This window comes from Antechinus flavipes, chromosome 1 (genome assembly GCF_016432865.1).
Source record: "Antechinus flavipes isolate AdamAnt ecotype Samford, QLD, Australia chromosome 1, AdamAnt_v2, whole genome shotgun sequence".
In the NCBI taxonomy this organism is placed as follows: domain Eukaryota; kingdom Metazoa; phylum Chordata; class Mammalia; order Dasyuromorphia; family Dasyuridae; genus Antechinus; species Antechinus flavipes.
The window spans coordinates 268,250,620-268,311,567 of record NC_067398.1 but is presented as its reverse complement, the minus strand read 5'-3'; the positions used below and the strand labels follow the sequence as shown (position 1 = coordinate 268,311,567).

The following is a 60,948-nucleotide window of genomic DNA, read 5'->3' as shown; positions in this document are numbered from 1 at the left end:
GTGTGTAGTGGTGTCTCAGAGTTGCCTTAATTTGCATTTCTCTGATCAATAGTAATTTGGAACACTCTCATATGACTAGAAATTGTTTCAATTTCTTTATCTGAAAATTGTCTGTTCATATCCTTTTATCATTTATCAATTGGAGAATGGCTAGAATGGCTTAGTCACATTTTGTTTTAAAAAATAGTTGATCTTCCTTTGAGGACAGCTAGGTGGCAAAAAGGATAAGAGGGACAGGTTTGAAGTCAGGAAAACTTATCTTCCTCATTCAAATCTGGCCTCAGATACTTAGTAGCTGTGTGACTCTGAAAGTGTCACTTAAGCCTGCCTGCCTCAGTTTTCTCATCTGTAAAATGGAGAAGGAAATGGCATGCTGCCCCATTACTTCTGCCAAGAAAACCCCAAATAGGAGTCACAAAGATTAAGAAGTTGGTTAGTACTGAACAAGAATGTACTTGATAATCTCCAAAGCAAAAACAAACAAACAAACAAATCTGGTTTTCTTTCCATATGCTTCCCAGAGGGTCATGCCTTGTAATAGTTTTTTTTTTTTTTTCTTTAAAGAAAAAGAGAAAAAAAAAGAGGAAGAATTGAAGAAAACCCCCCAGCAAAATCCAACCATACAGACAACTGGTTGAAGGGGATGGAGAGCTGAATCAAGAATCAGAAAGACCTGCATTCAATCCAGCCAAGTCAATTTCCTCTTCTGTATATCTCACTTATCTCCCAGGGTAGTTGTGAGGATCAAATGAAATAACATTTGTAAAGTGCTTTGCAAACCTTAAAGACATCTATATCTATAACATGATAACAGTTATTATCAATATCTGGGGGGGAAATTGAAGCTATCAGCAGAGTGCCACCTCTGGACCTCCTTCCCTCCCCCCCCTTCCCTTCAAACTCCACAATAGAGTGGGTTGAGGTGTCTTCTCATGTTTCCTTTTTGGGGTCAAGCTTGTTCTCGATCGTTTTCGAACATTCATTTCCGATTGTTTTGAAGTCATTGTTCTGCCACACAAATGCCCTAACTAGTATATAATAAATATTTGGGTGAGAATCATTGGAGAAGTCAGCGGCAGAATCCAGGAGTCCCAAAAACTTTGACTCCAGCCTCATAAAAACACTCAATTTATCTTTCCAGAAGAGTTATAAAATAGGGGAATGTAGTCCAGTACGCATGCGTCCAATGCAAACCACGCGACCCTAGTTCTTTAGAATGAGGCTGCGCATAGTCTGATTTCAGAGAGAGTTGGGGCGGAGTAAGAGATTAGGAGTGGGGCGACAGGAGGGCGCATGCGCCTTGAAAGTTGGTTGGGGGAATAGGGCGGGACTTGTGCTGTCAGCGTCCGGAGGCGGAAGGAGCGGCTTCTCTTTTTCAGTGCCGGGCTGGGCGGGGCGGTCGCCTGAACTGTGGCGGCTCTCCGATCCGGAGCTACGCTGGGGGCGGAGGCCGGGGCCATGCGTGTTGGTCGCGGCTCGGGGATGCTGCCGCTGCTGGCGGCCGCCGCCGTGCTGGTGTTGGTGCTGGAAGGTGGTGCGCAGGTGCGCGGCTCGGAGGACATCGTGGTGGGCTGCGGGGGCTTCGTCAAGTCCGAGGTGGAGATCAACTACTCCCTGATCGAGGTGAGGTACGGGCTGCCCCAGCTGAGGGGGTGGGAGGGAGGCCCCGGCCCCGGCGGACTTCAAGCGCCCGACCTCCCCTCCTTGGCCATCGTGAGAGATCTTAGTCTTCCCCTTGTCACCTGGAGTCACCTCACCAGGTGAGGAAACTGAGGCCCACTGTGTTCAGCCACCGGCATGGGGTCACACAGCAAGTGGCCGAGCGAGAGATTCGACTCCACATTTTTCTAATTCTCAAATTCGTGGCCGCTTTTTCTACTCCAAGTGGAATAATTTAGTGAGAACCCAGGTACCATATAGCACAGTCAGGAAATGAGATGCTGAAAATGTCCTTCTGCTCAGACTTTTATTAAGTTACCTTCTGACCTGTGGAGGGAATAAACAAAATGGAAAGATCCAGACCCATTTTTCAGTTAATTGAATGCATTATGTATAGTTCTTAATGTTTCTGAGATGCGAAGGCCAAACATAATGCAGAGTTCTATATCTGTGTCAAAGGTAATTTTTAAATTTCCATTTTCACTTTTTTTAAAGCTTTGTACAGATTTTAGTTATGTACTAAGCAAAGGTCTTTGAAATACCAGAAACTGACCTCATCAGTGGTTTCTTTATGATTCCTGTTCTCAAAATGATGTGTTTAAATGCAAAAGCATAGGGTTGCCAAAGAAATCAATAATATAGAAATGCAGTTGTCAAAGAGTAGTTTACAGACCCCAGGTTGGGAACTCCCATGACAAGAGAAAGTGAGTGAGATGAGAAGGGCAGCTGATATATGGGGGAGGGGATTAGTGACAGGAAAAGTAAGGGGGTGTGTGTGTTTTCAATTGTTTTGGGAGAGTGAAAGAAGAGACCTGGACATGTGGAAAATGGACTAGCCAAAATGAGACACTGCTATCATTTTGAGAAAAAACTTTTTTTATGATTGGTCAATCAACACACATTTATTAAATGGGCACTCTATATATGCCAGGCATTGTGCTAAAAACCTGGGCATATGTAAAAAGGCAAAAGTCAGCACCTCTCTGGTCCCAGAACCAGAAGGAAGTCCCAGTATAATGATGGAAAGAGCATGTGAAACAACTATGTACCAATGATATCGCTATTCTTATCTATATCTCCTATATGTGTTATTTATAAATATATAATTTACCATATATATGTATTTATGGAAGTGTGTATGTGCTGAATTGGAAATAAGAAACACAAGCAAGACATTGCCATTAAACTGTTTTGGTTTTGTTTTGTTTTGTTATTGAGGGAGGCTTGTAGTATAAGAAAACGTATATATTTTCATTGTAGCTTGGAAAGGTAATCTGGAAGTAAGTAGGTGGCATAGTGGGTAAAGTGCTGGGCCAGAAGTCAGGAAGACTCATTTTTTCTGTGTGCAGATATGACCTCAGATACCTCTGTAACTCTGGGCAAGTCACTTAACCCTCTTTGTCTCAGTTTCCCCATCTATAAAATGAAACTGGAGAAGGAAATGGCAAACTACTTTAGTATTTTGCCAAGAATTCCAAAGGGGGTCAATAAAGAGTTGGACCAACTGAACAGCAAAGGTTCTGGGCCATGCCTTTTTTGACCTTGAATATTTTGTCTAATATTTGTCTCAGTTTTTCTACCTGTAAAATGGCAGACATGCCAGGAGATAATAAAAATAAAATACTCCATTTTTTTAAAAGAAGTTATTTATCAACTCTAGGTTGTAGCTGAACATGGTGAGCAGGTCCTTGGAATAAGAAAAAAAACAAAACCACTTGGTTTCAAATCCTATTTGTACTTAATACTTATGTGACCATAGGCAAATCACACTTTTAGAATGTGTGTTCTCACAGAGTACAGTGTTTCATTCTTTGTATTTGTATCTTGCTCATAGCATGGTATCTAGTAGGTACTTAATGTTTCAAATTAATTTTCAGGCTTTAACTTCCTCATTTTAAAAATGGGTTTTAATATTCCTATTTTACAAGGTTGTTCTGAAGCTTAAATGAGAATGTATATATTATGTTCCTTAGAGAACTGTATAAATGTCTATGATTGTATCTCTGGGATCTCTGGCCCTAGACCTTTAGCCATTATAAGTTTTTTCCTTGAAGAGGTGCATGGAGATCTCTACTTAGTTGCTCGATACTTAAGTCAGGGGTTCTTAAATTTCTTCCTCTGACAACTCCTTTTTGCCTGAGCAAGTTTTATGAGATCCAGGGCATATAAAATATGTATACAAATCAAACATTTACTGATAATAAATTATAATTTCGCAACTCACAGTTATATGATCCTATATAGAGTTGCAGTTTAAGTTTAAGAAACTGGGTCTTAGGTAATAGCAATATACATGATGTGAGAGTACTTAAACATACTCCTGCAAGTTTATTTTCAGCATACATATATATTTATTTTAAAGTAAAAATATTTTATTGGATTCAATCTTTGCCAGTAATTCAGAAATATAGTTCCTTTTGGTTTGCAAGTGAGGCAGAAATTTTCTGCTCTGTTGTGGGGACGCAGCAGAATTTACAGTTTAAAGTTTGTTTATACTTGAACCATATGGAGAGGAATTACCAGCCTGGGAGTCAACAGGTCTTTGTTTTCCTTACTCTGCCAACTAACAGTGTGACCTTAGGCTTTATTTCAACTACTTGAGCCATGTTTTCTTTCTTTCTTTCTTTTTTTTTTTTAATAAAATGAGAGAGTTGAATTAAGTGCTTTCTTTTTTTTTTTTTTTTTAATTTATTAAATTTTATTTGTAAGTTGTGGAATAAAACAAGCATTTCCACATCAATGTAATATAATAAAAAGATGATTGCACATGAAACTGCAAATCTATGCACAACCTGCCATTCCTTTCAAATATACAACAAAATTATCATGCAAATTATTCCCTCATCCCCCATGGCTCCAGTTAGACACAAATGGGTATGTTGTGGTATGTGTGTATATGCATGTAAAGTTATTCTATACATTACTTCTATTATCAGTTCTTTCTCTAGATGCAGGTAACATCTTTTTTCATATGACTATTATATTTAATTCAGTTATTTATAATGGTCAAAATAACCTAGTCATTCAGAATCATTCTTAAAGACAATATAGCTATTACTGTATGCAGTATTCTTTTGGTTTTGCTCATTTCATTCTTCATTATTTTGTATAAATTTTTCCATGTTTTGTTAAACTCAATGAGCTCATCATTTCTTAAAGCACAGTATTATTCCATCATAATCATACACCACAGTATGTTCAGCTATTCCTCAAGTGATGGGCATCCCTGCAATTTCCAGTTCTTTGTCTCCACAGAGTGAGCTGCTATAAACATTTTAGAGTGTATGGGTTCTTTTCTTTTTCCTTTAATTATCTTTGGAAATAGACCAAGTAGTGATATGGCTGAGTCAAAGGATAATTCTGTAGATGTAATCTCCAAAATAAAAAAAAAAAAAAAGGAATTAGAATGCTTTTCAAGGCCCTTCCTGCCTTAAAATTTTCTTAAGTTTATATGTTTCCCATTCAGTTGAAAGCAAAAAATGATATCTCTTGAAACAGAAATTCTCTATTTTTTCTCACTAATCTGAACTAAATGACTTTATTATTACCTATTTACATTTGATGTGGTTACTCTTGTATGTGATTTTTTTTTTTTTTTGTTAAATTGTGAAATGGGTAACTTTAATAATATAGTGTTTGACAAACCCAAAGACCCCAGTTTCTGGGATAAGAATGCACTATTTGACAAAAATTGCTGGGAAAATCGGAAATTAGTATGGCAGAAACTAGTTATTGACCCACACTTAACACTGTACACCAAGATAAGGTCAAAATGGGTTCATGAGCTAGGCATAAAGAATGAGATTATAGATAAATTGGAAGAGCATAGGATAGTTTACCTCTCAGACCTGTGGAAGAGGAAGGAATTTATGACCAAAGAAGAACTAGAGAGCACTATTGACCACAAAATAGAAAATTTTGATTATATCAAATTGAAAAGTTTTTGTACAAACAAAACAAATGCAGACAAGATTAGAAGGGAAACAATAAACTGGGAAAACATTTTTACAATCAAAGGTTCTGATAAAGACCTCATTTCCAAAATATATAGAGAATTGACTCTAATCTATAAGAAATCAAACCATTTTCCAATTGATAAATGGTCAAAGGATATGAACAGACAATTCTCAGATGAAGAAATTGAAAATATTTATAGACATATGAAAATATGCTCCAAATCATTATTAATCAGAGAAATGCAAATTAAAACAACTCTGAGATACCACTACACACCTGTCAGATTGGCTAGAATGACAGGGAAAGATATTGTGGAATGTTGGAGGGGATGTGGGAAAACAGGGACACTAATACATTGTTGATGGAGTTGTGAACACATCCAGCCATTCTGGAGAGCAATTTGGAACTATGCTCAAAAAGTTATCAAACTGTGCATACCCTTTGATCCAGCAGTGTTTCTACTGGGCTTATACCCCAAAGAGATACTAAAGAAGGGAAAGGGACCTGTATGTGCCAAAATGTTTGTGGCAGCCCTGTTTGTAATGGCTAGAAGCTGAAAAATGAATGGATGCCCATCAATTGGAGAATGGTGGAGTAAATTGTGGTATATGAATGTTATGGAATATTATTGTTCTGTGAGGAATGACCAGCAGGATGAATACAGAGAGGACTGGCGAGACTTACATGAACTGGTGCTAAGTGAAATGAGCAGAACCAGGAGATCATTATATATACCTCAACAATGATACCGTTTGAGGATGTATTCTGATGGAAGTGGATCTCTTCAATAAAAAGAGCTAACTCAATTTCAATTGATCAAAGATGGGCAGAAGCAGCTACACCCAAAGAAAGAACACTGGGAGATGAATATAAACTGCTTGCATTTTTGTTTTTCTTCCCAGGTTATTTATACCTTCTGAATTCAATTCTCCCTGTGCAACAAGAAAACTGTTCGGTTCTGCACACGTATATTGTATCCAGGATATACTGTAGCCTATTCAACATGTAAAGGATTGCTTGCCATCTGGGGTGGAGGGGGTGGAGGGAGGGAGGGGAAAAATCGGAACAGAAGTGAATGCAAGGGATAATGTAAAAAATTACCCTGGCATGAGTTCTATCAATAAAAAGTTATTTAAAAAAAATAAATTGTGAATTGGGTCTATATTCTTAGCCATAAAATCAATTTTGTCATTTCAATAATTGATTTGGTTCTGTTCCCAAATAAAAACTGTTTCATGACCAACTATCATTCTTTTCCTAGTTTTTAAATACAAACATACATAGTATTTATGTGTATGAATGTATACATATACACATGTATTCTTTTACATATTTCATGTTTCTTTAAAAACCCTTTACATGGCATATTTAATTACTATTATGACTGAGAATCCCTAAACACTCTTATTCTTCATAATATCTGTGAGAAGTAAGTTAACATTAGATTAATTTTCCAAGTGAAAAATTAAAGACTCCAGGATTTACAACATGTATATGTGTGTGTGTGTATTGATTTAGAGCATGGCTTTCTACTTGGAGATTTTTATTGTTTCTGCAAGACTTGTGCTATGGACCAACTAATAAGCAAAACTGAAAGATACAGACCCATAGTCTAGTGGTTTGTATGAAATGGTATATATAATAGAAAAAAACAAGCTATGAAAGTATTTTAAATTATTGAATGTTTTACATAGGCTTTAGATTGTTTCTGAGCTGAGAAAGATAAACTTAATTCAGATTTTTGTGTCATCAGAGTATCAATGCAACTTTTTTTTTCCTTTTCTCATTTTTTTATCTTTGTATAGATTAAGTTATACACCAAGCATGGAACTTTGAAATACCAAACAGACTGTGCCCCAAATAATGGGTACTTTATGATTCCTCTGTATGACAAGGTAAGAGGTAAAAATGTTTTTGTCTAATTTCATGCTCTTCACAGTTATTGATATGATAGGAAGCATTGTGCCACAGGATTGATCAGAGTAGTAAGTGATTATTGGTTCTGACTTTTGTGGCATTAAACAAATTTTGCAAGTTTATTTTCTTAATTATATGTGGATCATAGCAGTTTTAAATAAGAAATATGATAATTGACAACAGTACTAAAGCCATTCATTTAATTTTAGTTCTTTAATAGATTCTTGATTTCTTTAGAAAAGACCTCTTTCCCATTGTCTTATATTGTCCCATAAATCCATCATAGAGGAACTGTACATTGTTCTGCAGATCTTACCTGGGAATGCAAATGCCTAAACATTTAGGCTATTCATTTTATTCTTCCTCTGTGACTGACTTAACTCTTGTTTCCATATAAGATAGCTTTGGATTCTTGAAGGTGATATTGGAAGAACACAAGTTTTGGCTGGTTCTGCTAAGCTGGAAAAGTGACAGATGAGAGCCTAGGAAGAGACTATTGTTTGATACAGGGGAAAAAGCACTGTCTGGGGCGTCAGAGAACCTGCATCTGTAGTTTACATCCAGTCTCTTGAACTATCAGTTTGATTTTCACTAAGTCATTTACTTTTTTGAGACCTCAGATTCCTTATCTTTATAGTGAAGGGTTTGGACTAAATGTACAACTTTTAAGTTCCATTGCAGCACTCAATCCGTGATCCTGTTACCAGAAGGTTGCTCATGATAATGAATGAATGGAAAAAGTATTGAATGTTCTTACTATATATCAGGTCTTGTGCTACACAAAATAATTCCTGTTCTTAAAGATTTTACATTCCAATGAGGGAAACAATAGCTATAGTTATAGAGACTAGGAGAGGGCATTTTGGGCTTAGAAGTCTTAGGAATAGTGCGTAGGAACGCTAGGGCAATCATTTTGATTGCTATTTTCCAGAAGTTAATAGTCTTGTCTATTTGATTTTAGTTCTCTAGCTTCTAGAAATCTCATCAGTCAGGAAAACCCAGCCTAACTCCACAGCTCTGCCTCCTAGGGTGTGGTCTTTGGAGATGGGAGGAAGAGTACAGTTGCCCAGAATAAGGGGTAAAGAAGAGGAAAAGGGAAAATAGGAGCCTACTAAGTCTAGTGAAGTTCATTCATTCATTCATTAATTAGAAATTGACAAGTCATTTAGCATTAGTAGTAAAAAAAAAGTCAAAGAAATCTGGGTACTTGATTCAATGGATATAATTTAGTACAAGAATCATGTTTTATTTTTAAAGAATTTATTGATCCATTTATTCAACAAATAGTAAGAGTCTTGCTTTGCTCAGTTCAATGTATAAGGCAATAGAAGAAATACAGATGTTTCTTCCTATGCTCAAGGAAACAGGTCTAAAAGAGTAAATTACTGTGTCAAAATAAGTGACAGAGACAGGTTTAAAAACAAGATTCCAGATCCAGAGCTCTTCAGACATAATATAAATTAAATAATAAATACATAAGAAAAATGGTGAAGTGTTATAGATTAGATGAGGGAAATATCACATCTGACTGAATTGAAGAGATTTTTTTTTTATTATATATAGTGATCTTATTACTAGACAGATGATTACATGGATATCATTTATTTAGCAAATAGTTGTAAAAAATCTAAGAGGTACTAGTACTTCTGATATTTTATATCAGAATTGTACCATATGTTAAGTCCAGTGCTTTGTTTTTTGAATAGGATGATAGAAGCAAATAATTTGATACAGTTTTATAGTAACTTGTCTGAGTTCAGATTCTGTCTGATGGTTGTTCTCTTTGTGATATTCTGTAAGTTATATAACTATTGTAAGTTCAAATTTCCTCATCTGTTAGATGAGGATGTTGGGATAGAAGAACTCTGAGGTCCCTTCCAAGTCTAGCTCTATGGTCCTATGCTGTTGCTTTTATATTTTCTTTCATGTTTAAAATTTTTTGGTTGAATTACAGCATTAAACCTGACAGTGTTATTGAAAACTTTTTTTTTTTTTTTTTATACACATAGGGGGATTTCATTCTAAAAATTGAACCTCCCCTAGGGTGGAGTTTTGGTAAGTAAAAGAGAGAGATGTCTTCCATTACTGAATAATTATCTCTACTGAATCTTCATGAAAAGGGGATTTGCACTGCTTAGAGTGCTTAAGTAGTAAGGATTCATTTCTAGCTGTAGTCATATTTTATTTGAAAGCTTTCTATCAAGTCTATTGTGGACAAGCCAACTCCACTAGGTAGCTTGGCAACTTTAGCTACTATTCTTCTATTTCAGTGAACTACTTTTTCTGAAAAAAAATTATGATTATTTTTATACTTTGTTTTCTCTCTTCTGTTTCTTACTTTGAGTGACTAGAGAAGTAGGGAGCATTAGGATGCCTTTTTATATCTCTCTAAAATTTGTGTGGAAGAGGAAAATAGATTTCCCCCCAGATATAGTTGGAATAGCATTTTTTGGGACTGTATTGCTCCCACTTTTAAGTTTGGCAGTGAGACATGGCTATGGCTTGTTGGAATCTTATTTTTATAAAGTACTTGATACCATGTTCTGTAATCAAAATTTAGCCATTTTGAAGGGATATATTTCAAGCACTATAATGAAACTGCCATTTGAGAAGTCATTGTTCTCTGAGACGAGGCTTTATATAAGTTCAGAATCTGAGATGGTGACATTTTCCTCTTTTATGCCAATGAAGGTGCATTAATAGTGTTTTTCCAAAAGAGTAAGAATCAGATCTATTTGAAAAGTAGAGTTGAATCTTGTTTAGTGTTGAAAGTTTCTGAATTCTAGTGTACATAAAATTTTAGTACTCCAAGTGGACTATTTGATGATGTTTACCAAATTGCAAATGTATTTTGATCTAAAATTCAATATGAGAGACCAGTTGACATTTTGCTTAGGAAGATTTTTAATATATTAAAGATATAGAGCTGTTCTGTTAACTTTTTTCTTATCACTTTCTTTGTTCCCAGAACCAACAACTGTGGACCTTCATGTTGATGGTATTAATGATATCTGCACAAAAGGAGGCGACATTAACTTTGTATTCACAGGATTTTCTGTTAATGGAAAGGTTTGAGTTTTTGTTGCTTTCTTAATAATATGCAGTGAACTCCTCTTTTGCCCTGAGAACATATGTTGGATTAATGTGTGTTCTTTATGGCAGGTACTCAGTAAAGGGCAGACTTTGGGACCTGCTGGAGTTCAGGTTATGTTAAAAAGTATTGGGAATGAAGCTCATATACAATCTACTGTGACTCAGCCTGGTGGAAAGTAAGTTATGCCTTTTTTTTGGCCTTGTTTTCTAGGTGTATAAACTTTTCCTTTTTTAGCTTAGAAACCCTTTGCAATTTGAGTCAGTAAGTAAGCACTTGTTAAATACCTACTGTGTGCTAGGTAATGTAGCAGGTACTAGGAAGACAATTTAAAAATGAATCAGTTTCTATTCTTACTCTCTTCAGAGATGTAGAATTTTGATGTATGTGCTTCTAGTAATATGTTGAATGACTTCAGGAAGGTTTTTTTTTTTTTTTTTAATATTTTTGAAATTAGAGAGGTATTGTTATCATATCACAACTGTGGAGTGTGAGTCAGGAGACCAGGATCCAAATGGTTCTGTTATTAATGAATTCTGTGGCTTGAACAATTCATGTCATCGCTCTAGTTCTCATAGGATCAGAGGCTATAAAGCCAGAAGGAACATTAGAGGTCATCTAGTTCAGCTCTTTCTTTTCTAGTTGTAATTTCCCTTGGTCTTCTGGTTTTATTAATAGTGAGAATGTTATAATTATTATAATTTAATATATCCTGTAGTAGAAAAATTCAGTCACTGAATCAGAATCTCACATTTAGAGTACAAATAGCCAAGTTAATGTTTCTAGGTGGTCTAAAATATGTGGAATTCTTTGCTGCTGTTTCTTTCTGCCACCATTACTGCACAAGTAGGAGAGGATCAGAGAGAGCCATTTGGTATTTCTCTTTGTTTCATGGATTACCATGCCAAAGGATGTGACCAACTGATGGGTAATGAAACTCTTCTTATATCATAATGCTATTCTTTATATTCATAAACTCCAGTTTGGTCAACAACTTCCCAGTCATTAGGCAATTCTTTTGCCTTAGGCAATTAGGCTTTATTTTTAGCCTTTTTCTTAATCCCAAATAATGCTACTAGAAACTCATTCAACCAGGGTCTTTTCTTGCTTGTGTAACATTTTCTTCCTTGGAATTACTTTTAATCTATAATGGTAAAAGTGTTTTGGAAAAAAAAGTATTAAATACAGCAGTAGCTCGTTTGGCCTTTCTTACTCAAAAGATATTTTCTAGTCCAAAATGTAATGTAATTACTAACATATCCTTTTTCAAACATTCTTTTCATCATGCCATTACTGTTTTGGAACCTGTGGATTCCTTTTGAATTCACATAGATCCTTAATAAATATTTAAATGAGATACTGCAATATACAGAGGAATACAAAAAGCAAACAGGATGTAGTCTGTGCTGTCTTTATTTTTATGATTTAACAGTCAAGAAATGATGTCAGAGAACCCCACTTTTAATCTGTTTTTTTCCCTTGGCACCTTTGTTTTAATTCTGGAGCCATAATTTTGTGAGGAAAACCCCCTCTGCCATTGCTGACTGGTAACTATTCTAGAGCTTAAAGACTTAGTTGATTGCATCACTGAGAAGTTAAGTTTCTCATCTAAAGTCACACAGACAGTATGTATCAGAGGCATGATCTAGCTCAAGGACTTCCTCACTCTCTAACCAGCTCTTTATCCTCTAACCATGCTGCTTCCTACTACCACTTGTGTGACCTTAGACACAATATTTCATCTCTCTGTTTCCTCATCTATTAAAAAAAAAAACAGATTAGATAATATCTTTATCATCTCTTAAACATAATATAAACCTAAGATTTTTATGGTTATTGTCCTAATACTAGAAGTACTCGAAGATGAGTAATTGTTTTTTTCTTTTCAGCATTTGGTATAGTATTTTGTTAACAATAGGTATTAAAGCAATTCTTGCATAGTTACTGATGGAAAACTTGTGATTATTGTGAAATTATTTTTTCATGCTGTCAACATGATTGCTTTGTCTATGCTGAAGATTGGGAGGTATTATTGAGAATTATTGTGCTGTAGTGGAAAAAATGTTGTAGCTGGAATCAAGATCTTGCCTGATTTCAAATCTTGCCTCATTACTTAGTAGGAATATGATCATTGGAAAGTCTGTTAACCTCTTATGATGTTTTCCCATCTGTAAAATGGGTAGAATAACACTTGTTCTCCCTACTTCCTGAGTTTGTTGTGAGAAACTTTAAGATGTTATATACAATACAAGTGTACTCATAGATTAAGAAAAAGATAAATATAATTTCATATTTCATAGGTTTGCATTTTTTAAAGTTCTTCCTGGGGAATATGAAATATTTGCATCTCATCCAACCTGGACATTGAGAGAAGTAAGTATTTTAAACGTGTGATTTAAATGAATAAATGAAAAAAATTTTTTTGAACACTAATGGGAAACAACATACATAGGGGAATGGTGACTAGGGAAGGATAAAGTTTCAAAGATGTTGAGTGAAGGCAAAGATACTTTATCTGGAAGCATTAGTGGTATTGAGTTGATCACTTTTCCCAGGGCAAAAGATGGAAAAAGGATGATTTTTGTATGCTAGGAAGATATCATTCAGGCAAAGGTGAAGGTAATATAAGGAGTTATCTCCATTGAGCACAGGCTCAGAATAAGAACTGGGGATCTTGGCAAATGAAATTGAATAATTTCTATAACAATTTGGATTAATAAGGTTATTTTCTATAAATTTAAGAGCATTTGAGTTATAAAGTGAATTTTGTTTTTTTGGGAAGTCTTCTCTAGATGAAAAAACAAACAAAAATGATCTCTCTTGAGTAATATTTAAATGGGTACTGTCTAGGTGCTAAAAAACTTTTCTTTAGCAGTAGTATATGTTATCTGTTAAAGCTTGCAAGAGAACATTCTTTTTCCTGCTGTGAAATGATTCTCTTTTTAATTGGAGCTGTTTAAAAAAGCAAATATTTCAGACACTGCACAGAATGTATACAATTCAGTTGTATTTCTCTTAAGGCAAAACTAAAAATTTACAACAATTAAAATATATGTATGTAAAATATATACATTTTTTGTTTTCTTATAGCTATTTAGATTACTTATAATAGAATTTAAAACAAATTTGAAATATTCCAGTTTTTGTTTTTGTTCTGATACCTCATAGCTTATCTGTTAAGAAAATCATTAGACAAGATTGAACTCAGATTTATGTCTATAAGTTTTTTATAAATGTAAGTTATGACATATATAGGCTTAATATGACACTTGATACTGTTGTGAGATATTTTAAGTTTTGAATGTAATTATCTTATGATAGAATGCTTAGTTTTAGACTTGAGTATTTTGTTTTGCATTCAACATGTACATTTTGTTATAAAGAGGAATAGGTATATTCAGATACAGAGTAATTTTTAACTGTGTTGAATATGTTGTCCTGTAATTGTGTATACTGAAAAATGAAATAGACCTATTAAGTTTTTCTTTTTCTTTTAGGCTAGTACTACTGTTAGAGTAACTAACTCCAATGCTTATGCTGCTGGTCCCCTAATAGTTGCTGGTTATAATGTTTCTGGTTCTGTTCGAAGTGATGGGGAACCTATGAAAGGTGTTAAGTTTCTTCTCTTTTCCTCTTCAGTAGCCAGAGAGGTAAGGAAAAGTCTGACACTTAGAATAACAAAGAAAATAAAGGAAAAATAGAGACTAAGAAAATAATGCTCATTTAAATTTGTAGATTCTATAACTGTTGTTGAATTACTATTTAATGAGAAATCTAAGATATATATATATATGTAGGTAATTATTTATATTATCTTAAGTTTTCTTGAAATAGTAATATTAAGTAATAATTATGATATTCTATAATATCCTAGTAATTATGATGGAGAAGTTAACTACATAATTTTTTAATAGTGACTTATGAGTTTTGGGATATAGGAAAGAAATAATTTTAATTTTTTTCCTCCACAGGATATACTGGGTTGCAATAGTTCTCCAGTTGATGGATTCCAATCTCAGGATGAGAAATTGATATTTTTGTGCAGTGTTATCTCAAAAGAAGATGGCTCTTTCTCCTTCTTTTCATTGCCAAGTGGGAGATATACTGTGGTAAAGGAAGCTGAATTTTATTTGTCTTTTTTCTTTAGGAAACAATCTGATACTTTAATGTTAAAAATAAATGTTTTAATACCTGGTTTTGTATGCCATTTTCTTTTTCTATTCTTTGTAAATAGATATGATGCTGTTTGTTAATGGCTATTATGTTCATGTTAAAAAAAATGTTAAAATGATGTCTCTGCCTATGTAACTCAATAAAATTTTTTTTCTTGAGTTACTTAGGTTGTTATTCTTGGAACTTGGAACAAAGTGTGTGTGTGTGTGTGTGTGTGTGTGTGTGTGTGTGTGTGTGTGTGTGTCTGTCTGCTTTTTACATCTGAAACATTTTTCTTGGCAACATTTGTTGCTATATTGTGAAGTCTTTCAGTCCTTTCCCCATTTTTAAGTTGATAAGGTTGAATTTTTTTGGTGGCCATGGCTTTTTAGAAGTAAAATTTTGTGCTTATGCTAAATTAAAAACATTGCTATTGTTTTAGGTTCCATTCTACAGAGGGGAGAGGATTACTTTTGATGTGGCTCCTTCTAGACTGGACTTCACTGTGGAACATGATAGCTTAAAAATAGAGGTATGTAGTTGATATGCAATTTGAGAAAAAGTCCATAGATTAGTTTTCCTTCTGCTATGATTGCTTAAGTGAATAATGAATTTTCTGTCTCTTCTAGCCTGTTTTCCATGTCATGGGCTTCTCTGTTACTGGCAGGGTTTTGAATGGCCCAGATGGAGAGGGTGTTTCAGATGCTATTGTCATTCTGAATAACCAAATCAAAGGTGAGTGATGAATGTTGGAATCTGACAGTTTCAACCAAATGAAGAAAATAGAACTCATAAATGAAAAGAAAAGTTATTTCTAATTTGTTATATGAAAACATGGAAAAGTTTAATTGACTGTCATTTTCTTAATTTGTCAGACTGAGTATGCACACTGGATTGATTTGCTTAATTTATTTTTCCAATGTGTTACAGTAAAAACCAAAGGTGATGGCTCTTTCCGCCTGGAGAACATAACCACAGGAACATATATGATTCATGCTCAGAAGGAGCATCTCTACTTTGATCCTATTACAGTCAAAATAGCACCTAATACTCCTCAGCTGGCTGACATCATAGCCACAGGGTAAGATTGTGATTCACTTTAGTGAAAAATATTAGGGCAAATAGTCTTATATTTGAAGAGTTCTTAATGCCGAAATAGGAATTTTAAAGATGCTTTTTTCTGCATTGACTTTTGGTTTAGGTAGCTGTGGAGGAATTCAGGATGAATTTCAGTTTTGAACATTAATCTAGCATTTTTTCTGAAAAAGTAGTCATTTATTGGATGCTATATAAACAGTTATTTGGCCCCAAAAGTCAAAATAGGTTTGATTATGTAAGCAAATTGAATAACATTTTGTATGGCTTCTTCCTGTGACATTGAATATAAATCGGCACTTCTATAAATGGAGAGTCATTTTATAATCTTTCTAAGTAGCTGTCAAATACAGAATTATGGTCAGTGTTTATTTAACCTTTGTGCTCTTCTGAAAATTATACTGTTGATTGAGAAACATTGTAAGGTGTTTCTGGATAATTAGATTGGGGTTATTGCATTTTGTTCTGCTTTGTTATGAGGCAGCTTCATAGTTACACTATCTCATAATTGAACTTAAATAATAATATACAAAGGATTTGTGATTTTGTTAGTATGGGAAACTCCTGCTGTGGGAACTCATCAGCAAAGATTGCAAATCATCTATAATTTAATAGACAGGGAGATTGAAGTGCATGAAAGCTAAGTAAATTGTCCAAGACCACAAGGCTAATAACCCAAGGCAAAGGGAGGATTTGATCCTAGAATGCCCCATACTCTATTGACAAGTATGATTGATACTCATCACAATTGAGTATGATGATAATGAGATTGATAGCATCATCAATAGAGTATGCTATCTTTTGGACATAATAATTTGAAAAGTAGTCACTCGTAAATTTAAAGAACTCTTGAAAACAAAAACACAAAGAGGTACCTACTTAAAGACTTAGATTGTACATATCTATTCTGTACCAAGATGCATTTCTCAGAAAAGAGTTGCCTAAACTCATCCTATTTTCTTCTGATTTGGTGTATGATTTTTTGTTTTTGTTCCTAAATTTCCATTTTTAGTACTCTAACTTCAGCTCTGTCTCCTTCATTGTTAACTTCTTTGAACTTTAGACATTTCCAGTTTCTTCATTGAAAAGAGGAATTAAAAAAAAAATTCTTGTTTCCACTGTGGATTTACCAATTCCAGGTTGCTTTATCCTAATGACAAAATGTCATAGAACCAGATTTCTTTATTTTCTTTTGACTCTAAATTCTTTATGCCTTTTAGCTTTTAGCACATTATGTTTAGCAGTATTGTGTTTTGTTCTCCATATAATATGCCTGCCCAAAATTCCTTTGTAAGATTTTGGGAGATTTGTTAAACTACTTAAAATCAAACTAGAATTTTTTGAAATTCTTTACCAGTAAGTGAAAAAATTAGTGATTACTAATTTGTCTTCCTACCCTTAGCCATGCTTTTTGGTGGTGGTGGGATGTAATTCTAGAGCGGTGATTTTACCTATATGAGGAAGTCCTGGTGAAAAAACTCCCTTCACCATTGCATTTCAACAACTGTTTTGTAGCATGTAGTTGTGCCTTCTTAGGGTCCCAAGCAGCTTTCTAGGGGACTGTTATTTAAAGCCCTTTATGATCTTTCTCCTTTCTATCTTTCTAGTCTTAATATATTTCTTTCTTTATTGTACTCTGTGATTCAGCTGAATTGGCCTATCTGATTATAACACTCTCCTTCCTTTTTCTTCTTTCCCCCTTCTAGCTTTCCTGGCTTTCTTCCTTTAGGATTTAGCTCATATTCTTCCATCTAAAAGAAGGTTATGCATCCCCTCTCACCTTTCCCTCAAGCATCTGCCCCAGTCCAGTATTTTCTCTGAGATTACCTTCCACTTATATATCTGTCTTACAGGTACAGGTACCTTGTCATTTGCACTTCGGGAACCATGTTTTTATCTTTCTTTGTATTCTAGCATCTAGCACAATATGATTTAAAAGCACTTAATAAATGTTTGTTAACTGGCTTTTAGACTTTGATATTATTTTTTTCCTCATTGGCATCCTGCTTCTATGACCATTCCTTTTCAGTGTTTCTTTGCTAGTTCTTCTTTATATACTGCCTCTCTTGACAATCTTACCTACTTTCATTACTTCATAATTCATATACTTCATATATCATCTCTATGTAGCTGACTTGCAAATCTATCTCTAGGTCCCATTCCTTTCTTAGAGAGCTCCAAAACTCTATTTCCAGTATTAACTTGACACATCTTAATTAATGTTCTGATTAGTCAGCGTGCACCAAATTGAATGCATCATTTCATTTCTCCCTCTTTTTGGTTCATTGAAAAGTGTTCATAATCTAGTTCCACTTACCTTTCATTTTCTGCCAGCTTTGGCCAGGAAATTTGGTTCTTTCAGTTGTAAAATGAAGGGATTAGACTAGGTGATATATATGTTTTCTTCTTGCTCAGAATTAATAATTCTGTGAGACAGTAGTTTGAATCCTGGTTTCTATCACTTATTAGCTGTGTTGACCTTGACTGAATCTTTCTCTCCCTTAGTTTCATTTCTTCTGAAAAATAGGGTTAGTAATACCAGTTGCCACATTGTAGATGTGAGTATTTATGGCTATGTCTGTAACTAGAATCAGTTCTTGCAAGTAAATGTTAATAAATGATAACATCATATATACAGATCCTGGCAGTGGTGTTCCCAGAAAAGAACATATTTTTTAAGCAGTGTAAGAAATTAGCAATTTAAATTTATGATTTCTTTGTGGTGATGTTAACCTTGCTTGGAGAACTGAGTGCTATGTTATTTAGATGTTACTCAGTTATATTCCCTTGTGTTTTCCAGCATTTAAATATTTCCTATAGGCTACAGTTCTTTGTGCAAATAGTACTACTAAATTTACTACTTATTAATTATTAAATAATTTTTAGATATGTATAATAATGAATATAAAGTATAACAATGTGGAAGAATTTTAAGAAAAGCAAATTTAGTCTCAGCTCTTTTCAAGAGATTTTAAAAATCATTATTACAATATATTGGTTTGTAATAATAAGTTATGCATTTATTATCTTTTTTATAGAAAACTTCTGAAACTTAGTATAACTGTATCACAGAAAGATAATTTACTATTTATTATTATGGTTATTCATTATTATTTAAAAACACATAAAATGCTTTGAGAAATACAGAGTAACTTATGATTTGGAGGATTTCTGATAAAATATTTATATTAGCTGTCTCACAAGATGGTTGTGATATTGTGATGAGATTTTATATATTAATTGTTTTATAAACCTTGTTATGCTATAGAAGATAGTATTTCAAACTTTATAGGTAGGTTGGACTTTTGGCCATTACCCAATGTTGTCTGCCTGCATTTAGAATCTTAGGCTAAGTAGCATTTTAAGAGACAAAGTGTTTAGAACTAGTAAGATAATTATTTCACCATATCTTTTTTTTTACCATGTCATACTATGTGAGGCAATATTATGATGATACTGAATGCAATTGAGAAGTTAGGCCCTGTCTAGAAAAAGGTAAATGGAGGATAGGGTGGGGAGGACAGACTCAAGATTATCTCTCATGAGATTTGGTTGAAGGAAATAAGGATATTTAGTTTGGGTTTGGTCATGTATACTTATTGTGTATCTAATTTATATTTTAATATATTTAACATCTACTGGTCATCCTGCCATCTGGGGGAGGACGTGGGGGGAAGGAGGGAAAAATTGGAACAAGAGATTTGGCAATTGCCAATGCTGTAAAGTTACCCATACATATAACCTGTAAATAAAAGGCTATTAAAATTTTTTTAAAAAAAGAATAAAATGAAATAAGATTAAAAAAAAATAGGATATTTAGTTTGGAGTAGTAAAGACCTGGAGATTATTTACATCATTAAGCATTTGAAGGCTGGCCTGAACTTGTACCAAAGGGCAGAAGATGGAACAATGGGTGAAAGTTGAAAATTTAGGCCTGAAGAGAAACTTCCTTACCATTAGAGCTGTGCTTTTCCTTGAAGTTTTCCTCAGTTCTAGCAACTTTCAAGAAAGACATGTGATACAGATAGTTTAGTGAGTTGGGGCATAGATCTGGATTGATTTCCAGAAAGGCTAGATTAATTCTATAGCTCCGCCTACAGTGCTTCAATGCTCCTATCCTATGTACTTTGTGCATTTTGACTTATAGTTACTTTTGTATAGATTATCTCCTTAATTGTAAATTTTTTAGGTTAGAGGTGATGTTTTTCATGTTTTGTTTAATCAACATTTTTGGGTTTTTATCTGGGATTCTTACCTGGGACAAGCAGGATTAGACATTAGGGAAAGGAACTCAGAGCTCAGACCTGGGGTCTAGTGCTGATACATGTTAATAAGGGGGTGGAATCTGACTTTAGGCCATTATTGTTGGTCATAGTCTCACAAGGTTACTTGGATTTCCTAGATTTTCTTTGTTTAAGGAATTTTGAAGCTACTGAATTCCTTATAATGTTGCTGTTCTAAAAATGCCAGAGTAGGCGAGATGCTACTGGATCCTCAACTATGTTAAGACAGAAGTTTCCTGATGCAGCTTCCTTTATTCTGCTGTAGTTTTTCCTCCTAGTGAAGCTTTGTTCCCCAAGGCAGAAGGCCCTGGATTTTCTGACAAAGCTCTCTGGCCTGAGGCCAGTAAAAAGCCCAACCCTGTATCTCTCAGACTTGGTGGATAGACAAGACCATGTATATCATTATGTCCTGATGACAGATATGTTTCCTGATGGGAGATGAAGAGGGACATGTCCAGAGGAGCTAAGTGCTAATGTGTCCTTGTTGCACATCCTTGCTGTGTTAGGGCAAAGTATACTTCCTCTCTTGTTTAAGTTCAGTCTCTCACTAGTACTTTTTTTGTCCCAATACCAAATCTGAACCAAGAGAGGATTTTAGCTTTAGAACAGTGCTCACAATACCCAGTGTTGCTTAGTTTTTTCCTTTACTTTGTAAATAAATCATAGTAGGATGTAATTTTTGGCATATCTGTCTCTCTTTGGTTGCTTGTGTATGTTACTAGTTATTAATAGTAATATATGTATAAGAGTGTATAAACTACACATTACTTTTTTATGCCTTAAATGTGACATTGTATGGTAAAATTTTTTTTTTATCTTTTCTCTACTCCCAAACCCCCACTGCTGAACATTAAAGGTTGTTATGCCTCCAATATGACATACTAATGCATCTGGGTACACCTAGGTGATCATTTATTAAGCATCTATCATGTGCAAAATCCTTTGCTAGGTGATTTAGTAATTATCAAGCTAAATAAGACATGATCCCTTTCCTTGAGGAGTTCAAAAACTCACCTGTAAGAGAGACAAAAGAAAAGTCCTTTGAGGCTTTGGGGGTGACACTACAATTTCTGACATTGTGGTTTCCTAGAGTGAGTGGTATGTGGGTTGGCCTTAAGGTGAGCATGATTTCAGTCCATAAGAAATCCTGGTGGGAGAGTGTTCCAATAAGAGGAAAAAAAATGAAAAAGGGTGTAATGGTTGAAAAGTACATGACATATATGGGAAAATACAAATATCCCAAATTGGCCAGAAGATAGGGGATATGAAAGAGTAGTAGAAGATAAAATCAGAAAGATAAGTTGAATTTGGATAGTGGAGGGCCTTGAATGGCATTCTAAGAAGTTTGAGTTTTATTGAGTAGATAGTAAGGTAGGAAAAATGTTAGCGTAGAGTAGTGATATCAAAATATATTTTCTTTATGTTTTCAAAGATATTCTATTAAATTATAATTCAGATGAACTTTTGTCCTTTCTTCCCCAACATAGATACATTGTCTCTAGTATCTTAGAGATAACATATATCTATCTATATAGATATAGATATATCTATATCTATTATATATATATATATATTTTATATTTGAGAGCTATAATATTAAAGCATTATTGATGAATAGGTGACTTTCTGCTCCTCTATCCCTAGAATTCTGAGTTCATTTTATTTTATTATTAGTTCTTTTATATTATCGGGAGGGTCTGTTGCTTGCTGTTATCATTGCTATTTTTAGTGAATTGCTGATCCTCTTGATATCTACCATCCTAATCCTTCATTTTCATTTTTATCTTTTCTTTTGCCCATTGTTTTTCCTTCCTTACTAGCTTAGGGGAAAAAAAGTTTAGCTTTTTATAGAAATCTTATTATTAGACTTTCTTTCAGCAAGAAGAATTGGCCAGTCATAGATGGTGGGATCTTAGACACGTCATGGTTATGTTTGTTGGAGTATACATGTGGGCTGCTGCTTCTCTGTTAGATTTTTTTGTGGAGTAAGGGTAGGTGAAGTTAGGATTAATTATTGTGTTTCCTTTCTGAGGGTAGTGTCCAGATAGACAAGTTTTGATCACATTTTGAAGCTCTTCTGCTGGAAGTTGGTGCTGATTCATGTTAAAGATAAACCCCCAGATTTTAACTTAAATTTGTGAAGAGCCCTTAAGTTTATGTCTTCCTTGGACAAATATGCTGCATTTTGCCACTTAGGTTGTTATCATTTCTTTTGTAGCTTTGATTTGTTGATAGAATTACTAAAATTGAATGTGCCTTTAAATCTAAGTGTTACATCATGCTTTTGAAGCTGTGAGTTTCTTTGGAAAGGGATGGATTTTGTGATTTGGTGTGATTTCTACCCTCTAAACTCACATATTGGAATGAATGGCTTTTTTTTTTTTTTGACAGGTTCAGTGTCTGTGGCTATATATCTATAACTCGCTTTCCTGAGTCAATCAAGCAGATCAATAAATACAAAGTTGTCATGACATCTCAGGGCAGGGAAAAGTCTTTGATCACAGCAGAGACTGACTCACGTGGAGAATTTTGTTTTAAAGCAAAATCAGGGAACTATAAAGTCCAGGTAAGATAGAATTTTAATTTTAATTAAAAAGAATAAAGGAAACTCATAGTTTTTAAAGGCCCAGTTAAGATTAAATTCAGGATAAGATATTAGTTTTGGGAGATCCTTGTAAACTTTATAATACCTTTACTTTTGTGTTTCTCAAAGGTAACTTCCTACATTATTATTTTTTTTAGTACAATCATGATTTAATATAAATTCTGATATGGCCTTAAATGCTTACTAAATTGGCAACTAGTTCTCAAAATATTATATTTTTGGCTCCCAGTATTTTTTTAAAAATTCAGACAGTCCACTTCTTTAAAGCTGGAACCATTTACAATTTGTACATGAACATAATGAGAAGTGGACATTGATTCTTTAAAGAAGATCTTTTTCTTATGAGTTAAAGATAGATAAACATTATTTTTGTGCTTATTTTAAGAACTACTCAAAAAGAAAAGGATAATAGAAATATTCCAAATAGAATCCAGCCAAATGACATTAAAATTCTCTGGTTTGTATTTAGTATTAGTGATGTGATGACTAAGAATCATTTTCAGAATAGGAATATGCACTTTATTTTATTTCACATTAGTGAGATGAGTTACATAGTGAATATACTTTTGTCATTTAATTTAATATTAATTTAAGATCATAGATGAGTATGGGTTGTTTATGAATGTGGTTGTGAATGTCATAGCAGGTTCCTTGGAATGAATATTTATCATTTAAAATCTATATTATGCTGGGCACTATCATGTAGTTTGTGTTATACTAAAACTTAACTTTATAATGTTCTGTGTATTGATATAGGTAGTTGTTCCCGAGGCAGAAACCAGAGCAGGACTTTCTTTGAAACCCAAAATGTTTCCTGTTGTTGTTAACAACAGGCCAGTGATGGATGTGACCTTTTCCCAGTTTTTGGCCTCAGTTTCAGGGAAAGTCTCTTGTTTGGGTAAGTTGTGAATTTAGAGACCAAATAGATAATTATGAAAAAGCAAAAGGGTTCTGGTTGTGAAATTCTCTTCAAATGGGGAAGTATTGTACCGGTCAGCCAGATATAATAATAATGTTCTTAGGAGTGATTTAATTAGTACAAGTCAACTGGGCCTTTGTCCCTGAATACTGAAATTTAAAGATCACTTTTAGAACATAGTCCTTTATCTTAGAAACAGCTTGGCTTAGCACTTAGCAACTTAGTTAAAATTGGAAGTTATCAAATGACAAATGCTTCCTTTCCCGTACTGCCATTTCCCATCTTGTGCTCTCCATCCCTGAATTTATCTCAGTTCGTTTTGAGAGTATACTTTATGAAACTTGCCTTAGGCTCAGAGTGTGAAGCTGGTTATGAAAACTACTAGTTTGGGTATGTTCTTAGAGAGGATTTTATGATATCCTATTTTTCTTAATATATATTGAATAAAGTCTAGTAATAAGCCATTTAGAATATTCTCCTAGGCATTTGTTCTTATCATATTTGGCTCCCAGGGTTAATGGCTTTGTCTTAATTCTTCAGATAAGCTTTCTGATATTTGACAGCATGGGTTATGCTTTCCTTTGGGATCTTATTGTCTCATTTTTCTAGTCTTTACTAAAGCGGCATTTACTAGTATTTGATTTTACTGACTTGTTTGTTTGGTGATAGATTAGAACAGTATGTGCTAACATGAATTCTAAAGGGTTTTTAATACTAATTTCTCTCGAAGAATTAGATTGTCATAAATAATAGAGTAGAAATTTGAAGAGAGAAATAAATGTTTTCAATTTTTGAAGCTTTAGCTTTTTTGAGACTTTTTGCAAAACTTGACTTTTCTCTTTTGTTTTATAGATACTTGTGGTGACCTGCTGGTGACTTTACAATCCATAAGTCGTCAAGGGGAGAAGCGTAGTCTACAACTATCTGGCAAGGTCAACTCCATGACTTTTACTTTTGATAATGTGCTTCCTGGAAGATACAAAAGTAAGATACATTGGAACTTTTTTAGGTTTAGTTGATATATCTTATATTTTCTTCCAGTCTTATTTTTTTTAAAAGTTGAGTTTGGTCTTTTAAAATATAATACTCAAAATCCAGTTAAAATTTAATACCTTTACTTAATTCTTTCTTATCCTTTGGTGCTGCATATATAATATGTTATTAGGCATTAAAGAAAATGTTATCATGGGATGAACTGGTTGCCATCATTATGTGGGATAATATATCCTTTACTTTTTTGATAAGTCTGAATTTCATGTTATTCCATTTCCAACAATAAACAGTGGTTTCATTGTTGTGTAAACATTAGGGTGTTAGCTTACTATATTTGTTATGAAGTGACATTGGCTGGTTGCACTTTTACTTTTTCCAAAATACTTATCTTATTGTAGTAAATAACTGTGTTTTTTAAGAAGTACAGAATATATTTTCCATTATTTTTAACTTCTCAGATCTGCGTTTCATTGATTCACTCTCTTCAGAAACAGATCACATTCCTTCCATGTTTTAGTTAGTAACCTTCTAGGTAATACATGAGAATAGATTTACCAACATTAAGTTTAAAGAAATCCTTATGTTAACTGCCAAAGTTTCATGGGTTATTAAGGCTAAAATAACCCATCAGCTAGTAGCTGGTTTCTCTGAATTTGCTAGTCTTATTCTTGTCTATTATTCTTTTGCTGGGCTCATACTTTGAAACCTGTTTGACTTGGTATGAACTTCTAGTTTTGTACTCTGTTTGCATAGCCCTTTTGCATGAACTGTCTCAAGTCTTCAAATGGGTACATGAGGATAATTAATGGGGAAATGATGCTATAGTTATGAATTTTAGTAGATAAGCTCAAATGTCTTTCATTTCTGAGATTATCTGATTTTTTGAGAAGCCAGAGGTTTCTAAGTATATCTTAATGAGGTATCTGAGGAGGATTTTAGTACAACAATTTAATTAAAATTCATTGAAATTCTATGTCTGATTTTTTTTTAAACTAGACCAAGTTTGATTTATTTCTTGCTAATTTTAACTACAGAAGATCATTATGCTATTTTTTTGCATATTCCAAGAATCAATCATAAATTCTTGGGAAATAATTTTATATATGATATTGGGTGCTATGCTTTTTTTTTTTTTCCCTCCCAGTAAGTATCATGCATGAGGATTGGTGCTGGAAGAATAAAAGTCTGGAGGTCGAAGTTACAGAAGAGGATGCATCAGGGATTGAATTTAGGCAGACTGGCTATATGCTAAGATGTTCACTTTCTCATGCAATTACCTTGGTATGTTTGGGATGTGGGACATAGTCTTATTTAGAATGGAAAGAACAATGAACTGCTGTTACTAAGAATTTTGTTTCTTTGGGTGTATATATATTATGTCCCAATATTATTGTCATTTTACATACTTCTCATAGGTATTTTGAGAAATTAAAAAAAAAAAAAACAGGTTATTACTTCCCGTTGTTTTAAACTCCAAACCACTTTATTTGTTCTTAAAACTTGAAAAAGATTAATGTTAGAAATTAATTTGTTTCTGTAGGAATAGATGCATTTTTTAAACATTATTAGCAAATGCAAGTTCTTAGGTACAGATAACAAATTTAATTCTGTTTTCATTGTTTTGTACAGAGTAAAGAAAAGTTTAAAAGGATCACAGTGGTACATTTTCCTTTGATGGCCCTAGTTTCTGGACTACTGGGCATTAGCAAATCTGAGTCCAACTAGGAAAATAATGTCATTCCATTTGTGAAGCTTAGATTGTCCCAAATTCATTAGCTTTTAACATTTTTTGACACTGATGGGTGACAGGTAACTATGAAAAAAGTAAATAATTAGTCACACCATGCATTGCAGAAGTTGAAAGTGGAAACTAGTCTCTTAATTTCTATACATATATATATATATATTTTAAATTTAGCAACACAGAGAGTTATAATGATAGAAATTAATAAGAGTAATTATTAACCCACCATTAGAGAATGATATAGGTATACAAGAAAAGAGGTTATAAAAGAGGTTATATTTTTGTGGGAGTTTATAAAGATGTTAAATTTGGGATTGCCTCAAAATTTTTTTGTGATAAATAAACATAATGTAAACATGTATCAATAGATCTTTAATATAAAGAATCTACCTTTCTATATAAACATTATTAATTGTCATAGTGTCCCTCTATTCCCTGGTAAATCATTTTGTGGTTTTTGGTCCCTTAGGAATTCTATCAGGATGGAAATGGACCCGAGAATGTGGGAATTTATAATCTATCCAAAGGAGTGAACCGATTCTGTCTGTCGAAGCCTGGTAAGTTTAGGAAGGGTATTATTACTACTAGGTAGAATGATTGAAATTAATCAGAGTGATCTTAAAGGCAGCTTTCTTAGCTTTGTGGTTTAACTTTCAATTTTCAGTGGCTTTAGTTTTCTATCTATTTTTTTTCCCATTAATAGATTAAATTAAATAATTTGCACTGACCCTTTTACTTTTATTTACATAAAAATTAGTACCACATGTTTAAATGATCATAGTATTTAAGACTAGCTATATTATTTCTTCTAAAGGTTAACTGTACCAATAATTGACTAACTGGTGAATGTGGCAAAAAGAGTAATTTTGGTTAATCTTATTTAGGTTTGGGAATTAATAATCAAGAAGTTGGTTCTTGAAGATATAGGCAAGGAGTTGCCAGATATTTTCATCCTTCTGAAATGGGTTTTATTCTCTTGCTAAGTCAAGAATTATATTCTGCTTCTGAATTTTAGAGACTGTTATTGCAAAAGCATTTTCTATGGCTATTTACTTCAAAATTACATACATATTTCTAAGACAGAAAATCTTTGTGAAAAATCACACAGTACAAATTTGTCTTTGGAAGTTAAGAAAAGGATTTTTAAAAGTTGAAATTTGTTTCCAAGTATTTTGCAATAGAAACCAACGTGTCTGGAAGTTATTTCTATATTGTATTAAGTTGTTAAGTTACAGAAAATCAAAACTGTTACTGAACTATTTAAGTGGTTTAAGTCATTGGGAATTCTGGTTAGATAGTAGGGATGATGCTTAGTTGGCTTTTTGAATTCTATTATCAAATCTGCGATATGTTGCAAGTTAGAGATGCTAACTCTGGATTTAATGTGTTAATTCATAAATAGATTATTATTTTGGGAAATAGTTTTTTCTTTGTTTTCAAAGGTGTATACAAAGTGACCCCACGATCCTGTCATCGGTTTGAACATGGGTATTATACTTATGACACGTAAGTTTGACTTTCTTATTAAATATTTAATAGTTTGCAGGTATTTTTTAAAGAGCAGAACATATCCTTTAATTTGCAGTCTGAATCTATCAGCATTCTGTTTGGAGGGAGGCAGCAGCTTTCATCATTTAGGAACTGTGGTGGATCATTATGTTGATCAGAGTTCCATCTTTCAAAGTTGGTTGTTGTTATTCACTTATTTTCAGTTGTCTCTCCTTCCTTGAGACCCCCATTTAGGATTTTCTTGCAAAGATAGTTTGCCATTTCCTTCTCTACCTTATTTGACAGATGAGGAAACTGAGGCAAACAGGAGAGTTGTTTAGAAACACAGAGCTAGTTAATATATCTGAGGCCAGATTTGAACTCATGAAGATGAATCTTCCTGATTCCAGACCCAGCACTGTATCATATCATTATAATACTACTTTTCTTGTATAACTTATTTTCCTAGTTCTTCTTCCTTCACTTTATACCAACTCATACAGTCTTTTTAGGTTTTTCTGAAACCAGGGTTTTTTTCCCTCCCTTTATCATTTCTTACAGTAGAGTAGTATTCTATCACATTCATATAGTTCATATAGTTTAATTTGTTCAACCATTTCCCAGTTGATGGGCATCTTCTCAGTTTCCTATTCTTTGCCACTACAAAACTATAAATAATAAAGCTAGTCAGAACAGTTTGACTGTTTTACAGTTCTGTCAGTAATGTATTAATGTATCTGTTTTCCCACAGCCCCTCCAGTATTATCATTTTTCTTTTTTGTTATTTTTGTTAATCTGATGAGTATGAAGTGGCCCTTCATGTTTTAATTTTCACTCCTTCAATTATTAGTGAGTTAGAGCATTTTATTAAATATGATTCTTGACGTTTTGGATTTCTTTTTCTCAAGATTACATTTGACCATTTAAGAACTGGGGAATTGCTCTTTTTCTTTTAAATTATCTGCAGAAGTTAGAAAGGATACCTTTGTCAGAGAACTGTGCAAACATCTTAAGAAGATAATGAGCAGGGTTTCTGTTTCCATTAGGAATAGAAGGAATTGTTTTATTTGCAATAGAAATAATTTATTTCTTCATTAAAAAAAATATTTAAAATTGTAGAATAAGAAAAAAGAAAAACAGAAAACAAACACTAAAAGAAAATAAAACAAAAGAGAACATTATCATGTGTCCAGCAGAACATCAGGGTGGATTCAAAATATATAACAACAAATTACCAGTTCAAATATATATATTAGTAGAAGAAATTAGATTTATGAATATTCATCTTTTCTTCCTGTAAATTGTTCTTTAGTTCTCTGCTGCACACCTTTTATACTTGATTGTTTTTTGTCCCTCTTTCATCCCCCCTATCCTCAAGCAAGCTATGGTTAAGAAAAAAGATATATTTATGTATACATATGTAGATATATACATACACCACCTCTCCCTGCCCCCTTCCCCCACCTCCCTTCCCGCCTGCCTTTTCTATTTGTGCTGACTCTTAGCTTTAATTCTGTTCCTTAACTTGTCTTGCACCTCCCCCCATCCATGGATCCCTCACTTGTCTTCTCTCATCCTTTGCTTTCCCATATGCCCATCCCCCTTTATTTCTATATAGATTCTGTATAAAAGGATGTTATATATACCCTTCATGATTGCCTACTTACCCTATTCCTGATATAAGTAGATTTTCAGAGCTACGAGCTCTCCTCCCTGCTCCAATACCTCTGTATCTATTCTTTCTCTGTACCTCATTTGTATAATATAGTTACTATTTTTACCTTATCTCTGCCACAATCTTTTTTTTTTTTTTGAGCTACCCTATTGTTGATGTCAATGTTAAACATATGGTATACATTTCCCACGTAAAAAAAAAAAAAAACAATAATTTGTCCATGTTGAATTCCTTGAAAATTATCTTTGCTATTGGCTCTTCTATGTTACATTTTCTAATAAGTTAGGGTTTGGTTGACAAAAAGTCCTGAAAATCTGCAAGTTCATTGAATGTTCGTTTTTTCTCATTCAATGTTATAGATAATTTTGCTAGATATGATATTTTTGGCGGCACCTCTAGTTCTTTTGATTGTTGGTAGATATGATTCCAGGATCTGTGATCTTTTATTGTGGCTGCTGATAATTGTAGCTCCTGTGTATTTGAATTGTTGTTTTTTTGTTTGTTTCTTGCAAAATTTCCTCTCTGATTTGGGGGTTTTGAAATTTGGCAATAATATTCCTATATGTTTTTTCACAAAGGATCTTGGTGAGATAGTGATCAGTGGATTTTTTCTATTTGCATTATTTCTTGCACTATTGTGTCAAGGTTCTTTTTTTTAGTCACAAATTTCAGGTAGCCCAATGTTTTCATTTCTTGATCTGTTCTTCAGATCTGTAGTTTTTCTTATGTTTCACATTCTATTCTATTTTCTCATTCTTTATAATTTGTTTTGTTATTTCTTGATCTCTCATAGCTTCCCTGGCTTTCCCTTGTCCAATTCTTATTTTCAAAGAATTATATTCATCTTTGAGACTCTATTTCCTTTTCTTGTTGGTTAACTTTTTTTCAATAATCTTTTTTTTTTTTTTGTGGATATTTTTGTTTTTATCTTTTTTTAGTTTTTCCTCAGTGTATCTCATTTGACTTTAAAATTCTTTTTTTAGTGCTTCTATAAATTCTCTCTGGGCAGGGAGCCTTTTCATGATATTCTTTGGAATAGAAGCTTTTTTTTTTTTTTTAAACTTCAGCGTCCTTCTCTGAAGATGAACCCTGGTTTTTCTTATTACCATAGTAAGTTTCTTTGGTTGGAGTCTTTCTTTTTTGCCAGTTCATCTTTTTAAATAAAAAGTATTAGTGTAAGCACTTTTATTTGTGGGGTGGGGAGATGGTCTCTAGCTTCCCTTTGGTTCTCCCCTCTGATCTGGAACCCCAAACCAAAAGCTCCACCCTCTTGTAAGAGCTTGCAACCAGCATCATCCTTACCTCAGCATTCAGAGATATGCTGATCCCTTAGGACCTAGGACTTTGGTTCTTTAGCATAGTTCATCCCAATCGGTCAAGACTTCCATCCTCCTGGACTCAAATCCCCGACTCTTCAAGCTGCCAGGGAGGTGAAAGTTTCTGTGGTTCCTGGTGAGGCTCCAGCCAAATCCAGCTAGTCTCTGGACTCTCTACTTGATATTTCTGTGGAGGTTACCTGGAGGTGTTTGCACTTTACTCAAACTTTATTCACATGTTCTTGGATTGTATCTGGAGAACCCCGTTCTGCCACAAGTCTTCTTGATTTTTCACCAATCTGTTTTCCCTAAGGCACAAATTTTTTCCATTTGTGGGGCAAATCTGGAGAACTTGAAATTTACCAACCTACTCTTCCATCTTCCCAGAATCCTTCACCCAATAGGAAGAATTTAAATCAATTACTGCAGTTTTTCAGGCAAGGATTGTAAGATGTTAGTACATATTACTGAGAAAATACCTTATGAATCTACTTTCTTGGAGTTTAAGAAAAGGGTCGAAAAATCTATGAGGCATGGTTTAAATTCAGGCATTTCTTTCCACGGGAAGATCTGAGAACTTTTAAAATTTTTTCAATTCATGTCTACAAAACTCACTGGACAAAATCTATTCAGCTCATTCTTTTATATGTTTTCAAGTTATGTCTGGTTTTGGGGCTGTTTGACATTGAAAAAATTTTTGTTTAGAATGCTTTTCATTTTTGTGTTGTATTTCATTTAAGAGAAATTTTATTTTAAACAAAATAAGCCAACTAGATAAGGGACAGCTAAGAAGGGTTATTGGAAATGGGTTAGTCTTTCTAAAGTTACTAGGTCTTAACCATTTGCTTCAACTCTTCTCTTTGGTTTCTAGGTCTTCACCCAGTATCCTGACACTTACAGCCATTCGGCACCATGTTCTTGGAACTATCACTACTGACAAACTATTGGATGTTACTGTGACTATTAAGTAAGGCTAATATGGAGTTGACTGGTTGGGAGAAGGGAACTGGGGAGTCTCATATTTACAGAATTTTGGGCTGGAAGGGAGTTTTAGAGACAATCCCAATAGCAGTATCACTTTAGAAATGACAAAAATAATGCTAGAGAACTTAAATGGCTTGCTATCCAAAGTCATAAGTAGCTAGTGTCATATTAGAATCCAGGTTTCTACCTTCTATAGCCATTGTTCTATTACCCTACTTTTCTTAAATAGAATCAACATTTTTTCAGCCATTAAGACAAGTCATTTGTATCTTGTTTCATGTTGAATTCTACTTAATCATGGAATTATACAGTGTTTTCATTCATCTTAGTTCAGATTTTAGGGCAGACTATTCTCTTAATTTTCCCTTTTGTTTTAAAGCTTGTGAAATGGAGAAGATGACTCCTGGCTAAGGAAAGTTTATGAAAATAAAAGTATAGCTCTAGTTATGTTTACTTATCCATGTTGTTCAAAAGGGAACTCTGATTTTCTACTGTTAAAGTATTGATATATAGTCAATAATGCACATATGATCCTTTAGTTTTCTAGAGAATTTAAGAGCTAGGTTTTTTGTCAAATGAAATTTAAATATAATCTTTTTTGTCTTTCTTGGAAACCTGTTTTTGACTAATACTTTATACTTTCTTCTCAGTAGTGGTTGTAGTAGCTTTTAAATTCATTTTCACTTCTAAAATAGCATTTGTATGTCCTCTGAATTTTTGGGGTTTTTTTTGGGTAATATGAATTATATTCCAGAAGAAAAAGATCAAAGTCATAATAGGATGGAAGCAGTGTACCCAAGATAATGGTATAATTAAAAATGGATAATTCCAATAGACTTGTGATGGAGAGAGCTATCTGCATCCAGAAAGATGACTATAGGGACTGAATGTGATCACAACATAGCATTTTCACCTTTTTTTGTTGTTGTTTGCTTGCTTTTTTTTCTTTTCTCATTTTTTTTCTTTTTGATCTAATTTTTCTTGTGCAGCATGGTAGATATGGAAGCAATGTTTAGAATAATTGCACATGGTAACCTATATTGGATTACTTACTGTCTAGGAGAGGGGTGGGATGGGGGAAAAGGAGGGAGAAAAATTTGGAATATAAGGTTTTGCAAAGATGAATGCTGAAAACTATCTTTGCATATATTTTGAAAATATAAAGCTATAATCAAGATTTGTAAAAAATGGATAGATTCAGTTTCTATCAAGTACAATCTAGGCATACTCACCAATATATTTAACATTTTTTAATGAAAAAACATAAGAGAATTTCAGAGTTCTTCTATCCTGTATTTAAACAAGAATCTTTCTATAAAACACCCAATCTGTGATTATCTAATCTATGCTTGGAGACCTACAATGAGGGAGAACCTACTTCTCATTCTGCTTTGAGATAGCTCTGTTTATGATGAAGTTGCTTTCCTTTCTCAACCACTCCTAGAAAAACCTGTCTACATTCACTTGTATCAACTTCTCTTTTCAAAATTTTCAATCTGGTTTCTGACCTCAGTTGAATCTGCTTCCCATCAGCTTTATTCAGTTCTTGTTTCTTAAATTTCAAACTACCCTGTTCTGTACATTTTCAGCTTTTTTGATGTTTCTTCTCTATGGATTTCTATGATTATTTTCTCTCTAAATTTCTCTTTTACCTAACTACTTCTTTCCAGTCTCCTCTGTAAATTAGAATCCCAGGTCACTTCTCCTAATTGTATATTTCAAGACTCTGCTCTGGGCTCTTTCTTTCTCTGTATTCTTTCTTTCATCAGTTCACATAGGGTTAATTATCATCTCTGCAAATGATGCTGAGATCTATAGATATCCAGTCTTTGTCTCTTTTCTGAGGTCTAGTCTTGGTTGGGTATTTCAAATTCAATGTTCATTTAAAAATCAACATTTACCAAAACAAAATAAAACCAAAAAAAACCTTTTTATGTATCCCACCAGACCTACCATCTTCCAAATTTCTTTATTTTGATTGCCACTGTCCTGTTAGTCACTCATTTACAGTCAGTGTCATCTTTCATTGGACATTCATTTACTCAGTAAAGTCAGATCACCAGATCATGTTGTTTTTCTCTTCATAGGATCACAGTATCTCCCATCTTCTTCTTTTTCAAATATCTTTCCCCAGGACAATCATGTGAATCTGAATTATTTTCCCGTTTTTAAGTCATCCCTTTCTACCCCCCATCCCTCCACCCCTTCCCTCACTCCAATTCTCCACACAGCTGCTAAAACGCTTATCCCCAAGTTTGACTATATCACTTTCCAACTCTACTCCAGTGAGTCCCTACTACCTCTCAGAAACCCATTTGTTGCAATTTATAACCTGGCCTCAATTTTCTTTTTCAGCCTTTTTATGCATTACCTTTCATAGATATATTACAGTTCAGCCAAACTAATCTTATTTTCTTCACACACCCGACATAATTTGCCATTTTGGTTTCTTTGTGTTGGTTGTACTTTATTGCCTCTATTATCTATAATTCTCTCTTTCCTAACCTCTTCTTGGAATCCTTAATCTCCTCAGAATTTCAGTTCATGGGCTACCTTATTTACGAAGTCATGCCTGATTCCCCTTCTCTCTATGTATCTTTATTGCATATTTTGAAACATATCTGTTATCTGCCCAAGTTAAATTATAAGCTTTTTGAGAACAGGGATTATAGCCACTTTTCTTTACATCCCCAGCATCTAGCATTGTTCCTAGTGCATAGTAGGTGCATAATAAATGCTTGTTGATTGATAGAAATCTTACTTCTTAGTTATAAAACTGATCAGCAATCCTCTAGCTACTTCTGATTTACCCGAGGATTAAAATTTATAGAAGCAAGGTCCCTAAACACTCTGCTGACAAGAGAGAGATTAAATCACTCAGTTTGCACCCTATTCTCTTTCTTTTTTCCAGGTCTTCAATTGACAGTGAACCTGCCTTGGTTTTAGGTCCCCTAAAATCTGTGCAGGAGCTCCGTAGAGAACAACAACTAGCTGAAATTGAGACTCGCAGGCAGGAAAGAGAGAAGAATGGCAAAGAAGAAGGTGGAACAACAAAGCCCCCAGTACAAGAGATGGTGGATGACCTTCAGGGTCCTTTCTTATATGATTTCTCTTACTGGGCACGGTGAGTTGTATTAATTTATGTCCCTGTTTTTCTGCTAAAGGGGGGGAAGAAAAATGACCAATATTAATTCTCTTAATTATTTTAGATCTGGAGAAAAAATCACTGTTACACCTTCATCCAAAGAACTCCTCTTCTATCCTCCATCAGTGGAAACAGTTGTCAGTGGAGGTAAAATAAAATCCATTGTGTTATACTGGATATTTTGCTTTATAGAAATGGTTGATTCTTTTTTTGAAATTATAATTTATCAAGTGGTGCAAATAGTAAGAAAAGTCACCTTTAATTTATATTCTTAAATTTTTTTCTTAAAAGTGAAGAGAGAATAAATGATTCTTTTTTATGGAAACTTTGTCCCTGTTAGCTACTACTAGTTTCTCTTTTGCTTTGGGGAATCTCATATAGTTTTCTTTTATACATTTTTATTCCTTGATGTAAAAGTAGAAATTATTGCTTAGCATTGTACTTTGGTGAGGAAGCCTTATGTTTCAGTACTCTAAATAGTTCTTTTCTTTTCATGTGGATTTCAGCTTAGTTTCTTTTGGACCTCAGTTTCTCTATTCAATAAGTGCGCATGTTAGCAATGATCTACCTGGCTGAGACTTAAGAACTGTATAAATCCATCCTTCTTTAATATGATTGCTATATTTCTTAGATGTTATAAAAACATAGAATTATCTTGTTCATCTTTTCTTCCCCTTTAGAAAGCTGCCCTGGGAAACTGATAGAGATCTATGGAAAAGCAGGTCTGTTCTTGGAAGGCCAGATTCACCCAGAGTTAGAAGGAGTTGAAATAATCATTAGTGAAAAAGGAGCCACTTCTCCACTTATAACAGTGTTCACTGATGACAAAGGTAGCTATAGGTAAGTACCTGAAAGGGAAGCATTTGTATCTGTATAGTTTTTTCATTAATTATGTTTCCAAAGAAGAGAGGAAGCAGAGTTCTCTTGGATTAGCAAATCTGCATTTTATTTTCCTTCTCATTTTTTGTTTCTTTTTGATTTGATTTTTGTTGTGCAGCAAGATAATTATATAAATATGTATATATTATTGGATTTAACATATTTTTGCCATATTTAATATAAAAAAAAGATTAAAAGCAAATCCTTATGATTTTTTGTCTTTAAGTGTTGGCCCATTGCACAGTGATCTGGAGTATACTGTGACATCACAGAAGGAGGGGTTTGTTTTGACTGCCCTTGAGGGTACTATCGGAGACTTCAAAGCTTTTGCTTTGGCAGGAGTAACTTTTGAGGTATTGTTCTGGTCTTGACTTAATGTTATAAATAAGTTAGGGCTCAGCTGATATATGGCATGTTTTTAAGCTACTGAATTCAGAATGTTATTAGTAAAGTGACATTGAATTTAGAATATTTTCTGAATATTTGAAAAGTTTGTCATCTTCAATCCTTCTGTGACTTCTAACACTAGATTGTGCTTTATCCTTTTACTGTAATTTATCTTGCCATTTTAATTGTTATTTTAGTGAATCATTAAATGATTCATTAGCAGTATGGAATAGTAATATATAGTAATATATTCTAAGCCTTCTCAGAAGCAAAAGCAACAAACCCAAAAATTAATAACAAAGATAATAAAAAAACTATCATCATTTCCATAGCAGTTTTAGTATGGACTCTAACCATAACCTATGGCATAAAAAACTGTTGTTGTATTTCAACTACAAAAACCAATGATCAATCTACGTAAAACCCATCCACATTTAAAAATCATTAACCACTCATTCATTCACCTCCCTGCACCATCTAACATTTCTGCCTAGTGAAACTTTGGCTCTCTATTAGGAGTAAAATAATAATGGAATAGTAGTATTCCATTATAGTTCTATAACATAATTTATTCAGACATTTCTTAATTGATAAGCATTCTCTTAGCTTTCAGTTCTTTGCCACTACCAAAAAAGCTGCTATGAATATTTTTGTAGATTTAGGTCTTTTTCCTCTTTTTTTGATCTTTTTCAGGGTATACACCTAGTTAGTGGCAATATTGGTCAAAGGACAATATGCATAGTTTAATATTTTTGGGGTCATAGTTCTAAATTGATTTCTAGAATGGCCAAACCATTTTAGAGCTCTACATAAACACATTAATTAGTATTTGTCACTTTCTTTTTTTGTCAGATTTGATAGTTTGATGGATATGAAGGAGCACCTCAGGATCAAAAAGTCAGTCAATCACTGTTAAGTGCCTGCTGTGTGCTAAGCACTGGTGATATTGAGAGGCAAAAGACAGTCCTTGCTGATGAGGAGCTTACAGTCTAAAGGGGTTAAGACAAGATGCAAATACATATATAACAAAGAAAGCTATTAACAGAGGGAATTATCAGAGGGGAAGGCATAAGAATTTAGAAAGCTGGAGAAGGCTTTCACTAAAAGATGAGATTTTAGATGGGACTTAAAGGACTAGAGGTAGATAGATGATAGTTGGAGCTGTTTTTAATTTTACTTTTTTCTAATTATTTGTGATCAAGAGCACGTTTTTAATGTGGCAGCCTCCCAATTTACCAGCCATCCTTTAATCCTATCTCAAATACCACCTTCTGCAGGATAACAGTCTTAATATTCTCAGCAATTAAAGCTTTCTTCTCTTGAGATTACTTTCTCTCTACTCTTAATATATCTAGTACATATATACTTATTTACTTGTTGCCTCATTTTAATGTGAGAGTCTTGAGGGCAAGAACCATTTGCCTTTCTTTTTATTCTTAGCACTTGTAACAGTTCTTGATAGAGTAAGTTCAAAATAAGTGTTTTTTGACTTCTGATTGACTCACTCAAGGATAAGACTGCCCCATAACAATAATAATATCAAAAATAATAGCATTTACATAGTACTTTAAAGTTTGAAAAGTGCTTTACATATGTTATCCAATCCTCAGAATAACCAGATAGATAAATGCTATTAACCTTTGGCCTTTGCTTCTGCTTCAGCAAAATTTCCCCATATATTTCTTCCCATTTTCATTAAGAGAGTCATGCATGGTTAGTATGAAATAACATTATTTTAATGTTACTTTATTACAACAGATAAAATCTGAAGATGATCAACCACTTGCTGGAGTCCTCTTATCCCTCAGTGGAGGTGTGTTCCGATCTAACCTTCTGACTCAGGACAATGGGATGCTGACTTTTTCAAATTTGGTAGTGTATTCATTTATAATTTGCTGCTGTTGCCTTGAGGAGAAGATAGGGATAGAGTGTGCATTCCTTGTGTTCATCTTGTAAAAAGAAAACCAATCTGTAGTTTTTTGGTACTCTGGAGAACAAATTCAATTAGAACATTGTTAGTACAAGTATTTTAGCTGCTGATTCATGTTTCTTGTACATAATCATTGTGTTTTTCTTGCCTTCCACCTGTCACAAAGATGTTGTAATTAATTATCCAGGCCATGGATCCTTCTCCTGTATATCTCCCATTGTTTCACAGCGGGACTACAATGTTTGTGATCTTGAGTATTGTAAGGCAGTTATTTTTTGTGTTTCTTTTCTTGAATATGTACCAGGTGAATCATTAGTGTATCCTCAGAGAGAATACATTTAAAGCCATTATGTCAGTCCTGTGGAAGGGACTAACTGTCCACAAAGATAGGAAAAGTCTGATCTTTCTTAGGCTGCTAAGAGCTGGAGGAGCTATGTTAGAGGTAGTTCTGGTCTAGCTGACAGCAGTTCTCTTTATTCCCACTGGTTTGAAAATATTGTAGCACTAATTTCACAGTTTTGGTTGTTTCTTGGCAGAGCCCAGGGCAGTATTATTTTAAACCCATGATGAAAGAGTTTCGTTTTGAACCTTCTTCACAAATGATTGAAGTACAAGAAGGACAGAATCTGAAGATTGCCATCACTGGTTATAGAACAGCTTATAGGTAAATTTCTAGGTCTCAAATAATGATGGTTAGACTGTAGGATCTTACTTAGAGTTATGCTCATGTGCTTCTTTCTTTTTCTCCTGCCCTCTCTAGTTGCTATGGTACAATTTCTTCCCTAAATGGGGAACCAGAACAAGGAGTTGCAGTGGAAGCAGTAGGACAGGGTGATTGTAGTATTTATGGGGAAGATACAGCAACTGATGAAGAGGGAAAATTCAGACTTCGAGGATTATTGGTAAGAATCAAAACTACTTTATCATTATTTTATCATTTTATTTGACTATTTTTTTTCTTTATTAATGAGGTATTTTTTTAAAGCATTTACCCATATGTAGGGTATTTGTCTTAGGATCAGTATGCTAATAGAGCATCAGAGATTATAGTTTGATATGCATTCCACCTCTGGAAAGACTTTGTGTATCCCAGATACAGAATGAGGTATTTATTTTCAGGTTTGGCCAGTATATGGATTTGGTTTTCTTCCCCCTCAATAATCTATATTTTCAAATATATGTAAAATGTAAAAATAGTTTTCAACATTCATTTTTGTAAGTATTTGTGTTCTGAATTTTTCTCCATCCCTTCTCCTGAAGACAGCAAGCAATCTGATATAGATTAAATATGTACAATCCTTTTAAATGTGTTTTCATGTCTGTCATATTGTGCAAGAAAAAATCAGACTAAAGGTGGGGGGAACCCAAGAATGAAAAAAAGCAAATAATTAAAAAAAAAAGGTGAAAACAGTATGCTTTGATCTACAGTCTCCAGAGTTTTCTCTGGATGCCATTAGCATTTTTCATCCTTAAATCTATTGGAATTGCCTTCAATCACTGCTTGTAGATTGGTTTTACTTAACTGTTGAAAGAAGGTTTTATTGCAGGTACCTTGGGGGGAAGCCAATGGGAAATGACGGGTAATTTTTAAAAATAGAATTAACAAAATATTTAAAAATTAAAAGAAATCACAACTTCAGGTGTGCTATTTTGTCCAAGATCATTATGGATGGAGATATATTGTTCAAAAGCTTTACAAAGAATTGTGAGTTAGATTTATGAATGAAATCAGATTTTTGCTGAATCTTTTTTATGAGGCATGCATGCCCTTTGTCCACGTCTGGAAAACTTTATGCAGTTAGTGTTCCTGAAGGATAAAAGCAAATCCCTGTGTTCTGCTGTAGGTTTTGAGCCTGGGCCTGGGTACTTAGTGTCTTTTCCTGGCACAAAAATGATAAGATACCATCCATTTCACTGTGACTTTGTGATAGTCACAAATATTGATATCGAAATATGTCTCTTCTCTACCCAATGAAGTATATCCCTTATAATAAGCATTGAAAAAAGAAAGAGGAAAAAAAGGACAGTTCAGCCAGACCAATCGATATGTTGACAATATCTGGAAGTATACACAATATTCTATACTTGTAAGTATAGAATATACTCAGTTCTGCAATGGAGATTACAGTTATATATGTTCTTCAAGTTTTTAAAAATTTCCATTGTTGTAGTTATTCTGTATATTGTTTTGATTTTGTTTACTTCATTCCATATCAGTTTGTGTAAATGTTTCCATGTTTCTCTAGATTCTTTATTATTATTTTTTGGAGCACAGTAGTATTCTATTATATTTGTGTTTTGCAATTTGTTTAACCATTCCCCAGTTGATGGACATCTGCTTTGTTTCCAATTCTTTGCTTACACAAAATGCAGCTATGAATATTTTATTTTATATCCCTCTCTGTCTATCCACTTACCTATTTTTCTATCTATTGCTTTTGCTTCTGTTTTTGAACTTTTTTACTTCTGGCAGTTGCATCTGGGTTAAAGGATATGGAATTTAAGCCATTTTTAAAAGCATTCCAAGTACTTTCCAGAATGGTTGGAACAATTCACTGCTCTTATTGTGGTAGCTTTCATCTTCTTGTCAGTCATAATATTTCAGAATTTTTTTGTTCAAAGATAAAAATAACTATTTAAATGAGACTGCTTCAGATCCTTGGTGAAGCACAAAATGTGTAACTAGTGATCAGAAATTGGTTGGTTCCATAGTTGGTTTTAAGATAACTTTTCTAGTGATAATAATTTATATTTATATAGTACTTTTCAAAGTTTACAAAGTGATTTCTTCACAACTGTACATTATTCCCAAAGATGTTAAACAACTTTTCTCAAAGTCATCTAGCTGTTAAATTTCTGAACTGATATTAGATTGCATGTTTAATGCTTTTTCCACTCTACTGGAGTATCTCTTAATAGAAGGTTAACAGATTTTATGCAATGGGGATGAAATGGTATTTTTTTAGTTAAGGCCAAAAACATTGCATGCACTGAACTCTTTCAGGATTTGTAATTGCTTTTATTTGTAGCCTGGGTGTATATATCATGTCCAGCTCAAGGTTGAAGGTAATGAACATATTGAAAGAGCCCTCCCTCAGCATCGAGTAATTGAGGTAAGGCATTTAACTCTGTAGTCAATCTTTTAATGATTAGTTCATATTCTAAAAAATTTGAATTAGCTATCTGCATTTCACTTCTTTGGGGAACTATAGATCCTAATAAAAGGTTCTCTCAGAATAATATTTCTGTAGCTATAGAATGAAAAAATACATTATCAGCATCTTTAAAACCATCAATTTTGATAAAAAATTTGGACAACTGGTCCCTTATTATCCCTCAAGCTGCTGATTCCTCAGAGAACTTCAGGTATATGTTTATAGAGCTTTTCAGATCAAAGACATGAAAGAGAACATCATTTTACATGGTAAAGGATTTTTTCATTGTTGTTATCCAATTTTTCCTTATCCAAATGAACTTGCTTATCTCTTGACTCCCAGGAAAAGTTAATTAGACTTCTATTAGGTGGGCAGTCTTTTTGCAATGAAGGTCATTATTCAAGCTAAATTGTCAAAGTAAAGCAGTATATATTCAATTAAGTAAAAAACAGGCCAGGATTTTCATGTAGGGCATTCTTCAACTCTCTTCCCTCCTGCTTCTGGTTCTGACATAAGCCTAATTTGCAAAGTTTAAGAGAATGGTTAAAAGAAAAGCAACTTTGATTTAGAATGGGCCACTAAGATAGCATCTAAGGTAACAAAGTAGAATGTGGTACTCTGATTTGAGAAAGAGTGGTGCTAACAGGACCTTCAAGTAGTGTTTCATACTCAAATTTTGTACTTTTTTTCCGCCTCCCCTTTCCTTATCCCCCTCCTCCCCTCCAGAGGAGAATGAAATAAATCTGTTATGCTCTTTTAGCATAAGCAGCTATTTTGATTTAAAGTAAATTTCAAGAATTTGTACAATTAGAAAAAGTTGTTTTCTTTGATTAATTCTAAGTGATGTGCATTCATTCTTTAATATATTTTAGGTTGGTAATTCTGATATTGATGATGTAAATATCATAGCTTTCCGGCAGATTAACCAATTTGATTTAAGTGGAAATGTGATCACTTCCTCTGAATATCTTCCTTCATTATGGGTAAGCTCAAGTTTGTTTTAATCTAAATTTAATTTTGACTTTAAGATAAGTGGGAGCCAGGTTATTAAGTGCTGAAGTACTAAGTATATTCTTAAATTGATCAGAGAAATTGATATATAAAACATGACAATAGTTAAAGTAAGAATTTTAATAAGTTTGATTACAGCACTCAGAATTAATATAGGAAGTTACTGAGATTTAAAAAATAAAACTGATCTGATCCCAGATGACCACATTTGTCTACAGTTAATCTTTGTGCAGATTATAGAGGAAAGCTGATGAATAATCAATATAGCCTGGGGTTTAAAAGCAGAAAGACAATGTTAATATGATTTAATACCATTTATTCACGTAGCTTTTCACCAAAAGATCCTTTTCATTCACTTAAGTATTCTTGGGGGTGTTTATTTAGTGTTTTTGCAGTTTTATAATTGAACTTCAAATTTGGATTGATTACAAAGGAGTTTTGAGATGTATTTTTCATAAAATGATGAAAAACTGACAGTGTAGGTTTACAGAAAGTGGGATGCTTGCCTTATTGGATAGGTATAACTAGGGCCTTCACCGTACTTAGCATCTGTCAGGACTGTGCCCAGCTTTTCCTTATGCTCATTTGCTCATAGTTCTGAGGATAAAAAGTGGTTCCTTTAGCCTGAGAAATTTAAATAATATTTTAAAAAAAACTATGAAGTGTTTCTTGAGGCAACAGAGGGAGCTAAATGCAGGATAGAAGTACTTTTTAAGGTTTTAACAAATAATTGTGGAGAGAAGAGATTGAACATAATTTTGAAGCAAGATTGAACTTAATTTTGAAGCAAAGAGATGAGGAAGCTTTAAATTTCTATGAATCCTCTCCTTGTCAGGGCCTCAAATGATTGTTGAGGGTATTATAAATAATTTGCTAGTCTGGGTAGTTTCTCTTTCAAATCTCTATGCTTTTAAAGAATCTTTTCTCTTAAGAATTAACATATCCCCAGGATTTACAAAGTGTGAGTCCTATTCTGGATTCAAAAGCATATTGAAATGCTTTCCTTCTTTGATTCTTTATTGTTTTTACTCTCACAGGTAAAGCTTTACAAAAGTGAAAACCTTGACAATCCAATTCAGACAGTCTCTTTGGGCCAATCTCTCTTCTTCCATTTCCCACCATTACTTAGAGATGGAGAGGTAATAGAGATTACTTGATTTTAGGCATTTGTTGTTGTTGTTGTTTCCTCTCTTATAAAAACTATTATGATCATAAAATACAAGATTTTATGGTCCTACTCTTCATTCCTTTGCCAAAGGGATAGCCAAAGAATTACTGAATGCTTTGTAATCAAAGGGTTTGTTATCTTGTTAATATAAAAATATTATTTTTAATAAGAAATATGCCACCTCTTTTGGGGATTAAGAGAATAAACTTCAAGGATTTTTTGGGATCATGTGAGTGATACAGACTCATACTTTGGGATCTCTTAAAGGATTATCAATTGAGGGAGACAGAAATTTCCAGTTGATAAGATCAAATTTCTTGGCCATTCCCAAAGCTAACCCCACCATATTCTATTGAATAATATAGTAATACTTTTTTGTTTGCAATATAGCTATAAAATAATTTGATAGGTTGGGAAAAAAGGGATTTCAGAATGTGTATATCCCAAGCAAATATTTTTCTTAAATTAGTGTCCTTGGCACAACTTCAAAGAAAAAAAATTAAATCTATCCTCTTTGGACAAAATATGGCCACTATTAAAGATCTTTGAGAAAATATGCTGAATGCTATAAAACAATTCTCAGAAGAGGTCCAAAAATCTGAGCAAAGCAGTTTAAGAGAAGAGAATGAGCCCTAGATTGGCTATGGCACTCTGTGGCCAGAGTCCTCTGCTTCCATTCCTTCTACTATTATGACCTTTCTGCCATCATCCAAATGGTGTTCCAGAGAGATTAAGGAATAATGAAGAGCTGTTGTTGTATGTTAACCCTGTTCCTGTTAAACTAGAATCCAGTCCTGGAAAACTTCTTGAAAAGAATATAGAGATGTTAACCACTCTCTGGGTCAAAGGGTTTGGATATTAGACTCCCATTCCTCCTCATCCTTTTTCTCTTTCTCCCCCTCCTCTTTTTATGCATAATTCTACATTACTTTTCAAAATGGTTTTTGCCAATTTGCAGTTCAGTCAACAGTGTGTTAATGTACTTGTCTTCTCATAGTTCCTACAACACTACGTATTCTTATCTTTTGTTATTGTTGCCAGTTTTTGGGGTGTGAAGCAGAATCTTAAGACTTGTTTTGATTTTCATTTCCTTCGTTGATGATTTAGAACAGTCTTTTCATGTTGTTTTAAATGTGTTGATAGTTATTGATGATATTTTTTTCTTTTTTCTTTCTTTTTAATGGATAGAATTATGTTGTTTTACTGGATTCTACACTATCCAAATCCCAGTATGACTACACCTTGCCTCAGGTTTCTTTCACTGCTATTGGATATCACAAACATATTACTCTGATTTTTAATCCTACAGTAAGTAAAAAAAGGAAATTTCTTTTAATGGGAAAGAAAAACATGAAAATGTAGAGACTTTAGCTGTTTAATATGGATTCATTAAGCCAAATAAAATGTTAAATTGTGGGTTTTCTAAGTCACTGTGTTGAGTTTGATCCTATTATACTGTGATGCCTCTTAGGTAGCCGTTAACATTTTATTTTAAGCCTTTTATACACATTGTCTCTTTTGCATCTTTAAATATCTGTGGGATTATAGGGATTATGGTAGCTGTGAAACTAAGACCCAGAGAAGTGAAATAATTTGTAGCCAATAAGTGTCAGAGGTGAGATTGGAACCTACGACCCTCCTGACCCCAAATACAGTGCTCTGTACTCCTTGACTGAGGAGTAGAGAATCTAATCAGACTCTCTCTTGCAAAGATAAATTTGCAAAAATGAATTGTTTTCAGCAGAGCCTCAAATTCTGGGATTTTGGAAATTGTATTTTAGGTGATATGGAGATGAAATGTCTAACAGCTTCTTCTCATTCCCAGCAGTGTTAGAAAATGCCAGAGATGATCATTTAGATGAATTTTTTAATCTTTGTCTTGGTGCACATCCAAACTCTTGGTAAAATGAGAGGGCCTTTATGAAGTGTTACTGACAAGTTAAGGTTGCAAATATGCTCTAGTGCTTCTTTGCCAATAGAGCAGAAGCAGAATGATCTCTGGAACCCAGGTCACTGGGGGAACTGGTGTCAGGTAAATAGAAATACTTTTTGGTGATGGCTCCACAGTCAAGCCCAAATTATAATATATCACCTTTGCAAAGCTGGAAAGGTGAGCCAAGCAAAGACCATCTATAGAAGTGATATAGTAACTAGAATTGTACGAATCAGGCGAAGGTAACTGTGTTAACCTGTTGAGCCCTTAAAATCAGCAAGTATATAACAATAACCAGTGTAACATCATAATTTCTTTTAATTCATTCATTTGATTATATTTACTTTAATGCAGATGGCATGGTATATATTGACCAGTGTTATTATAAATACAAATTTCTTGGCATTGGGAGATTGGAACCTAATTCTTTTGGCCTTGTCTTTTTTTAATATGTGTTTTTGGGAAATATTAGTTCATTTATCTGGGACTCAGTTTATTCTTCTATAAAATGGGGTTGAAAATATTTTTCACCTGGCCATTTTGAAAAGTATTGATTGGTAATGTCTGTACAGGAAATTTCATAAGTCTTAGTAAAGTTTGAATTATTAAAATTTAAACCTACACTAAGAATTTAGAGATACCCTGTATATTGCTTGAAGCTCTTGGAAGGATAGGGATAGGGATAGGGCCTGAAACTGTGATTTCATTAGAAAATAGGGAACTCATGGGTGAGGAAGTTCTCAGTACAGATTGGCACCTTCTCTACAACTAAGTAGTCTTAGGGACCTACAGCTCTGAACAGTAAAATGATAAGTTGTCAAACTTACTTGACAGTAAGGCCATATCTCTGTCTGGTATCCATCACACTGCTTATAGGCACAAGGTAAATTTGTATGTTATTATGGATAATTTAGTAATGAACTTTTCTCTTGATGTTTTCAGAGGAAATTGCCTGAACAAGATATTGCCCAAGGTTCTTACATCGCATTGCCCCTAACATTGCTTCTGTTGCTAGCAGGTTATAACCATGATAAGGTAAGAGTTCTTTAATTCATCAAGAGTAGTTAAGTGTGATAGGCTACAGGTTGAGTTAAGGAGAGCTTGCTTTCTCAGTTGCTGTAGAAATATCTAAAAAAGACCCATACTGAATAAGATGTAAAAGTTCCCAGTAGCCTTCAGAGGGTCGAGAATTAAAGAGGTGCACTTGTGTATCTATGGTTTATGAATCTGTGTTATTGAATGTAAATCTTGGCTGAAGAATTTGGATTCCTTTTAGGTTTTTTATTCCCATCTTTTTCCCTGTTTCCTCTAGCTTATTCCTTTGTTGTTGCAATTGTCAAGCCGACTGCAAGGAGTACGAGCACTTGGTCAAACTGCCTCTGACATTGGTGCCCCAGAGGAGGTAAAGAGACAGGCAAAGAAGCAGAAGACTCGGCGGACGTGAAGAAAAAGACACGTTACCTAAATTTGGACCTAGGCCAAGCTGGGGACTGCGGCATTTTGGAAGCAAGGCCTTTGCCTGTATGATGCTTTGGATAAATGATGAATTGCAGAAAACTTGAGAAAAATTTCTGTTTGTTCCTTAGCCCTCCCTCAGTACAGCTTACTTTTTCTTCCAATTCTCTATGACTCCTTATTGTTTTGAAATTAAGAGTTACATGAATGGATCTCCTCTCATCTCACTCGGCTGAGCACATATTTTGGAATTGAAGATAATTTATTTTTTGTCATGGAAATATTTTAAGCTCTGCTGGTGATGTGAGAATGTAACTCTTATTTTTGGCATTATTTTGCAAGAGGAATTCTAGTTCAATAAATAATATTCTCAGTTTAAGTGTGTAATTTTTTTGGCAGGGGGAGGGGGATTTTTTTTTCCCTGAGTTTATTTTACATTTGGGACCTATTTAAGAAATAACCTATCTCCTGTTCCAGGAATTTGTGTTGATTTCAGAAAAATAGTAAATCTGAACTCACATATTACATTTAATCTTAAATATGATTTAGATATTGTTGTATAAGATATATACAGGAATTTTAAGTTTTGAAGTTAACAAAACTTTAGTAGCATTGGTCTCATGTTTCTTGGAAAGTAGTTAATTTGTTTTAAGCACAGCCTTATGAGCCGATTAAGATCCAAAAAAAGTAAGATTAAATATAGTTATAGCATGTGAATCAATGGCAGATAGGATAGAATGGAAGGTTTCTGCCTGTTGATGACTCAGTCCACTTAACTGTTGACATCCAGTTATAGGCTAGTTTTACATGTTAACTGCTTTCAACCTTAGAAGATCGTGAATTATATTGAAAATCTTGGGAAAGATACAATATATGTCCCATTTCTGAAAGTGTTTTCTTAGTATTACTTCATATGGATGCCCAGAAACATTCCTTTTAAATGTTAATGGTGCTTTTTATTGATATGGTGTAAAGGTTAAGAGCTTGTGAAAGATATAAGTAAATATCAGTGAATTCTTTGCAGTTCCTAATATTGCCATCGAGTGGCAGTGTTCAACTTTTGAATGACCAGAAATTGTAGGATTTTTTTTTTTTTTTTAAATACTCCTTTAAAAGGAGAGATGTTTGAATTTGAAAGTTTGAAATTTGAACTAAATCACACGTAAAAATTTTCTGCCTTGGGTTGTACAAACTCTGATTGCCTTTGATCCTCCTGTCAGAAACGACATAATTAAAGATAATGATTATAGATAACAATTTCTCACACTTAGATCGTATATTTTCTTTGTAAGTAACTGCATGACATTGGTAGTACAAATATTTTAATCCTTATTTTACGTATGAAGAAACTAGATACTCAGGAAAGTGATGACCTCAATCATACAGCTAGTAAATGTCCAAGCCAGAATTCATACAGGTCTTCCAAATCTTAAGTCCAGTTGTGAATACTTCTTTCAGGAAAATATTTTGCTTCAACAGGACATCTTGAATAATATCTGCACTCTGATGTATTGACTCATCAGGACCTACTTGTGCCTCTGTGTGTTTAGGGGGCTTGTCAATAGTAATATTACAATCAGTGTACAGAACTCACTCAGTACTGGTCTCTATGTTTTTGGAAACAATTCTCAGATGATGTACATGCTTCTTCCCTGGACCTCTAGATAGTAGGAAACTATTATAAGTTCTTTTTGTTTTCACTTAGGTGAATTTTAGTGTTTTATTTTTTCCCCATTTACAAGTAATTTATAAGTTCTCGATTAGCATGATTCTTTTGATTGTCCTTAGAAAATAAAAATGACATTTCTTTATTGAGTAATAATTGCTTATATCTTTGTAGCACTTTATGGTTACAAAGTACTTCTTATACATTAGCTTATTTGATCCTCATAACAGCTCAGTGATAAAGTAATCTCATATTGTGTCATTAGGGGTTAAGTGACTTTTTAAGGTTACATTCTTGCAAATCAGAACTTGATTCTTAAGTCTGCTGACCTACTATGTTGAATGCTTTTCTGTTGTGAAGTATGGAAAGGGATTGTTATTGACAAAACTGTCTGCTAAAGGTGGTTCTGTTTTTAGAAGTAGGGTCTGGGGTGCTCACTGGTCACCCTATAGATTCTGGACAATATGGCCTCATCTCTTTGGGCTTAATTTCCTTATGTGCAAATTGAAGGGAACTCCATTTCCTCAGGATTAATCCTCATTATACCTTAAATAAAAACTATGTACTACTTTCAGTTTCAAAGCTCTCCATTGCAGTTTTACTGGCTACTTGACCTGGGCCATAGTTGTGCCTCTAATTTCTCTGTCAAACTTACCCACTTGTCTTGCTGCTAATACTTAGAATATTTGTTTTTTGCCTAAAATACCATTTTTTTAAACGTCATCCAGATGAAATACTACTTATCCATTTCAAATGCAGTTACATCCATGTATGCTTCCTTAATTCCTTCAACTTAATATGATTGTTTCCTCTTGCAAGGAAACTTCTTCTAGCATGTTGGTCATATTTTTCATTTCAGATCTTGTATTATCTTTACTTGTGTACATGCATATCTCATTCCATTCTGCTATATCATTAGCTTCTTGACAGCAAGAAATGTTAATTTCATTTTCTTATTTCTGTCTCAGTACCTAGCATAGAGTCTTACAAATAGTAGATGCTCAAGATGGGTTTGATTGTTTGATTTGAATTTAGTTAATCCTGCCTTCTTTTCCTTCTTTTAAAGACTTGAAATCATTTCTCTGTAAAGTTTTTCCTGATTATGTAGAGATTGTTGTATATTTTTGTGGGTTATTGCCTCTTGCCATAGCTTTGTATTTTTTTATGTCAACTTCTAAAAGGGATTTTGTCTCTAAAATTGATGTACAAAATAATGTACTATATTAGTCTGATATGTATTAATGGGTACTTTTGGTGATAGTGATGATTCCTTATCTTATAGAACCAAAGAACCTGTTGGAAGGGAAGTAATACAAATGAAGCTTAGTTCTGAAGTTCTCATGAAGGCTAGCATATTTACTTTATGATGCAACGATTAGTCTTAGATTATATTAAAAAATAATTTTAGGAGGATCTTTAGTTTCTTTTCCTGCTGAACTTAGGAACATCTCAAATTGTAGCAAATTTTAACATCTTTAAGGAAAATGTTAAAGGAAGTTGTATCAAATGGACAAGATAGCAGTGATTCTTAATTTCAGTAATTTCAATATTCTTGAAACTAAAATCAATATGACATATCTCCAGTGTATCTATAGAGATCATATTTGTGGAGCCTGAATGCTTTTTCTTGCCCTCACAAGTGGGATAATTGGACAAAGTAAGGACATTGATAGTGGTTGCCATTTAATTTTTTTGTAATTTTCCTTGTAAAAGAGAGTAAGTGTTAATGATTATTAAAGCAGCAATTTTAGGCAAAGTAGAGATTTGCTTATTTTTGTTTCTGACATGGGCGATATTGGTAGATGTATTGCAGAATACCATCTTTTAGAAAATTCTCAACATATAAAATCCATAGAGTACTAATAGTTTTTTTGGTAGTGTTCTTTTTTCTCAAATATAATTGTTCTCTGGGAGCAGGTTTCTTGTGGAGCTTCTGGAGGTAGTCTTAGTTTCAGTTCCATGTAATAATCACCTCAAATGTACCCTGCTGTTAAAAGTTCAGTCCTTTATTGTTTCCTTCAAAATAGCCAGGTTACCTTTCCTTGGTTCCGAGAGCTCTTGCTACTAGTTAATTTGTCTCTTCCAGCTTCAGCTTCAGCCTCCAGCTCCCTCTGGATCCTGGTTCTGAATCTCTCCTGAATTCTGGCTCTCAATCTCCCCAGTTGACTTCTGGCTGAGGCTTGTCCTTTTATATGCTCTTTTAGAGATGTGAACTCAAAGGTTGACTCCTCTGAAAGTGGGATTGTGGGAGCTGTGACTTGTGAATCTCCTCCACTGAACTTGTGAATCTCATACTGAATCCTGACTTGTGAATCTCGAATGCTAATATGTGAACTAATATGTGAACTCTTAAAGGTGTGAAAGGTGTGAACTCTTAACTAGAGAACTGCTAAGCACGATGGTAAAATTAGACAACTGACTTATCACTTTGTAAGAATCCTAACAGTTTTTTTTTTTTATTAAATCATTAGAAATATTTGTAGTAAACACTTAATTTTTTTTGTTAAATACAAAATGATAGTGATAAAATCAACTTTCCATCTATTAAAATGGTGCTATTGTAAGTATAATACACATATTTGTCCTGACTTTGTAACCAATCACGTTATATAATATTGGACAAGTCTTTTTAACTTATAGGGTCTATTTCCTCATCTTTAAAATGGGAATTTAGATATATCTCTAAAGTTTCCAATAGTCCTGAAATCATATATTCTATCAGAGGGACATAGACTTGGCACTTTTTTTTCACTTTTTTTTTTTTTTTTTAAAGAGCAAGTCTTGGTTTGTCCTAACAACTGTGTCTCCCCGTTTTCTCCATGTTTCTGCCCTTTGGCCTCCCACCCTCCAGTTAGGGGTCTGTGATGATTGGAACATAATGAATTAGCTGAAGTCACAAGAACTGTTACCACTACTTAATAGCACTGTATAAAAACTCAACCAAATCAATAGGGGAACAATGAGTCTATTCTTATACTATTTCCTTTTTAAAATGAAGAGAAAGGAATACATGTAAATTGTCTAGTAGGCTACTTATCAAAGTGGTATACCACTGGGCAAAGCTCACAATTCACTTTTGAGAATGAAATAGATCATTAATGTTGAATGTTTATAATATATTTGTTAGAGATGAATCAATTTAATTTTTTTTACTGTATTTTAAAATAGAACTTATACATAGCAAAGGACCAAGACTGACTCTCTCCATTTGTTTTCTGAGGACTTAGAGCCTATTAATAATAGGCTCTAATAGACAATAAGATTTTCAGAGAAATGTATGACCTTGGGAGATCATGTCATTTTTTTTTTTTGCCCTTTAAAAATTTCTAAGTGCTATAAAATAAGATTCCTTTAAGTGTGGAGTCATAGAGTTGTATAATTGGAAAAGACCCAAGTGATCACCTAATCTAACCCCCACGTTTTAGATGATAAAACAGACACTGAATCCAAGGCTCTTACATCAATACTTAGAGAATCTTTAGTTACTGGGAAACTTTGCTAAAACCTAAGTAAACTGTACAGTATTCTCCTGATCTACAAGTATTTAGTTGAAAATATGACTTCATATTTGTCAGGTACTTATTTTGCTAGATATTAGCAAAGAATGAAAATTCAAAGAATGAAACAAAAAGCTTACATTTATAACAGACAAGTTTATATATAAGAATATACTGAATAAATAAAAAACATTGGGGAAGGGGGGTACTAGTAGTTGAGATTAGGAAAGTTTCATATAGAATAGTGATACTTAAGTCATTTTCAAGGGTGACTGGGATTCTTTGATAGGTAGTGAAAGGAGTTAATATATTCTAGGCATGGAGGATGGCTTATACAAAAATGGGGAATGTAGTAAGTCACAGAAAAGTTCAAGAAAGAAGAAAATAACTAATTATTTGACACTTTACTTTTCCATTTTTGTGAAGTTTCAAAATTGCATATGCCATATTCATTAAACTCCTTAATGTAGATTTTAGATTTTTAATTGATGTGAATCTTCCTGTATACAGAACAAAGAGGTCAAATCTAGATCACACTGTGTATATGTGTTTATTGTCTTAAATTATACTCAATTTGGAAAGATAGGTTGATTTATGAAGGGCTTTGAAAGCTAAACAGAGGACTTTATATTTTATCCTAAAGGTAATACAGAGCCACTGAAATTTTAGTAGGGGAGTGACACAATCAGATCTGTGCATAAGAAAAATCACTTTGACTAGGATATCAATCAGGAGATTGTTGGAATAATCTGAGAGGTGATGAGAACTCTTAACTAAAGTGGCTTTATACCACTCAAACCAAAGTGATGTGAGTACATAGAAAATATAGGCTACAAAAGATATAGAGGAAGGAAAAAAATAAGACTTGGCATCCAGTAGGATATTAGGAATGATAGAGACTGAGGAATATGGAGTAATGATGAGATTAGAAACCTTGGAAACTGGCAGGGTAGTGGAAGAGGAGTGAAATTAGGAGAGAAGATAAGTTCTGATATAGTCATGTTGAGTTTAAGATATCCCTAGGGCATCTACTTTGGGATGCCTAATAGGTAATGTGGGGCTAAAGCTTATGGAAGAAATTTGGCCTGGATATATAGATTTGTGAGTCATCTTTGGAGATAATTAAAACCATGGGAGATGATGTGACTAAGAGAAGTAAATAGACAGGAGAGAGTCCAGGATAGAAACTTAGGGAACACCCACAGAGTGCTTTATTTGAATGAGCAGCCCACTAAGGAGGTTGGGAAGAAGCAGTCAGAGAGGTGAACTAGAAAAGTAGGCTCATTAAGAACCCAGAGATAGGAGAGACTGGTCCAAATATTCTAGAGAGGTCAAGAAGGGTGAAGACCAAAGGAAAAATGCCCCATTGGATTCAGCAATTAAGAAATCATTGGTAATTTTGAAGAGAGAATTTTAATTGGATACTGAAGTTAAAAATCAGTTTGCAAAGGACTGAAATGAGAAGAAGTAGAAGCAATGAGTATACTATTGTTAGCTATATTCTCTGTAAGGTGAATTTGGGTAAATAATGGGAGTGTGTGATCATTGTAAACTTTTGAATTGATGCTTATCAACTGATGCTTTAAAATCTAATAGGTCTTATGTACTAGTTGAGGATTCACTTGACTACTTAGTATTAGAAATGTCATTTCATCTCTCCTGGTAGTTAAAAGGGGAAAAAAAAAAAAAGATCATAAAAAAGGAAAGGGACCCACGTGTGCAAAAATGTATGTAACAGCCCTTTTTGTAGTAACAAGGAACTGGAAATGAATGGATGCCCATCAGTTAGAGAATGGCTGAATGAGTTATGGTATATGAATGTTATGGATATTATTGTTCTGTAAGAAATAATCAGCAGGCTGATTTCAGGAAGAGCTGGAGAGACTTATAAGAACTGATGCTAAGTGAAATGAGTAGAACCAGGAGAACACTACACGGCAACAAGGAAGACTATGTAATGATCAGCTGTGATCAACTTGGCTCTTTTCAACAATGAGATGATTCAGGTCTATTCCAATAGACTTGGGATGGAGAGAGCCATCTGCAACCAGAGAGAGGGCTAGTGGGAACTGAATGTGGATAACAACATAGTATTTTCAACTTCATTGTTGTTTGCTTGTTTTTTGTTTTCTTTTTCATTTCTTTTTCCTTTTTGAGCTGATTTTTCTTGTGCAATATGATAGAGAAATATGTGAAGAATTGAATATGTTTAACATATATTGGATTACTTGCCATCTAGGGGAGAGGGTAGGGGAAAGGGAGGGAAAAAAAAATTTGGAACACAAGATTTTACAAAGGTGAATGTTGAAAACTACCTTTTCATATATTTTGAAAATAAAAAGCTATTTTTAAAAAAGAAAAAAAATTATCTAAGATGAATTGTGATTTATCAGGCATAAAAAGCGAAATAAAGTACAATTGTGTAAATCTATATTAAAAAAAAAGAATTAGGTGCAAAAGGCCATTAACTAACAATTTGCTCAAAAGCAGGTAGTGAGAAAAAGAGAACTAGAACTATGATATTCAACACTGGGAGACTTGACAAATTTTGAGAGGTTCTATATTTAGCATTTGAGCCCTTTGGGGAGCTTTTTAGTGGTTGGAAGAAGATGGGAAAGCCAAAGAACAATACACATAAGAAAAAAATGTAATTTTAGAAGAGTCTGTGTGTTCTTGATCCAGGATGATTGGTAAGTGACTTGTCAGCTATCAGGGTTGAGAAGAAATGTAGGAAAATGAGCTTCTCAGGTAGGGAGTCTCAGTTTTTGAGTCAATTTAAGTGTGACCCTAACTGAAGGAATTCCCTCTCTTAAAAAGCAGAAAGATTCTATTGTGAACTAAACATCAGTGTAGTCATATCTAATTCTTTTCTGTGGCTAAGTCTCTCTCTTGTCCAAGTGGCTTGAATTTTTGTTACAATACTGTTGCAATACATGCATACCTACATACATATATGTAATTATTATTTTTATTTTTATTTTTTTTTGCTGAGGCAATTGGGATTAAGTGACTTGCCCAGGGTCACACAGCTAGGAAGTGTTAAGTATCTGAGGTTATATTTGAACTCAGATCCTCCTGACTTCAGGTCTGGTGCTGTATTCACTGTGCCACCTAGGTGTCCTCTGTTGTAATATTTTTAAGTTTGATAGTGAAATTTTCTGTATTGTCAACTATCCACTTGAGGTCAGAGGTATATGTGAGAGAGGCAGAATGGTAGAAAATTCTGTCTTGGATTTTCTTTCAGGGACATTGCTAGAAAAATCTTGCCTAAGGGCAAGATATAAAAGTTCTATTTTTCTGCTAGAGAAAATGAGATTTGTTTAGTTCCAAGACTTGTACATAGTCTCAAATTTTAACCATTATGGTATTTTAAGCATCAAGCAGAAAAATAGAGTACACAGATACCTTGGAGATTATTTAACTCTATTTTGTGATTGGGAAATTTAGGTCAAGTGAAGTGATTTGCTTAAGATCACAAAATACGTGGAAGATAGGATTTAGATTTCTAGACTTATATTCCAGTGCTCTTTCTACTATATCAAAATGACCCTGAACTTGCAAACTTCTTGTGTTTGTATCACTATCTTACATTTAACAGGTCACTCCTATCATTAGATGGAATACCCATCTCCATCTATTATATTACACTTAATTCTGTTAATAATATTATTATCATATTATTTTCCCTTTATGTTAATTTAAAAGTTATTTATGAATTTTTAATACTGAAAGATAATTTTTTTTTCAGGTGAAATGCCTTTCTGAAAGAATGAAAATCAGCAAATTCACTTAAAGAAGATCTCTTGATCTCAAACTTTAAGCTGCCTGTGTATAGACATGAACCAGCCATCATGGAGATAGGTATTCAAATAGAAACTCCCTTATCAGGGACACTGTGTAGAGGAGATTCTCATGATAAGGTAGGAGAAGGTAGCTTCTGATTTTCAAGATTTTAGATTTCTGTGACTTGTAAAAAGTTAGAATTTTATCTTTTATTACTTTACTGCTCTTTTCTATCCCTTAAATTAGTTCTGGTATGGAAATTGTAGAAAAAGGGCAGTCATTAAATAGAACAAATGATAGGTGCCTCCCCAGAGATTTACTATTGTTTAGCTCCTGGGAAGGCATTAAGTTTTACATACCACCTGGCAGCTCTTGTACTTCAATGGATCTGTGGACATATTGATTGCAGCCCATTTCCCCAAAAGTTTACCACAATGATCTTTTAACATTGCATGTATACAACTAACCAATCACTGACAGATAATGAATCTCAAGAATGCTTCCATATTTCTTTTTTTTTTTTTTTTTTTTTTTTTTTTTTTTTTTTTTTTTTCAATTCAACAAAGAATATTATTAGGCATTTACTGTATTTAAAGAATCGTGGCAGATACAATTAATAAATATAAAATAATAGGGATAGAAGATTTTATTAATTTTTTTTTTTTTTTTTTTTTTTTTTTTTTTTATTATTATTTTTTTTTTTTATAATAAATTTTATTTTATTTAATAATAACTTCGCATTGACAGAATCCATGCCAGGATAATTTCTACACGACATTATCCCTTGCAATCACTTATGTTTCGTTTTTTCCCCTCCCTCCCTCCTCCCCCCCCCCCCAGGATGGCAAGCAGTCCTATATATGCTAAACATGTTGCAGTATATCCTAGATACAATACATATTTGCAGAACCAAACAGTTCTCTTGTTGCACAGGGAGAATTGGATTCAGAAGGTAAAAATAACTCGGGAAGAAAATCAAAATTGCAAATAGTTCACATTCATTTCCCAGTATTCCTTCTTTGGGTGTAGCTGTTTCTGTCCATCATTTCTCCAATGAAACTCAGTTAAGTCTCTTTGTCAGAGAAATCCACTTCCATCAGAATACATCCTCATACAATATCGTTGTCGAAGTGTATAATGATCTCCTGGTTCTGCTCATCTCACTTAGCATCAGTCCATGTAGGTCTCTCCAAGCCTCTCTGTATTCATCCTGCTGGTCATTCCTTACAGAGCAATAATATTCCATAACGTTCATATACCACAATTTACCCAGCCATTCTCCAATTGATGGGCATCCATTCATTTTCCAGTTTCTAGCCACTACAAACAGGGCTGCTACAAACATTTTGGCACATACAGGTCCCCTTCCCTTTTTTAGTATCTCTTTGGGGTATAAGCCCAATAGAAACACTGTTGGATCAAAGGGTATGCACAGTTTGATAACTTTTTGGGCATAATTCCAGATCGCTCTCCAGAATGGCTGGATTCGTTCACAACTCCACCAACAATGCATCAATGTCCCCGTTTTCCCGCATCCCCTCCAACATTCATCATTGTTTTTTCCTGTCATCTTAGCCAATCTGACAGGAGTGTAGTGATATCTCAGAGTTGTCTTAATTTGCATTTCTCTGATCAATAGTGATTTGGAACACTCTTTCATGTGAGTGGTAATAGTTTCAATTTCTTCATCTGAAAATTGTCTGTTCATATCCTTTGACCATTTATCAATTGGAGAATGGCTTGATTTTTTATAAATTTGAGTCAGTTCTCTATATATTTTGGAAATGAGGCCTTTATCAGAACCTTTAATTGTAAAGATGTTTTCCCAGTTAGTTACTTCCCTACTAATCTTGTTTGCATTCGTTCTGTTTGTACAAAGGCTTTTTAATTTGATATAATCAAAATTTTCTATTTTGTGATTGGTAATGGTCTCTAGTTCATCTTTGGTCACAAATTTCTTTCTCCTCCACAAGTCTGAGAGATAAACTATCCTATGTTCTTCTAATTTATTTATAATCTCGTTCTTTATGCCTAGGTCATGGACCCATTTTGATCTTATCTTGGTATGTGGTGTTAAGTGTGGGTCCTTGCCTAATTTCTGCCATACTAATTTCCAGTTATCCCAGCAGTTTTTATCAAATAATGAAATCTTATCCCAAAATTTAGAATCTTTGGGTTTGTCAAACACTAGATTGCTATAGTTGACTATTCTGTCTTGTGAACCTAACCTTTTCCACTGATCAACTAATCTATTTCTAAGCCAATACCAGATGGTTTTGGTGACTGCTGCTTTATAATATAATTTTAGATCAGGTACAGCTAGACCACCTTCATTTGATTTTTTTTTCATTAATTCCCTTGAGATTCTCGACTTTTTATTGCTTCCATATTTCTTAAAGGAGGTAATGCCTGTACCATTCAGTGATTTTCTGACTTTTAAAACCAGAGGCAGTGGTGATGTAGTAGAAAAATTAGAACAAGAAGACCTGAGTTATAATCCTGGCTCTCATCACTTCCTAACCTGTGTAACAGCAAATATTTATGAGCCTCAATTTCTTTTGTAAAATGAAGTGGTTTATAGGTTTGAATAATTGCCAAGGCCCCATTTAGCTCTAATTCCTATCTACCATCCTGTATATTTGTGAGTATAAATGATGAAACCTAAATTAAAAACCCATTTCTAACTGTAGAATGCAATGCATATTCTCCAAATACAGTCATTTTCTCCATAGATGTGGGGAGAAAGTCTTTAGTCATACTTTTTTTTATTAAATGCTTTTCATTTGCTGAGTTTGTCTGAAAAAGGAATCATTGCCTGGGATTATGTCTGCTAAGAGGATGGAGATGTTGACATTTTCTTCCTCTCTCCATGAGCTATCATTATTTTTTATTTTTTTAATAACTTTTTATTGATAGAACTCATGCCAGGGTAATTTTTTACAGCATTATCCCTTGCATTCTCTTCTGTTCCGATTTTTCCCCTCCCTCCCTTCACCCCCTCCCCCAGATGGCAAGCAATCCTTTACATGTTGAACAGATTACAGTATATCCTGGATACAATATACGTGTGCAGAACCAAACAGTTTTCTTGTTGCACAGGGAGAATTGGATTCAGAAGGTATAAATAATCTGGGAAGAAAAACAAAAATGCAAGCAGTTTATATTCATCTCCCAGTGTTCTTTCTTTGGGTGTAGCTGCTTCTGCCCATCTTTGATCAATTGAAACTGAATTAGCTCTCTTTATCGAAGAGATCCACTTCCATCAGAATACATCCTCAAACAGTATCATTGTTGAGGTATATAATGAACTCCTGGTTCTGCTCATTTCACTTAGCATCAGTTCATGTAAGTCTCGCCAGTCCCATGAGCTATCATTATTGCTGATTTTCTGGGGCCTCTATTGAAGACTGGGACCCACTCTGTGCTGATGGGAACAAGATAGACAGGAAAATAATAGCATACTATGAGGTGCTAAGAAGGTACCTTAAGAGGCCAGGAAAAGCCACTTCCCTATTCTGTAACTTTGATTGCATTCCTTTTTTTCTTTATAGGAACCTATGGATTATGAATAGAAGTTGAAGAGTTTTTAAAACTTGATATATGACTTGATTTTTTTTTAAAGAACTATAGAATCTGAATGAGTTGGCAGGGACAATCTTACTTTATTGCTGAGGAAACTGAGGTCTAGTGATATCCAAGATCATGAAGGAACTGTTAATAAAATCCAGAATTATTGACTCAGTCCTTCTTTCTGCTGAACTATGCTGGCTGCATCCATCTCATTTTATAAAAAATGAAAAATACCCAAGGAATAATTACAGTTAGGATTTAATATTTTATAGCATTTTATTGTTGCACTTTTTTGTTTTCACACTAATCTTTTCCCATTACTTTTCTTTTTGCCTTTTACAATAATATACACTAAACCCCTCTTAAAATAAAAATAAATAGGCAAATTCAGCTGATAGCCACTCTGTCATTGTCTGTAGTCCAGACAATGACTTTTTTATTGAAAGAAAGAAATTTATATTTGGGACTTCAGAGTCCTTGGAAAAGTATACTGGAGAACAATTCTAGACTTTCTCTAGAACAGACCCTATTAGTTCTCTTTCCTAGAAAAGATCTTGGGCTACCATCAAATATTTGATGGAACAAAACTTAAATGAAACAATGTTCCCTAATCCTTAGTATAGAGAACAGACTTCGGCTATCTAAAGGCTAAACTGCTAGAACACAGGTGGCTAGTATAATTGGAGAGGCCTCAAGTTCAAACCTGGCAATGGATCTTATTCACATTAAAAGGGCGACTTCAGCAATTTGGAGAGATTCTTCACCAGAAAGTTGGCCAGTGGATGGTGAATATTTTTGACCCACAATAACTCATTAATAAAAAGCAGCTAGGTGGTGCAATGGAATAGAGTGTTGAGAGACTCTTCTCCCTGAGTTCAAATCTGGCATCAGACCCTACTAGCTGTGCCACCCTGGGCAAGTCACGTAGTCCTGTTTGTCTCAGTTTCCTCATCTGGAGGGCACCAGAGAATGGAGACACACCAAAGAAAAAAGTAGATTCCTTACAGTATCTTTGCCAAGAAAATCCAAAGGAACTCATGAAGAGTTGGACGTGATTGAAAAGTATTAAACAATAACACTCATTAATGTTGTCATAGTGTGGAGGTGATTCTACTTTGTATTAGGACCCATACTGATGATTTTATCAATCCTCTACAATATTGAAATCTTCACTGAGCTTCTACTGTGTTCCTTGCACCATATATTATTTGGGATAAATTCTAAAACCTACCTGGCTTCAAGGAGAGCACAATCTAGTTGGGAAGACAAGAAAACAATTAGCTGTTCAGTTAAATGATTTAGATTCTTAAATGCTTTGGAGTTTGGAGGAGGAACAGATCTGTGGATGTGAGGTAAGAGAAAGCTATATGTAGGATAATCTGCATTTTGGAGGATGAGTAAGATTTAGATGATAACAATAACACATTTATTTGTATAGCCCTTCACAAATCATGACAAATGTTTTGAGGGAGATAGTCAAATATTTTTCTC

The 60,948-nt window shown here is 33.8% G+C and overlaps 1 protein-coding gene across 1 annotated transcript; it reads left to right on the top strand.

The window, feature by feature from the left end:
• Positions 1–1,374: 1,374 nt before the first annotated feature.
• On the top strand, positions 1,375–47,320 carry LOC127537826 (nodal modulator 1). The gene is made up of 31 exons (XM_051961122.1): positions 1,375–1,623; positions 7,422–7,511; positions 9,543–9,588; positions 10,502–10,602; positions 10,696–10,802; positions 12,925–12,997; positions 14,122–14,274; positions 14,596–14,733; positions 15,219–15,308; positions 15,406–15,511; positions 15,707–15,857; positions 22,546–22,720; positions 23,516–23,657; positions 24,531–24,662; positions 25,816–25,952; positions 26,885–26,972; positions 27,858–27,921; positions 31,766–31,861; positions 34,790–35,002; positions 35,088–35,170; positions 35,704–35,863; positions 36,129–36,255; positions 38,048–38,161; positions 38,756–38,883; positions 38,980–39,121; positions 41,249–41,332; positions 42,247–42,357; positions 43,423–43,524; positions 44,742–44,861; positions 46,429–46,521; positions 46,799–47,320. Exons 1-31 carry the CDS (start codon positions 1,459–1,461, stop codon positions 46,928–46,930), a joined length of 3,663 nt encoding a protein of 1,220 aa, XP_051817082.1. The 5' UTR covers positions 1,375–1,458; the 3' UTR covers positions 46,931–47,320.
• Positions 47,321–60,948: the final 13,628 nt, after the last annotated feature.

Bases quoted from the DNA above. Each gene is read 5' to 3' on its own strand.
- LOC127537826 (XM_051961122.1), top strand. From the start codon at position 1,459: ATGCGTGTTGGTCGCGGCTCGGGGATGCTGCCGCTGCTGGCGGCCGCC. The intron at 22,721-23,515 runs GTAAGATAGAAT...GTATTGATATAG, and splicing joins CAGGGAACTATAAAGTCCAG to GTAGTTGTTCCCGAGGCAGA. The intron at 38,884-38,979 runs GTAAATTTCTAG...TGCCCTCTCTAG, and splicing joins GGTTATAGAACAGCTTATAG to TTGCTATGGTACAATTTCTT.